This window comes from Magnolia sinica, chromosome 4 (genome assembly GCF_029962835.1).
Source record: "Magnolia sinica isolate HGM2019 chromosome 4, MsV1, whole genome shotgun sequence".
Lineage (NCBI taxonomy): Eukaryota > Viridiplantae > Streptophyta > Magnoliopsida > Magnoliales > Magnoliaceae > Magnolia > Magnolia sinica.
The window spans coordinates 42,692,521-42,764,609 of NC_080576.1; positions in this window are offsets into that span (position 1 = coordinate 42,692,521).

The following is a 72,089-nucleotide window of genomic DNA, read 5'->3' on the forward strand; positions in this document are numbered from 1 at the left end:
AATATAAGAATACTACTACTAAATTTGTTAAAGGAGAGTCTTCTAACTCAAAAGGGAAAAGTTTGAATCAAAATGTTCCTAAAATGACTAAAACTTTTCAGTCTTTAAATCCTAAAAAGAACCATATCAACTATAAAAATTAGAGCCATAATCCTTTAGCTAAGAAAATTATAGACTTGCTTAAGGAGCTCTTAAAATCTAACTTAATTGGTAAGACATATAACTATTATAAATAGAAAAAGACCAACTATGTTCCTAAACCCAAAACTGTAATGAAATGGGTCCCTAAGGTTGCTTGTTTGGTTGCCCACACTGCATTCAAGGCCACGAGCCATTCAAAGTGGTACCTTAATAGTGGTTGCTCTAGACATTTGACAAGTGACAAAAGTCTCTTCACCAGTCTTAAAGACATAACTGATGGTTCAGTCACATTCGGTGATGGTAGAAACTGCAAAATTGTTAGCCAAGGTACGGTTCAACTCCCTAACCTCCCACTATTTGAGAATGTTTTATATGTAGAAGGTTTAAAACATAATTTGCTAAGCATTTCTCTAATTTACGATAATAATCACAGTGCAAAATTTTCAAACAAAAAATGTGAAATCTTAAATAAGAATGGTTCTGTAATATTAACTGGTCACAAAACTTCTGAGAATTGCTATATAGTTAGTGACTCAAGCTCATCTAAATTATCGTGTTAAATAATCCATACCGATGAGACCGAACTATGGCATAACTGCCCAGGACATGTACACTACCGCAACTTTGTATAGATTGAACAAAAATGAATTGGTAAGAGATCTACCCAAAATAAAGAAAGTGGATAAGATATGTGGCGAGTGTCAGATTGGTAAACAAACCAGGAGTGCTCATAAAAAGATAAACTCTAATGCCACATTTAATCCACTCGAACTCCTCCACATGGATCTCATTGGACCAACTAGAACGGAGAGTCGAGGTGGCAAGAAGTATATTCTGGTCATTGTAGATGACTTTACCAGGTATACTTGGGTAGTCTTCTTGAGAGAGAATCCGAGACTCTCGACGAAGTAAAAAGGGTACTTAAACGTATCCAAAATGAAAAAGAGTTACAAGTCGCTAAGATCCATAGTGATCATTGTTCTGAGTTTGAAAATAACAATTTTGAGAAATTTTATAGTGACCAGGGAATATCACATGAATATTCTACTCCCAAAACACGATAACAAAATGGGATAGTAGAAAGGAAAAATAGGGTGCTTCAAGAAATGGCTAATGTAATGTTAAACAGTATGAAGCTTCCTAAAAATCTCTAGGCTGAAGCCATAAACACTGCTTTTTATATAATTAACCGTGTTTACATTAGAAAATCAAATAATAAAACAACTTATGAGATGTGGTTTAATAAGAAGCTTTCTGTCAAATACTTTTGAGTTTTTGGCAATAAATGTTATATCTTACGTGACCGAGAACATCTAAGTAAATTTGACACCAAGAGTGATGAAGGGATATTTTTAGGGTATGTTCTGAATAGTAAAGTATATCGGGTACTTAACAAAAGGACCAGTGTAATACAAGAATCTATTAATGTAGTCATCGATGATCATATGAATACACGTCTTAAGTGCAGAAGATGATGAAGTTCTTCAAATTGATAAACCAGACTCTTCATCTAATCAAAATAACACTGAACTGCGATCAAATAAAGATCATCCTATTGATCAAATCCATGGAAATCGCCTCACTAGTATACGCACTCATAAACAATTAGAAGGTATGTGCAACTATGTGTGCTTTACATCTCAGTTAGAACCGGTTAACGTAAAAGAAGCCCTTACTGATGAAAACTGGATTGTAACTATGTAAGGGGAGCTCAATCAGTTTATAAGAAATGATGTTTGGTATTTAGTTCCAAGACCAATTGATAAACATATTATCGGAATAAAATGGATTCTTAAGAATAAGAATAATGAACTTGGTAACATAATTAGAAACAAGGCTAGGCTGGTTGTACAAGGGTATACTCAAATTGAAGGTATTGATTATGATGAAACCTTTGCCCCAGTAGCTCATCTTGAATCAATCAGACTGTTAATATCCATTGCGTGCTTCAAAAAATTCAAAATATATCAAATGGATGTTAAGAGTGCATTTTTAAACGGTGATTTGCATGAAGTATACGTTGAACAACCAAAGGGTTTTGAAGACCCTAAGCATGCTAATCATGTTTATCGCCTAAAAAAGGTACTATGGATTGAAACATGCTCCCAGGGCATGGTACGAGAAATTAACTAAATTCTTGTTATGTCATGAGTTTGTAATGGGAAGTGTAGATAAAACATTATTTATTAATAAACATAAAGATCATATTTTAATTGTGCAATTATATGTTGATGACATTATTTATGGATCTACCTGTGCTAACATGACGGTTGAGTTTGCAGATCTTATGAAATCCAAATTCAAAATGAGTATGGTTGGAGAACTAAATTATTTCTAGGGTTGCAAGTCAAACAGCTTCCTTATGGATTCTTCATCTCTCAGACCAAATATGCTCTGAACTTAGTTAAAAGGTTTGGATTTGAGAGTGAAAAGAATTTTAATACTCCAATGAGTACCACTCTGAAACTCTCTAAGGATTCAATAGGTAAGAGTGTGGATCCTAAAACGCATCGCAATATGATAGGAAGTTTACTTTATTTAACTGCGAGTCGACCGGATATTGCTTTTAGCATTGGTATTTGTGTCAGATATCAATCGAACCTTGAAGAGTCCCTCATGATTGTTGTTAAGCAAATTTTGCGGAATGTCGCTAGTTCAACTAATCTTAGTCTTTGGTATCCACACGATACTAGTGTGCAATTAGCTAGTTATACGGATGCTGATTGGGCAGGTAACATTGATGATCATAAATCGACCAGTGGTGGTTGTTTCTATGTCGGGAACTATCTAGTTTCCTGGCTAAGTAAGAAATAAAGGTCCGAATCACTCTTTACTGTTGAGGCAAGATATAGTGCTGCAGGTAATGCATGCACTCAGCTAGTATGGATGAAGAGAATGCTAAGCAATTATGTAATTGCGCAAGAATCTATTGTAACACCTGGTCCATTCGGTACTATTTTTCATGCGTATGTGTATGATGATCGATGCCCTTAGCTAGACCTGGATTGGCCGTTCATAGTACACACCCAACTGACCGAAATCCCAAGACCTCGAAACCTATCTCATATCGACCGCCCCATCGCCGCGATCGTGGAGGTACCACCCGTGCGTCGGTATAATACTCTGTTAGTGAGATACGTCGTGAAGAATAATAACTGTATCATGTGCGCATGGCACCATGTATTTCATTTCACACATGTCATGCACACATGTATATGCCACACATGGGTGAGAGAATCTCTACCCATGTGTGTGATGTCACATACCCATACCTCTTCTCTCTCATGTGCATGAAAAGTCAACCTTTCTCCATGCCATGCACTATGCATGACATCACCACACCATGCCATCCCATGCTCCTTTAATCCACCATTAATTACAAAGCATGAATTAAGTACCATAATCCTAGCCTAAGCTAATATTAATCACATTAGCTTAACCAAAATTTTATCCATTTCTTTATAAATACCCCTCCATCCCTTAGCATTTCACCATTTTCCATAAGAGAGAGAGAGAGAGAAGTGATCTTGGTGGGCCATCAACTCCATCAATCCCATCCCTTCCATCTATCTCAACCATCAATTCCATCTCAACCATCCATCTAATTCATCAAGGTGAGTACACCCACTCCACTCTTGGTTTGTTTGTTTTTTTTTTTTTTATTATTTGTATGATTATTAGTGGAAATAATTTGAGGATAATGATGTGATCAATGGTGTGGATACATAGGAGAGTACATATAAACAAAAATAAAATAAAATTAATACTTGTGATGATATGATGATAATGATGTGATTAATGGTATGGATGCATGGAAAAATAATAATAATAATAATAATAATAATAAATAAATAATAGTTTATTATATGCTTTATGTGGGACCCATTGATAGTGGGCCCCACCAGAATTTTATAGGCCATCCAAACTGTTCAAGTATGGCCATTGGGCTAGCCACACACTCACACATACACATGTGCACACACACCACACACACACACACACATATATATATATATATATATATATATATATATATATATATATATATATATATATATATATATATATAAAGGAGAGAGTGAGACACTGATTGTTGCCAACGTCCAACCCCTTTCAAAAGGGGCTGGGGTTGTGGGTCAACAACGGGCCCCACCCATAAAGTATGTATTTAATCCATGCCATTCATCCAATTTTCCAGCTCATTATAGGCGTTGAGCCGAAAAATGAAACTAATCCAGTTCTCTGGTAGGCCACACCATTAAAAATCATGTGAAGACATGCGAAAACATATAAAAGTACTTGCTGGGGCCCACTTGGAATTTTTATGCATTTCAAATATGAAAATTTTAAAAAAAAATCAAAGCAGCATTGACACTGTTGCTGCCAGCGTCTGACACTGCAGCAAGCAGCGTCTCTGCTGAAGCTAGAAAGAGGTGGGCCCCACCACAAGCCCCACCATGGTGTGTGTCGAACATCAGTCCCATGCATTTGATGGGTCCCGTTTAAAAATGGGCCACTCCCAAATTTCAGCCATACACGGAACTCAGGTGGCCCACACCATAAAAAAATAAAAATAATAAATCAATGAAGCTGAATAAATCAGCAATTTTATAGGTTTGATCATGTGGTATATGTTATATCTAAACCATCCATCCATTTGGTGAGCTTGTCCTAAGGCTTGAAAAAAAAAGAAGATAGGTATAACTATCAAGTGGGCCACACTACAAAAGCACCAGGGATTGAACGTCTACCATTGGAACCCTTTTTGGGTCATAGAAGTTTTGGACCAATATGAAATTAGTTTTTTTTCCTTAATTCTGGTCTTTGTGACCTTATGAACAAATTGGATGGAAAAAATAAATAAATATTAAGGTGGGCCCTATAAATTGTTTAACGGTGAAATCATTATCTCCACTACTATTTGTGGTGAGGTCCAGATAATCTTTGGATATGATTCATTTTTGGATAATTCTATAAAATGATCTTTAAAATAAATAAATAAATAAAAATTAAAAAATAGATGAACTCTGTATATGTAATAAATACATCACTTTGGGACCCATGTAGCTTTGATCTCTTTGAACCGTTCATACAACTTGGAGCTCAAGTATATAAAAGCACTTTGTGGGGTCCACCTGAAATTTTAATGCATCTGAAACTTGGTTTGACCCCTCAATCAAGTGGGATACACATAATGGATGGGCTGGAATTATGAACCACATTTATGAGGGCCCAACACATGATTATGAATATTTAATGGAGGGTAAACCTCTCAACCTGTGTGTAGTATGGCCCACTTTGATGTGAGTGTTATGTCACTTAATCCACCATGGCTATGACATGATATATATTTAAGATCCTCACTGTTTATCTATTTTATCAACCCTTTTGACGGTATATTACCATGATCAGGCCCATCCAATGATTATATAGACGTACATTATGAAATAATGTAAATTAAACTCTCATAAAAAAAAAAAAAATTGTTATGGGTCATCCTGATGATGTATTAGATATTCAACCCATCTAGCCCATGTACCGGGTCCCCTTTAGAGCATTCTCCCAAAGATCAGTCAATCCAACCTGAATTGGACCATATAATACAAGGTTGTGAGAATAAAGACCTAACTATTGAATCCAACCTAAGGCCACCATGGGGTATCCATTTAATCCATGCGGACCATCCACTTCCTCATATCATTTTAAGATTTGTACTAAAATTAAAGTAGACCTAAGTCTTAAGTGGGTCACATATGGCTTAACCTCATGGGAAAGCCCCATGAGCTCCACCATACAAAACTCATTATAAATTCCATTTATTTGTGGGTCTAAGAATGTTAAGGCCCATTTTAACTGAATGTCATGTGGGCCCATCAGTGGTAGCCTTGGGCCAACTATTAAGCCTCTTCGACAAGAGTTTGTAATCTCCATGTGTTAAATATATGACGAACTGCTATTGTAATTTTTGAAGTAATGATGATTAATCCCTTAAATGGGTTGATCGTGGACAGTCCTTGATCACTTGGCACTATGGTTAAAGTATGACCCCAAGTAATAGGATCATGTGAGTTGTGTTTAAACCCTTAAACATGTTTAATTATAACAAATATGTAGACTCTAGTGGTGTGAGGGTGTGACATACCTGTTTAGTCCACTAATCATGTAGGTATTTGATGTATATATAGCCACCTAATCATAGGCAATGGTGGAGTATATGTAGTATACGTAGTCATCTAATATATGAATGCGAAATACGTACAAGGCCACGTAACCGTATGAAATCAAGTGGGATTGATGGCCATTCAACAACGTAGGTTTGTACTTATCGATATAGATACCACCACTTGAATCACATATAACTAAGTTGTACACTAAATCGAATGTGATGTAGGGTTATGTTATCCAAGCTAATGCTATCAAGGTCCTGGATTCTATACGATGTGATCTTTAAACTGTAAATGGTACGATGAAATGTGGCTCTTGGCCCTTAACTATGCAGCACCAAATATGAGCTATTAACTATATGCCATGTGAAGTGGTTGTAGTATAAGACTTATCATAATTGGTGTAGCCATGTATTCGTGGCCTATGGGCAAGGCCCATCGAGATATATTTTCGGCCCATATGATGAGGCTCATTGTGATGTCTTTGAGGCCCATGTGTAGGGCCCACCTATTATGTATTTGAAGCCCATGGGTCATGAAGCCTGATGTGGTGTATTCATGGCCCATGAGCCGAGGCCCATTGTAATATGTAGTGCACATATGATACGGCCCAATGCGATGTATATGAGGCCCATGAGTGAGGCCCAATGCGATAAATGTGCGGCCCTTATGTGAGACCCAAAGCGATGTATCTAAGGACCGATGTGATGTGTGATTTCACCATGATGTATGTATTGATGTTTATGTAGGCCATTCCTTGGGGGCAATGTTGGTTAAATGTCCACATTGTCGAAGCCGATTGTTGAGGCCGGTTATTGATGCTGATGATGAGTATGTGACAGCTTAACATCATTATACATGCCCATACGCATCATCTACATGTTTGTTATGAGATGTGGTTGACCATTGCATATGTCGTTGGGCAGATTGTTATGAGACTCTCTGATAGGTGGAGGTTATCTCACATGAGTGCACGGTATGCACAGGATTGATGCATGACTGTATTGTATGACTCATGCATCTTGCATTGTGTTCCCTAGCGACATCAGGGTCGTAACCTCCACAGGTATATCATGGATAGCCAGATGGGATACTAAAAATGTTTGATTCTAGCATACGGGTGCCATAGATGTCCTTGGATGAAAATCCCTAAACCTCCAAGGCCACGAGACGCCCCAACGTCGAGACCGAGTGGATACATGAGCGCCCAAGTACCGAATACCAGGAGGCCGCGTCTCCCACTATGTCATGGTCGGTTGGGAGGAGGTGTGGCCTTACCCGGTCGAGGGTAAGGGGCATTACTAGGCTGAGTTTGACTAGCTCGTGAATGGGTCCGCTATCGATGTGCCGGATAGGTATTGGCAGACTATTGGCTAGGCGGATAGTGAGGTTTCTTACGCTCACTTGGACTATGCTGCTGGGAGAGAGACAGTGCCATTTGGAGTGTACTAACCACGGTGATGATCTCAAAGAAGAAATGTACTGATCTGTGGACTTATTAATCAAGAGTTGCATACTTATTCATTTATTCATTCACTATCTACTCGGGCTGATGGTGCGCAACTATTTGTTACGTGTACCTTCGCAATCGTCAGGATTTCGATTGGGGCGCACGACTAACCTGAGATCAAGAGTTTACCACATTGAGTTTGACTATCCAAATTAGGTATGGGACTAGTTTGGATAGAAGTCCCTTGTGATGGACCCCATAGCCTACGATACTATGTACTATCATCCCGACTTCACACTCCAGCATGGTCATTCCATTCGCATTGCATATTGCATTACATCCATGGCATACGACATTTTGGGTTACTGTGCTTTTGCATTTAGATATGGCTGACAGCATTCATGAACTTATCAGGAATTGTATATTGCATCCTCGGCATATGATATTTGACTCTTCATGACTCTTCATTTGCATAGCTGATCTGTATAGTGTACTCTGATATTGTATGATCATGGCATGACAATATGATGATGATAAGGTGATTACGGATGTGTGTAATACGGTTATGGCTGTGATATAGGAGAAATGAAAACATGACTTAGTGATGCTAGTAGCATTAACTCAGAGTATTACTATGATGTATATGCATTACATTGACATTGATATCATACCTTACGTGCTACATGCCTTTCACATATATGATTTCCTCGTGGCATATTTATCTTGCTTCCATGTAGGACACACTGCACATACATGTGTACTCACTAGGCTTTTTGCCTAAGCTTCTTATTTCTCATTTTTTTCAAGGCCGGAGTAGCTTGGAAGACTTTGCTTTCTCGATGCATTACATCTATTTTTCGAATTGGCAATGTTGACGTTGTGTACCTTTTGGAAAGCATTGTACTTGTAACCATCAGGATTTATAATGGAGGTGTTGCTTGGTATTTTAATCATGGATCTTCATGCTCAGGTACTATTATATGTATATACCAAAAAAAATAGTCAAAATTCTTCCCCGTGGTGCGCCGAACTCGAGACTTGGTGTATGAAAGTCGAGTGCCGAATTTGGGGCATCATGGAAGCTGTCCATCTTCGAGTTTGGGGCGTGACAGATGATGTTATATTGTAATAACACAAGCGTAATTAATATTTTCAAAAATCCTATTCAGCATTCATGAACCAAACACATTAACATTAGGCATCATTATATTCATGAATTGGTGGAATAAAAGATAATTTCATTAGAATATATTCAAACCGAGAATCAACTAGCTGATGTATTCAAAAAATCGCTCGACAAAAATTGATTTTCAAAATTGAAATTTGATCATGGTATGTGCACTATGAATTGATAATTTATGCTCATACATATCATAATGTTTGTATATATTATTTTGCATTTTTCTAATTTCAATATATGCAAAATTGTACATTTTCTGTGTTGCATGACCAGTCGAGTACACACTCGACCAGTCGTGGCACGACCGGTCGATTATGTACACGATTAGTCGTGAAAAGCATGAATTGGATTTTTATTTGGGGAAAAGTGATTTTTCTTGATTTCCTTCTTCTTCTCCATCAAGCCCAACCATGACCGGTCGAACCCATCTTCGATAACTCTCCGATTTGTGCTTCATTTTTTATTTCCTTGTGAATGTAGGTTCTTTGATTGTCCTTAATCTTGATTTTGCTTCTTGTTTCAAGATTTATGGTGGTTAGATAGTGTTTCTTCCTTAAAATTTGATTTGCTTGGAATCCTTTCATTCATTTTTGTAAACCTTTGTTTCTTTGCTATTTTGTTGCAATGGAAGGAAGAAATAGGAAGAGAACCACTCGCGGTCCCTCTTCTTCCCGTTTCGCACCCACTATCGTGTGTCATCTTCGGTCTCCCAAAGAGGATCTCGAGAGTATGCAGGATTTCCTTCTTAGAAATGTTATTGTTGAGCGTGTTGTCATTGTTGATCATCTTGAGTACTTCAACATTGTCCCTCTCCTTCAAGCTGTAGGCTAGGAAAACATACTATCTTGGGGCGGTCTTGTATGCCGATCCATTGCGCAGGGCATATACGCTTGTATTACTGAGTTCTCTTAAGGTGATTTGACATTTACTGTGTCAACTAGAGAAGGTCCAATTAAGGTAGACCGTCATTTGATTTCAGCAACCATGAATATACCCGTTGTTGATGACGGTATACCCATATCTACTTTGCAAGCTAGACCTTCTAAAAATACTAAACAATTGATTATGAGAGTTTTATGTAACATAATTGCAGAATGAAATGGCGGTACTGCGCTCAGTTCCAAATATATGTTGCCTAGATATAGGGTCTTGCATCGTATTTTTATTTCGAATGTCTATCCTCACTCAGGTAACAAGACTGAGTTGACTTTTTTTATGGCCCACATTATGCATTTTGTAGTAACTGGCATCGATATCTGTTTTCTGTCTCTTATCTGTCATCATATTATTCAGTTTCATCTTCACCCTGGTCATAATGATATTTCTTTCGCTTATCTTATGACTGCCTTAGCTGATCATGCTTTAATAGCTATGCCTATTGGGGAAGGTTCTATTAATCTCCGTCCATTTAACAGCTCTAATATCAACAAGATGAATTTAGACTTGGCTATTGGTTTTGTTGATGGGAATGCTGAAGGAGATGAAGAAGCTGAAGATGCTGATGCTTTACCTCAAGAAGATGTTAATGTGGATGATTTATTTGATGAACTTGAATCAGATTCTGAGGCTGACCCTGATTATCAACCTTCTGGTTTCGATGAGAGGTTGCATATTCTTGAGGAACAGGTGGCTTAGATTCGAGTAACCCAAGATTCTCAACTTGCTTATATGTGCAAATACGTAAGGTGCATTGATAAGGATTTACATCAAATTGATCCATCTATTCCTGCTCCCTCTTCAGGATCTGATTAGTTATCTTTTGATTTGATGGTTTTTGTAATAACTTTACTCTAACTTTTTTCCCTATGACTGCTTGGATAATGTTGTTTAAACTCTTATCTATTGTATCAGTTCAAATACTTTGTTTTCTTCTATTTGGATGAGTAGTTATTGATTCTACTTACTCTCTTATTATCTTCCTTTAACATTATTCGCTTCCTTTGTCATGTTGTGACAAAAAGGGGGAGAACGTTAACATTGTTGATGTTATGAGGATATTGGTATGATGATGATGAATGTGGCTAATATTTTTTTTGCAGAGAGTAGTGGATTAAGGGGGAGAGTTGATTATTGTTGATTATATTATTGATTATGTATCATATCATAATATGCTTGTGGAATGTGTTGATTGAATATATATTTTGCATATTGTAATTTTGGTTTTGTCACAAATTTGACAAAGGGGGAGATTGAATGTGTTATGTTGATAAACCCTGAGTATTGTCAAATTTTGATGTGCCAAACCAATTCAAGTTTATATCTTGATGTGTATCAAGCTTGTATATCTGTTCACATTGAATCTTTGATGTTCGTTCTGTTCGTGCTGAATTTATCTTGCCGATATCTACGACGAACTTGCCGAGATCTTCAAACTGGAAGAAAGTGAAGACTTAGTGTTCTGGAACATTGCAGTTCAAGATCTGGATCCAGAAAAGTTTAAGAACTTAAGACCTAGTTGAAGATTGTGTTCGATATGTTGAGTTCAAGCGCAAAATTTAAAGCTACTGAAGTGATTCATAATTTGATGGTTCATATGTTCTATCTCACAAGTAAAGTATGATTGACCTAGATTGAGCTTAGATTATAATTAGATCATTTCATATTTTCGATCGGTCATTTTGGTAATTTTATAAGTGTAAAATTCTGTTCTTTCAACTATCTCTAGCACTGGCTTGACCAATCCTAGAATTTCCTCGACCAGTCCAAGATTTGTTATAAATTTTTGAAATTTTTCTGTTGGTCTTCGACCAGTCCTCGAAATTGCTCGACCAGTCATGTGAATAATGTTCGACCAGTCGTGCAGTACTCGACTCATTTTCCAGTGAGTGATTTGGACTCACACGACTAGTTGTGTGGTGTCCACGACTAGTCGAGCAAGCCACTTAACCAGTCGTCGGACTCACAAGGCCAGTCGTGCAACTAAAAATTCTTATTGTGCCAGAATTTTTAAAAATCTGTTTGGATAAGGCTAGTCGTAGCTAACCAAAGGCTAGTCATGCGAACCGATTTTTCACCTATAAATAGTGCTTGAATTTCAAAGTTTTTCATTCAATTCTTATCATTTTTAAGCAATCACTCTGAGTTAATTTTAAGTACATTTTAGGCTATTGTGTGCATATTTAAGATTGTTTAAAGTAGCTATTGTATTTTGATTTTGATTCTCTATTCCATTCTTTATTGAAAAGGGATGTTCGATTTACCCTTTTATGAGATCAAAATCAAAGCAAAGCCCTTACAGATTTAATTAAAAATCATCTAGACTTAGAACCCTATATACTTGTGAGATTGAACATTGAACATCTACGTCGACATCAAGTTGGTTCTACCGGGCTGCTTTAGAATTGTCATATAAATAAGTATTTTACTTTTTTTGTAATTTAATTCTATTTGTTTGGTTGGCGAGATTGTTCCAGAAAATCTTCATTTGTGGTTTGTCTGAGGTGATCTAGAAAACTCAGTGCGTGGGGTTTTTGAATTCTGTAAGCCAACTTGAAAGATAAAATTGTGATGGTTTTAGGTGAATCTTGAAAAACCTATTTTGATTAGTGAGCACTAATATCCTGAGGGAGTGGATATTAGGAGTGGAGTAGTTGTCTTTTGTTAAACAGTTGGTGTACACATAAGCGAACCACTATAATTCTTTGTGTTTGGTGGATGTGTGGTTTATTTCTTTATCTTTTATGATTCAAGATTGTGGGATGTATTTGTGGATGTGAATATTGTAATCTTTACATTTCGGCATTGTGGTGAGTGTTATAATAGATTAGTTTCTATTTCTTTCATATCCTCTTCAGTTTGAATTTTTAATACTCACGCACATTCTAGCAAGGTTGTCCTGCCATAAACCAGTGGTTTTTGGTGTCAAGTTGTCCTTAGAACCAAGTTGGTATCAACCTCTCCATACTTGACTATTGAGGTTGTTAGTTACATAGGTTAATTGCGTTTGTTTAGTTTTCTTATTTTTTATATTCTGCTTATTAATTTTTATTTGGTACAGTCGTATTCACCCCCCCCTCTAGGACATATTGCTCAGCCTTTACAATACAGATGTTAGCAAGTGGGGCTGAGATCCAAATCGTCTGCCCATTTTCGCTGGTGTGCCACGTGTGTGGACTGCACCATGATGCATGTGTTATATCTCACCATCCATCATTTGGAAGGTGGGCCAGTTCACTCGTCGGCTATATAGCTACTATAAGCGTCAGCAGTTCTGTGGGCCCATCACATTATATGTGATCTAACCGTCCATTGAGGAACCAACTTAATGTAAGTATTTCATATCCTCACCGTCCATATGCAGGATGGTGGGACCCATGTAATGTATGTGATTTACGTCCGTACTGTCCATCTGAACGGTGGCCAGCAGGCCTGGATCCTAAATAAATAAATAATATAATATAATATATATGATACGTATATATATTACACATATCTGGTGACCCCACATTGGAATCCACCTACTGTGGGGCCAACCATGATGTATTTGCCAACCAATCTGTCCGTCCATATACACGGATGTGGGGCCCACCTTGATGGATGCCTTGCATCCACATGTGTGAGGCCGCACCTCAATTTATGTGTTCAGCCATCCATCTAGACGATTCATGTGATAGTGCCCACCTGCCTTGTATTTTGAGGCCCATGTGATAAGGCCCACCTACCTTGTATTTAAGGCCCATATGATGGGGCCCACCTGCTTAAATCTGAAACCCATGGGCAAGCCCATTTTGATGTATTCGTGGCCTATGGACAAGGCCCATAGTGATGTGTAGTACGCCTATAGTGATGCGTAGTAGGCCCCTGTGAGCGGCCCGTAGTGTTGTGTAGTAGGCCCATCTGATGCGGCCCATAGTGATGTGTACTAGGCCCATGTGAGCGGCCTATAGTGTTGTGTAAAAGGCCCATGTGAGCGGCCCATAATGTTGTGCAGTAGGCCCATGTGATGTGGCCCATAGTGATGTGTACTAGGCCCATGTGAGTGGCCCATGGTGTTGTGTAGTAGGCCCATGCGATGTGGCCCATAGTGATGTGTACTAGGCTCATGTGAGCGGTCCATAGTGTTGTATAGTAGGCCCATGTGAGTGACCCACACTGTTGTGTAGTAGGCCCATGTGATGTGGCCCATAGTGATGTGTAGTAGGCCCATGTGAGTGGCCCATAGTGTTGTGTAGTAGGCCCATATGATGTGTAGTAGACCCGCGTGAGCGGCCCATAGTGTTGTGTAGTAGGCCCATGTGATGCGGCCCATAGTGATGTGTACTAGGCCCATGTGAGCGGCCCATAGTGTTGTGTATTAGGCCCATGTGATACGGCCCATAGTGATATCTAGTAGGCCCATGTGAACGGCCCATAATGTTGTGTAGTAGGCCCGTGTGAGCGGCCCATAGTGTTGTGTATTAGACCCATGTGATGCGGCCCATAGTGATGTGTAGTAAGTCGATGTGAGCGACCTATAGTGATGTGTATTAAGCCCATGTGAGTGGCCCATAGTGTTGTGTATTAGGCCCGTGTGAGTGGCCCATAGTGTTGTATTTTAGGCCCATGTGATGAGGCTTAATGTGTTGTATATGAGGCCCATATGATGAGGCTCGATGTGATGTATAAGGTCCATGCGATGCGGCCCACTTAATGTATGAGACCCTTATGTAAGGCCCATTGAAATTGTATGTGGCCCATTATGATTGTACATGGCCCATTATGATTATATGAGGCCCATTGTGATTGTAGGTGGCCCATTGAGACTTGTATGTGGCCCATTGTGATTGGTCCATCGTAATTGTAGGTGGCCCATTGAGATTTTATGAGGCTGACCTTGATGCAAATTGTACCTGTTGATGAGGCCCGATGTGATGTATTTATGGCCCAGTGTGATATATATTGGGTCCTTGTGTGAGGCCATGGGCCCACTTTATGTTTGGCTATATGTTGGCCACTCCTTGGGAGCAACGTTGGTTAAATGTCCACATTGATGGGCAATGATGGTTAAACGTCCTCATTATGACCTTCCCTTAGGCCCTTTGATAGGTCGATTATCGATACCGATTATGAGTATGTGACAGCATAACATCATGATACATGCCCATATACATCATCTGTATGTTTGTTATGAGATATGGTTGTCCATTGCATATGTCATAGGGCATGCTGTTCATGGGACTCCCTGATAGGTGGAGTTGCCTCACATGAGCGCGCAGTATATGCAGGATGATGTATGATTAGACTGTGTGACTCATGCATCTCGCATTGTGTGATTATGACCATCACATGCCTTAGCGACATCAGGGCCATAGCCTCCACAAGGATATCGTGGTTGGCAGGATGGGACACCGAAAATCTGTTCTACATGGGGTGTTATAGATATCCTTAGGTGAAATTTCCTAAACCCTCTTGGTTCTAGAGGTTGCTCCAATGTCTAGACTGAGTGGATGCATGAGCGCGTGAGGGCCATATACCGTTAGGCCGCGTCTCCCACTGTGTCGTGGTCGGTTAGAAGGGGGTGTGACCTTACCTACTCGAGAGGAGGGGGCAATTCTAGGCTGGGTTTGACCAGCTCAAGGAATGGGTCAGCTATCGATGAGTCGGGCCTGATATTGACAGGCGGATAGTGAGGTCTCTTCCACTCACCATGTTGCACACGATGGGGCGACGATATGGTTTGGAGTGTACTAGACCCCGGTGATTTCTTAGAGAGGAACCGTACTAATATGTGGACTTATTGAGCAGGAGTTTCATACACATTCATTCATTCATTTACTCACTATCCACTTGGGATGGTGGTATGCAACAATTTGTTACGCATACCTTCGCAAAGGCCAGGGTTTTGGTTGGGGCGCGCAATCAACCTGAGATCAGGAGGTAACCACATTATGTCTGACTATCCAAATTTAGGTATGGGACTGGTTTGGATAAAATTCCCTTGTGATGGACCCCATAGCCTGCGATACTACGTTCTATCATCTCGACTTCACTCCAGCTTGGTCATTTCATTCACACTGCATATTGCATTGCATCCGCGACATTTAGCATTTTGGGTTGCCATGTTTTTGCATGGCCTAGATATGACTGACAATATTCGTAGACTCATCAGAATTTGCATATCACATTGCATCATCGGCATCTGATATGTGGTTATCTATGATTCCGTATTTGCATAGTCGACCCGCATCGCATATTATGATATTGTATGACTCGTAGACTTACCAGTTTGTTTCCGCTTACTATGATATCATGTGATTCATGATCTTGCCAGTATTTTTGATATTGTATGATTTATGACATTGTATTGAATACTTGGCACTTATCTTGCACACACACTTTCACCACCCTCTAAGCTTTCTGTAAGCTTATGCATGATAGATTCGTGCAGGTGGCGTTAGGTCGCACTAGCTTTGAGCTTGGGGCATGCAACAGACTTTTGGAGCTTTGATTTTTGATATATGTATTTCCCCTTCAGCATTGTACTCAAATGTTTATATTAGTGGATATGTGATGATGATGTTGCCTTTGTGGTTTGGGTATACCTGTGGTTATGCTTCTTATGAGTAAAATGTACATTAGAAAATCCTCCTTGTAGAATCCTAGGATTAGAATCTGGCGTATGGAAGCCAAGAGCTGAGAATGGGGTACTACGAAGGAGTCGACACCAGATTCGGCGATCGAGAATTTTGTGAGCCGATTTCTGGGTTTGGGGCGTGACAACAATGGGCCTCACTCATGGGTTTCATATACAACACATCAGGCCTCACTCATGGGCCACATATACATCATAATGGGCCGAATCACATGGGCTACATATACATCATATCGGGTCTCATCAAATGGCCATAAATACATCACATTCGGCCTCATTAATGGGCCATAAATACATCACATTGGGTCCCATCAATGGGGCTCATATACATCAAGTGGGCTGCATCAATGGGCCGCACCAGTGAGCCTCATATACATCAAATGGGTCGCATCATTAGGCCACATCAATGGGCCGCACCAGTGAGCCTCATATACATCAAGTGGGTCGCATCATTGGGCCACACCAGTGGGCCTCGTATACATTAAGTGGGTTGCATCAATGGGCTGTGCCAATGGGCTCATATACATCAAGTGGGTCGCATCAATGGATCTTGCCAATGGGCCTCATAAACATCAAGTGGGTCACATCAATGGGCCGCACCAATGGGCCTCATATATATCAAGTGGGTTGCATCAATGGGGCGTGCCAATGGGCCTTATATACATCAAGTGCGTCGCATCAATGGTCCGTGCCAATGAGCCTCAATACATCAAGGTTGCATCAATAGTTCGCACCAGTGGGCCTCATATACATCAAGTGGGTCGCATCAATGGGCCGTGCCAATGGGCCTCATATACATCAAGTGGGTCGCATTAATGGGCCACGCCAATGGGCCTCATATACTTCAACTGGTGTATAAAGCCTTATATTTAGACAAGATCCCCTTAAAGCATTGTATTTGGACAAGATCCCCTTTGAAGTGGTGTACAAAGCCTTATATTTAGACAAGATCCCCTTTGAAGTGGCACACAAAGCCTTGTATTTGGACAAGATCCCCTTTGAAGTGGTGCACAAAGCCTTGTATTTAGACAAGATCCCGAATTGGTGCACAAAGCCTTGTATTTGGACAAGTTCCCATGGAAAGTGGCACATAAAGCCTTGTATTTGGACAAGGGTCCTCTTGAATTGGTGCACAAAGCCTTGTATTTGGACAAGATCCCCTTTGAAGTGGTGCACAAAGCCTTCTATTTAGACAAGATCCCCTTTGAAGTGGCAAACAAAGCCTTGTATTTGGACAAGGTCCCATGGAGAGTGGTGCACAAAGCCTTGTATTTGGACAAGGGTCCTCTTGAAGTGGCGCACAAGGGGATTTTCCCTCAGGACAAAGGTCCACTGAAGGTGGGACACAAGGGGATTTCTCTCTTTACTTAAAAATGTGCACAACACTTCTTCTTTCTCTCTCAAAATGGTGCACAACACTCCTTTCCCTCTCAAAATGAGGCACAAGGCTCACAAGAGGAAGGGAGGACGAGCTTCTCTCCCCACTTCTTGTCTTACTTCAAATGAAGATAGGGGAGGGGTATTTATAGGTCTCCCAAGCTCCTCCCCTCCTTAAATAGTGGTGATCACCACCATTTCTTAAGGTGGGATGAACAAGCATCATTTCTCCCCCCAACCTTTTTCCTTAAATAGTGGTGTTCAACCACTTCTCCCTTCATACAAGGCAACGTCCATCCCTCCTTCTTTCCTTAGGACAACGTCCATCCCTTCCTTTATTCAAAATGACGCCCATCCATTCCTCTATTCAAAATGACGCTCATAACTTCTTCATTCAAGATGATGCACATCCACTCCTCCATTCAAAATGGCACACAAGGCTTTCTTCAAGAGAAGGGGCGCACAATAGAGATGGAGACTGGCGTAATTATCCAAAGGTGCACCACAGGAGGGTTTCAACTCGTGCAATAGAAAGAATATTTTTTGTGCCTCAACACTGATAGAGAACGTGATTTGAATCATGGAAGTTTTGGAATATCAAGATACATGCCTAAGCCTTAAAGATAAATAACACAAGGCCAATATAATAAAGAGACGAGTGATAATGGTCAACTCAAAAAGTGGGAATGGCCAACATAACAAAGAGGAGATTAGCAATGGCTAACTCAACAAATAGAAGAGTGGCAATGGCCAACTTAATAATAATAAGGAGAGTGGCAATGGCCAACTCAATAAAGAGAGAGACGAGTTGCGGGGCCAACTCAAATAAAGAGACCAGTGGCAGAGCTAATTCAAATAAAGAGATGAGTGGTAAGGCCAACTCAATAAATTTGATAAGGCAAGGGCAAGGCTTATATTGATGGCTCCACATAAATTCATAAAGATCTCATGTAATCAACATTATACTATAATACCAAAGGGTAAATAATTGATGGTAAAACATATAATGGTAGGGAGGATTCATAGTAACATGAAACATAGTATGTAAAAGGCAAGATAATAACATATCAACTTAAATTACCGTAAGCTTAAAGGATAAAACCCTCACATTGATCTCGACCCCAACCTGGCCCTGATTTAGTCCAGGACCCAGCAAGTCACGAAATCTCTCTCTCTCTCTCTCTCTCTCTCTCTCTCTCTCTTCCTTCCTTTCCTTTCCTTTCCTTTCTCCTTCTTTCTTTCCTTTCTTTTTTCTTTTCTTTCTTTCTCTTTTCCTTTCTTTCTTCTCCTTCTTCTCTTCTTTTCTTTTCCTTTCTCTTTCTTTTCTTTCTTTCTTTTTTTAGTCGGATGCAGGGGCTTTTATAGCTTTCAGTCCTTGTGTAAGTCGAAGTTACGGGTCAAACAGAAATCTATTCTCCGCACTCTGCTTAAACAAGGGATTGCACAGCCGACCTGTGCATGGGCTTGAACTACACTCCTTTCACTGCATCAGATCCGATCGATCGATAGGGGCAAATTTCTTTGATGCAGGGTCATCGTGTGAATGTCCCCGATCTTCTTCTTGATCATTCATTCTTGTCTCTGTCACCCTATACTTGCGCGAGTAGGTGCACATTGATTTTAATAGTAGATCGATCCATGACTTTCCTTGCTTTGTATCGTCTTTTCGGACAGTTCGCAGAGGCCGTCTGATGACCCCTGGCCCACTGGTTCTTGGTATACTTGCGTTATTATCTTGTGAACACAATGTTTTGAAATTTCTAAAGTTACGGTTTGCGCAAGGCAAAAATGGAGGTATAATTGCATTATTATCTCATGAACACAATGTTTTGAAATTTCCAAAGTTACAGTTCGCACGAGGGAAAAGCGGAAGAATGTCGTATTCAACTCCTCACAGAGTTCCTTTTAGACGACTAAGGTGGAACTAGAATCTCAATCTTTTAGGTTTGGATGGCCCAGATCACTGGATTTGATCATTACGTCATGGTGGTGGGTCCCCTTAACTTCCACAAGCCATTTCCCAGTTCGAAGGGTGGAAGCAGAGGAAGTGAAGGGAGATTTGTTCGTCTTCTTAATTTGGGTTGGGAGTGAGCTGATCTAGGGTCTGGTTGAATTCATCCTACGAGTACGATGAATGGCTTGGATTGTCTGTCTAATCGTTGATGGTGGGGCCCAGTACGTCCCACGCAAATGTTGCTCGTCCGTTGTGGGAAGGAGTTTTTGAAAAGGAAGGAAATTCTTTCCTGGCTCGAGTCAGCACCTTGCTGACTGCACTTAAAGTATAGTGCTCTACAAGGGTGCATGAGCTATGTGCATACGTCATTCAAGGTGGGGTCCACAATGATATCTCTGGAGAATCTACATCATTCATTCGTTTGTCCATTTAATTTAAGGGCTTGAGCCAAAATTAGAAGCATATCTAAAGATCAGGTGGCCATATTTAAATGAATATCTATTTTAAACACGCTGATCCAATGGCTAAACTTTACCATGTACGGTTCATTTATGATACCTAGGCCTGATATAAAATTTCATGTCAAAAGGATCGTGGGAACCATATGAACTATAATTTAGGGCCTGGGTTAATGGCATTTTCATAATTACTGCAAATATGGGGGTTTTGGGTAATCTAATGATTCTACATGGTTATAGGAACATTTCCAAGTAATTCTCACAAAAGGACATATGCCTAAATCATCATGGATGAAGGGTTATTCATTGATCTAGTTAGAGCAACGTACATGTATTAAACTACGTGATCAATGGTTGGATGACTTAATTTGTGGGTGGGGATTGTTCTCAAGGATTAGATACATGTCAAGGTATAGATGCAAGGTTAGGATAATTATATTTGGTATCGTACACACGTATATATTATGTTGAATCTTATGGTAACGCTCAAGAACTTTCGATGCTCGAGTATCAAAAAGTTCGAGGTGTTACACTTTAGGATCGGAGGTTCCCCTTCTCTAGCCAGGGTCTCCTTTGTCCTTTTCCTGTGAAGGCTAACAGGGTTCGACGCAAGTGCTCAGAGCTCAGTGATGGTGAACTAGATTTTTGGATCAACAACATGTATTGTGTTACATTGTAATGTCACCATTCCCACGTCTGAGGCACTAGAGTCAGAATTACCATTTAACAACAATTTGAATAAGATGAATCTGAACTTTCTTCCTGGTCAACGAGAAGAAGAAGAAGAGGAAGCGCCTGCACCTCAAGACACTTTGATGGATGACATTTTTGTTGAGCTCGATAAGTCGGATGATCCAAAAGATCCAAACTATCAACCTTCATAAGTTGGTGATCGGCTTAAATATTTGGAGGAGAAGGTCATTGCACTATAGGTTTCTCAGGATAACTTGGTTCAAACTTAGAAATCATCAATGAAGTGCATGAAAAATTACTTTCATCGTATTACGAGGAGTTTGCATTAGCTTGATCCCTTTATGCTTTCTCCTTCATCGTTTGGATCCAACTAAGTTCATTTCATTTTAGTTCTTCTATTTATGGGACTGTATAACATTAACTTTACTTATCTTGCTTGATGACTTCTTTACACTCTCTTAAACTCCTTGGATGATTATTATCCTATCTTAAAATTTTCATATGCTACTCTCCTTGGTATATCCATATGTTTTAGTTCTTCTATTATGTTTCTATGGTTATTAATTGAATATTTCATTTACTTGTTAAGTAAAACTATTCCTTCCCTTGTCAATTTGTGACAAAAAGGGGGATAGGGTTAGTTATTACTTGAAGAATGGCATGTTTTGAATGTATGATATCGAATGATACCTGTATATATACTTAAATGCCATAATATGTGAATGATACATGAATATATGCTTAAATGTTTGGAGAATGTATGGAATGTTGTATGTCATAATACAAGGAAAGTACAAGTTTAGGGGGAGTAGTAAATGTTTGGTAATCTTCAACAAATATTCTACAACATGAGTATAAGAATATAGGGCTTCATTTTGATTATTGTAATACTAAGTGTTTTGTCACAAAATTGAGAAAGGGGGAGATTGTAAGTGCTATAATGTTTAAAGAACATTTTATACCTTGTTTGTCAAATTTCGTATTGTCAAAACATCTTAGCAAGTGATCTTCAGGTTTGTTCAAGATCAAGGATCAAGCTCAAACTTAAGTTGAAGTTCAAGCCAAACTCAAGTTAAAGATCAAGCTCAATCTACTTAAGTTCTAATAGAAGATCAAGCTCCTGTGAGAAGTCCAAGCCTCTATTATACTTCAATTCTATGAAGTTTAGTCCATACAGGTATTATAAACCCTACAAAGAACTTAGGTTTAAGTGCTTTAAAAATATATTTAAAAATAAGATTTTATAGTTATAATTGGGTTAGTTTTGACCAACCTAAGAATATCTCAACCAGTCTTAGTTCTAGCCAAAGTTAAATAGAAATTTTGTTGCACCTTCGACTAATCGAGTGGATTCTTCGACCAGTCGAAGGACACTCTTCGACTAATCGAGAGTTCCTCGATTCGAAGTCTAGCAACTAAAACCATTCAAATTTTGGCATCCTCGACCAGTCGAAGACCACCTTCAACTAGTCGAATGGGGCCTTTGACTAGTTGAAGATTCGTTAGATCTTATCCTGCTCAAATCTGAAAATTTGTCAGAATTGAATCCGGTACTTGGGCCAGTCAAAGGAACAAACTTTTTCCCTATAAATCGAGGCTCTTTCTCAATCTGATAAAGCAATTCAAGTTGATCAAAATCCTTCTTTAAGAGAAAAAGAAGCCTCACTTATTGTCAAGCCATTAAGCAGTATATATAAATTATTTTAGAGGTTTTTTGTTTAGTTCCTTAATCTCAAACTCTGCCATTCTGATTCTAAAAAGAGAGTGAATACTCTTATTTTTGAGATTTAAAGGAATTAATACAAGTTGTCATTGTTTTAAATCTAATTTAAAAATAATAGAACCCTGGACCTTTTCTATCGGATTGAACATTGAACATTCAACATTCAAGAAAAGTGGTTATATGGCTACAACTTCTTCTACGGTGAAGATAAGTATATATTTACATTTTGTATTTGGTTTTTCTGAGATAGCCAGAAAATCTCATGTTGGTTTTTCTCATATAAGCCAAAAAATCTCGGTGAGGGTTTGTGTTTATGATAGCGTGGTAAAATCATAACTGTATCAGGTTTTAAGGTGACCCTGTGAAAACCTTATTCATATTGAAAGCCAAAATTACATGGTTAGTAATTTTGGGAGTGGAGTAGGTGTGGTTGTTTGAGAACAAATGTTGACAAACCGAACCACTATAATTCTTGGTATTGTGGTGAATGCTTTTATTACTTTTGTGGTGAATGGTTGTAATTCCTTTTATGCTGAAGTGGTGAATGTTTGTAATAGATAGTTTTATTTACGCTTGCTTAGTTTGGAATTTTGATTCTTATCACATTAATGAAATAGGGTTATCCCACCAAAATTTGTTTGGGCAAAGGTTGTCCTACGAATCAGTTTGCATCAACATTTCAATACTAATGCAATTGAGATCTCTGATTTATTTACTTATTCAGCACTTTATTTGATTATTTAGCATAATCCTATTCACCCCTCCCCCCCCCCCCTTCTTGGACTTCTTAAGCTCGCCTTTTCACATACTATCATCATCATTAGCATGAAGGTCACTTCCACTTCATGATTAACATAAGCAATGTCATAATTACCATAAACAACTACTCATTCATCATCAATGTATATGCCATCAATTCACCATCTATTATATCATCACCATAATCGATATTAACCCTAGTATAATCACCATAAATTAGATCATACATGCTATAAAAATCAACAATTCACCATCATTATCATGATCATTAATAGGTGCGTCCCACCTAGTATAACCCTCACATTAACCTTGCACTACACATAAGGTACACAATCGCATAGGTTAAATGTGGGTCCCACGGGGTGGACCATTAAGCAAATTCCACATAGGATAAACATCCAACTATTGGGCTCTTTGATGATGTGGATGTAGTCCCATGGTAAAGTGGGCCCCTCTAGCTCAAGGTGCAAGTTCAACACATGATTATGCCCCACATTTTACCACAAGTATGGTTAATGGGATTTTCATTGGTTTAACATTCTTTTGGTATGGCCCACTTAGGTCTAGGTTTGGTCTATTAGTGGACAATGGTCCCACACCAAGGGAAATGTACATGGATACATACCTCTAAGGTGGATCCCATAACATAATTGGGCCCAACAACTCTAACATCAAATATGAGATAAATTATGATCCCAAACGTAAGACCCACATGCTAACATTGCACAGATTTCACAAGTAAAATATGAAAGTTTGTCTATTATAACTTATAAAATCCAAATGGGCCATTTTAAGTGTGGCCCAACTGACTAGTGGTAGTGTTTAAGGCACACTGCCCCACTAGGCAATTGGCTAACCTAACAGGCCTAAGTAGATTTACCATGACGGGCTTTCAACTCTCATGTGTTTCTCTTGGGGTTGGGCTAACTGGGCCTTGGTTTTGCTTCATTTAGATTGGCTCAAGGCCGCATATGATCTAGGGGAAGCAATTAGGCGACAAGGTTTTCCACCACATGCTCCACCATGTAAAAGATCAAGTTTACACAATATACAAAGTGTGCCTTATTTGGCAAGGGTGCGACTCATACAAGATAACCCACTTGGGCTTAAATGTTACTTCCTTTGGGTTGGCCCAAGGACACTCATAACCCAAGAGATGATATGTGGGCAGTAAAGGTTGTCTACCACTCAAATTACGAGATTAAATAAAACTCATTTGCAGAACATGACAGGTGGGCCTCATCAGATGAAGGGAAGGCACATATAAGACAACTCATACTAGATGGCCCACCTAAAGTTTTGGGCTCACCAACACCAACGATTTCTTTTTCATGGTTTAGATGTTGCATTAAATGCCCTAGGAAGGTGGTGGACCCCATTAATGTGGCCCACATGAATTCTATATCAAACATACTTTTGGTGCAAGGTTGGTTCTGGGTCATTTTAGAGTCAAATTCATGATCAAGTGAGGCCTAGATATGGTGAAAGAAAATAGCCACCTGGTATCTCTATGTATGGGCTTTACATATTATAAGGCAAACCTCATTAGTTGGGTGTGTACAATTTACGATGATGGCCCAAACATCAGTACTTGGAGAAACTATGCAAGAAACACAGTGCAGAATTAGTTTTGGCCCAAGTTTGAGTACGTCACATGATCATGAGGGACCACCTTTCTGCGTTCCATCAGGTGTGCTTGGTATTCCTATATATGGACTTCAAAAAATATAATATTGGACCAATAGATTGTGTACATATAATATTTGGTGTAGGGTCAAACATATGTATTTTAATTTTCTGCACAACCATGTCAGGCCCCATTTTCGGTTCCACTCCTCGATCATGTGGGGTCTGATTTAGCCCGAGTAAAATATTTCTGTTGAGGCATAAAAAGAAAGCAAGGAAAAAATGAAAGGAGTTCTTTTTGAAAGGGACATCCAAGCTCACTTATATAAGGATTAAACATCCTCTAAAGTGGGACCCTTAAATAAAGATCGTCAAAGAGGCCTACATGCAATATAATTAAGTACTTGAAAAAATTTTAGTAAATAGAAAAGTGCAAAGGAAAGGAAATAGATATAATGGCAAGTGGGGCCCGCATGTTGGCAAGGTATAAATAAGAGACGCATATGAATACACATAGATGTCCATATTGAATGAACTAATAAATGTATAAATCGCAAGTGGTGCCACACCTAAGGGGGTCAATAAGAGGATAAATGTTATGTACAACATAGATCCAACATACACACCAAGTAGCACATGAAATATATTGATCAAATCTCTATGATCAGATTCTCTATTAGAAAATCTGATCTAATGGATGGTTTGCAAATAAGTCATTTGTACTTTATATAGGTTTCCAACCATACAAAGCCTTGGATTCATCTGAACCATACAAAACAATTCAAGGTTTATCCTTACAAAAGTATCTATCGGTCCAGAATTTCTTAATTTTTATCATGAAAGAATTTGACCATAGAGACCATATATATGATTATTAACTATCTTAAGTATGCTAAGAACAAATATCAAATACATCTGACCGTTGGAATCGCGGATATGACCCACACAAGAATGGTTATAAGAAGCCCCCAAATACATTTTCGTATAAGGCCAAGATCTCAGTTGTCCAAACTCCAATAAAGGCTTATTATATACCATTGGAAAGCTCGTTCAATTTTCTATGAATCCAATAGAACATATATTTCTAATGTATTCATTAAAGGAAGTAAAAATGATTTTATTTTTAGCAAATCATGCATGTGTTGTTGGACAACAGCCAAGTAAAATTTATGCTATGGATGATTGGACCATTAGATATCTATAAAATTTGGTACAACATTAGCTCATATTATGATTCATACTATCACCAAGTTTCAACTCAGATCTTATCGTGTTTGATTTTATATGATTTTTACAAGTTACTATCCAGATACAAAAATGGGATTACAAGTGAAGGGTGTTGATATAATGTTCATCATGGTGAACCATACTGACTTGGGCCACCTTACTGACCACCATAGCCATTAATACACACATAGAAGAACTCCACACTATTGGTCCCCACACATCAAAGAAAATAAAAGATGAAGAAAGAGGATGATGAGGAGAATGGAAGGAGGGATGTAGACTCACCTCAAATGGATGGATGGCTAGATGATGATGTATGGTCCACTCCCTCTAGGTTTGATGATGGGCCACATCTTGGCCCCACTCTCTCTCACTCTCTCTTAAAATCTCAGAATTTTCTAAGTATAGCAAAAGGATGAGTGTATGAGAGCTCATACTCTTATATAGGGAATTGGGGGTTGAGGTGGCAAGATGATGTGGCAAGTTTATGGGGTCTTATTAGTGCTAAAATTTAGGTGGAAGTTGATGCATGGTATGGGTAGTGGATGAATGAGGTAGATGGTACTAAGCATGTATTAGCCAAGGTGGAAGAAATTTAGACATGCATTGCCTAATGGATGGATAAGGGTTGTGGGTTGTAAGTGATGTATAGTGGATGATGAAGTGGAGTGTTGCAATTGGTTGTTTGAATGATGTGGCACAAATCAAGACATGCATTGGATGCATATGTAGGATGAGGTGGACATGGGCTATGATTAGTTTATAAGACATGGAGAGATGGCTAATGATGGGTTTTGGGGTAGAATCCAATTTTATCTTATAGTGCATTATCTTATATGTGCTAGCTCATTTTTTTGTCATGTAGTGATAATTTCTATGTTCTAGAAAGTGGGCTTTAGGCCCACATGGACTCAAGTCCAATGAGCCTAACACAATAAAGGCTGCTTGTGTTACAGGATATGCAATTTGGGCTGTGGATTCAATAGGTCGTATCTCATTAAAGGAGCATCAAATTGACACATGGTTTTTTGCCGTGGCGACCACAGCGACAACACGTTCCACATGACAGAGGTTTCAAGGTTATCCAGGAAAAATCACTCATGTGGGGTTTCTAGGTGCATTGGGATGCAGTGTATGGTCTATTAATGGTGCGAGTTGGGACACGTGTGCGTATGAGCAGTGTTACAAAGGACAGGGATCTTATGAAATAAGTTAGAAGTTCGGCTAGCCTAAGATAAGCTTCGACTAGCCTGAGTTCAATCGATTTCGAATTACGTAGGATAAGAATGATCAAAAGTTCAGCTCGCCTGAGATCAAATTTGGCTGGTCATCATAATTCAACTTACCCAATTCACCCTTTAGCTAGCCAAATTCCTACGAATTAGAAAAGTTAGTGGTGCTGAAATTTCACCCGAACTTTCTTAGGCTAGCCGAATTTCAAGGTTGGGCTAACCGAACCAAAAGTTGTTATTTTGCTTAGATTTAAAGTTAGGCTGACCGAGGAAGTTTAGGCTTGTCGAACCAGAAGTTAGCTAGCCAAATTCTAGGCAAAAACACTAGAAAAGAACCATGATAAAACAATTTTGAAAGAACCTGTCATGCCCCAAAACTTGAAAACCGGGCCCACAAAATTCCCGATCGCCGAATCTAGTATCGACAGCCTCTATAGTACCCCATTCTCGGCTCCCAGTACGCATACGCCAGATTCCGATCCTGAGATCCTACAAGGAGGATTTTCAAATGTACATTTGTCTCATAAGAAGCATAACCACAAGTTTAACTAAATCACAAAGGCAACATCATATCACATATCCACTAATATAAACATTTGAATACAATGCTAAAAGAGAAATACATATATCGAAAATCAAAGCTCCAGAAGTCATTTGCACGCTCCAAACTCAACGCTGCTGCAACCTAAAGCCACCTGCATGCATCTATTGTGCATAAGCTATAAAAAGCTTAGAGGGTGGTGTAAGTTTGTGCACAAGATAAGTGTCAAGTATACAATACAATGCCATAAATTATACAATATCAGAAATACTGGCAAGATCATGAATCATATGATATCAGAGTAAGTGGAAACACTGATAATTCCATAAGTATCATCAGCCTTATCTAGGCTATACAATGCAAAAACATAGTAAACCAATATCATAAACTGAGGAAGCAATGTAGATAAGTTATATAGTGCGGAAACATTGTAGGACAAATATCACATATACTAAGGATGCAATGAAATATTCAAATCCTGATGAGTCCATGAATACCATCAGCCGTATCTAGACCATATAAATATAAAAACATGGCAACCCAAAAATGCTTAAATGTCGTGGATGTAATGCAATATGCCGTATGAATGGAATAACCATGCTAGAGTGTGAAGTCGGGATGATAGTACGTAGTATCGCAGGCTATGGGGTTCACCACAAGGGACTTCTATCCAAACCAGTCGCATACTTAAATTTGGATAGTCAGACTCAATGTAGTAAACTCTGAACCTCAGGTTAGTCGCCCGCCCCAACTGAAATCATGACAATTGCGAAAGTACACGTAACAAATAGTTGCGCACCACCAGCCTAAGTGGATAGTGAATTAATGAATGAATGAGTATGTAAGTCTTGCTCAATAAGTCCACATATCAATACTGCGCATCTCTGGTATCATCACCGGGGTCTAGTACACTTCACGCCAGCTTGCTGCCCCATCAAGCGCACAATACAACTGGATAAGTGGAAGAGACCTCACTACCCGCCTACCAATATCGGCCTGGCTCGTTAATAACAGACCCATTTAGGAGCTGGTCAGACTCGGCCTAGCTATGCCTACTCCCTTAGGCGGGTAAGGCCACACCCGCTCCTAACCGACCACAACACAGTGGGAGATGCGGCCTATCACCCCCCAAATCTGGGGATGGACAGCTCCGTGATGCCCCGAATCTGGCACTCGACTTCCATACACCAAGTCCCGAGTTCGATGCACCACAAGGAATATTTTTTACTGATTTTTTTTTTTGTATATACATAATAGTACTTGAGCATAAAGATCCATGATCAAAATACCAAGCAACACTCTCCATTATAAATCCTAATGATTACAAGTATAATGCTTTACAAAGGGTACATAATGTCAATATTGCCAAATCAAAAAATAGATTCAATGCATTGAGAAGGCTAAGTCTTCCAAGCTACTCCGTCCCTGAAAAAAAAGGAAAATAGGAAGCTTAGGCAAAAAGCCTAGTGTGTACACTCATGTGTTCAGTGTGTCCTACATGTAAGTAAGATAAATATGCCACGAAGAAATCATGTATGGTGAAAGGCATATAGTATGTAAGGTACGATGTTAATGCTAATGCTATGCATATACATCATAGTAATACTCCGAATTAATGCTACCGACATCACCAAGTCATATTTTCATTTCTCCTATACCATAGCCATAACCATATTACACGCATCCGTAATCACATCATCATCATCATAATGTCATGCCATATCATAACTGTATATCTCGGGAAGCACTGTGGTCGATACCATGCACCAGACACTAGTAATCGACCTCGCATGCCCACCCTATGGTGGACTTCCACCAACTGTACATCATGGAAAACACCATGGTCGATACCCATGTACCAAACACCAGTAATCGACCTCACATACCCGCCCTGAGGTGGACTTCCACCCGGCATGCCAGTAGCGGACTTCATTCGCGCTTCTCCTCGCCGGTGAGTCAGACAGGTCCCTGTTTACACCTCAGACCTTAAGCAGGTTAGACCCACCTCTTCTCAACCCGACCTTGTCAGTGGGAGTCAAATCCATGACCAAATCATCATATCATACTCCAGAGTTAATATAGTTAGCAAGCGGAAGACTGATTAAATATATAAAGTATGTATGTGTTTCACAACCTCTAGAGTATGAGTATATTACCAGGGTGAATATATGCATGTTTTGTCTCAAAATATATAAAATGTCAAAATGTAAATGTCTGACTAATCCATATAACCCTGTGATCCTGTCGAATCAGTACAAGGTCTACGTAGACCCACCTGATAGCTGAACGTGGGAGAATTCTTCCTCCTCATCCATGAAGTCCAGCTTAGCTGCATAGACTCTGTCATCACCTGCATCTAAAGCAGAGTCTGGTTGGTGTTTTAAAACACCATCTCAGGGTGAGAGTGAGTGATCAACTAGTGAAACTATAAGGCAAAGGTTAACATGTTATCAATTCAATCAAGTAGTAATGATAAAGCAGTCTGCAGCAAGCAGCGTCCGCAGCCTGGTTGAACGTTGGGAGTGTGGGCCCCACCTCAGGCCCCCACTGTGATGCATGTGGAGCATCCACACCATGCATTTGATGGGTCCCCTTTAGGCATGGGATTACCTCAAAAATCTCGTTCATTGCACTCAAGTGGTCCACACCACTAGCAATAGGAGGTTGAACGTTTACCATTGAAAGCCTTTCTGGGTCAGAGGAGTTTTGGATCTATATGAAATTTGTTTTTTTCATCTTAATCTAGGTCTTTGTGACCTTATTAACAGATTGGATCGAAAATAAACGTTATGGTGGGCCCCACCTTGCTGGAAACGGATTGTCTAGGTACCTCACATCAGATATATAGCTGGTGTATTGATGCCACCAAGCTCCGCGGGTCCCACTGTTGTGACCTCAGCAAGCTTCATGGACCCCACTGATGTTAATGCTCCATCCATGCCACCCATCACATGGACCCACTGTGATCTATGTGTGGATCCACACTGTCCACATAGCAAGACGGTGGGACCCACCTACTGATCGGATCTTATCCAAGCTGTCCATCCATCTTACTAGACTAGTGGGCCATATGTGTGGTCCCACCTTGATGTATTTATGGATTTGGTGTCCACCGTCCATTGCAGGATGGTGGAACCCACGTGAGATATGTGTCCTGCATCCAGGTCATCCGTCCAGGGCCTGGAAGTTGGTGCATATATATATTATAATATAAAATAATGGTAGGCCCCACATGGGATCCACCTGACATATGTACGATATCCACACAGTCTATCCATGGGATCCACCTTTTATGTACGTGTTCATCCACGCCTCCCATCTATTGTAGGTGTGGGCCCACCCCACACATATGACACGTGTGGGTAGGTGGGACCCACCTTGGTATATGTATTTTGTATCCACATTGTCTATCTAGATGGTATGGTGAGTGGGGCCTGCTGTGATGTATGTGTGGCACCCACCTACCACGTGAGACCTCCATGATGTATGTGTATTATCCTGACCATCCATATCATAGGGCCTACCTTAATGTATGTGTATTATCCTGACCATCCATATCATAGGGCCTACCTTGATGTTTGTGTATTATCCTGACCATCCATATCATAGGGCCTACCTTGATGTATTTGGCCTACCACGATACAGCCCATTGTGATGTATATAGGTCCATGTGATACAGCCCTTTGTGATGCATATGCGGCCCGTGTATGGGGCCCAATCTGATATATAGGTGGCCCGCGTGGTAAGACCCTATATGATATTTGTATGGCCCATATGTGCGGTCCAATGTGATGTTTATGGTCCATATGATGAGGCCCATTGAAATATATTTGGGGCCCATAATGATGTATTCGAGGCTCGTTGGTGCAGCCCATTGATATGACCCACTTGATGTATTTGAGGCTTGTTGGTGCGGCCCATTGATACAGTTCATGGTGATTGTATGAGGCCATGCGCCCACGATACGTTTGGCTCTATGTGGACCACTCCTTGGGAGCAACATTGTTTAAATCTCCACATTGACGGGCAATGATGGTTTAATGTCCACATTGTGACCTTCCTTAGTCTTTGTTCGACTGATAATCGAGGTCGTTTTTTACTGTCGAGGCCGATTCTGATTGTTAAGGCCGATTATCGAGGTTGATTTCGATTGTCGAGGCTGATTGAATAGGTCGATTCCGATTATCGAGGCCGAGTTTTGAGGTCGATTCCGATTGTCGAGGTTGATTGTTAGGCCGATTTTGATTGTCGAGGTCGAGTATCGAGATTGATTCTAAGTGTTAATTCCGATTGTTGAGGTCAATTTTGATTGTCAAGGCCGATTTTGATTATCGAGGCCGATTGTCGAGACCTATATGATATATATGCGACCCATAGTTGAGGCCCATTGTGATGTGTATTCGGCCTGTGTGATGTATATGCGGCCCGTGTTTAGGGGCCAATGTGATGTATATGCGGCTCGTATTTGAGGCCCATTGTGATATACATTCAGCTCGTGTTTAAGGCCTAGTGATGAATATGAGGTCTATGTGATGAGGCCCATTGTGATGCATTTGAGGGCCAAGTGATGAAGTTCATTGTGATGTATATTAGGCCCATGTGAGAGGCCCATCGTGATGTGTATTAAGCTCTTGAGTGAGGCCCATGGTGTTGTATATTAGGTCCTTGTGTGAGGCCATGGGTCCACTATATGTTAGGCTCTATATGGGCCATTCCTTGGGGGCAATGTTGGTTAAATGGCCACATTATCGAGGCCGATTGTTGATGCTGGTTATTGATATTAATTATGAGTATGTGACAGCATAGCATCATGATACATGCCCATACACATCATCTGCATATTTATTGTGAGACGTGATTGACCATTGCATATGCCATAGTACAGATCGTTTATGGGACTCTCTGATAGGTGGAGTTATCCCACATGAGCGCACGGTATGTGCAGGATTAATGCATGATTGGACTACATGACTCATGCATCTTTCATTATGTGATTGTGATTATTATATGCCCTAGTGACATCAGGGTTGTGACCTCCACAGGCATGTCGTGGATGACTAGATGGGACATCGAAAATGTTTGGTTCGAGCATCTAGGCACTTTGGATGTCCATGGGTGAAAGTCCCTAAACCTCCGAGGCCAGGAAACACCCCAACGTCGAGACTGAGTGGATACATGAGCGCCTAAGTGTCAAATACCAAGAGGCCACATCTCTCACTATGTCGTGGTCGGTTGGGAGGGGGTGTGGCCTTACCCGCCTTAGCGTAGGGGGTATAGCTAGGTTGAGTTTAACCAGCTTGTGAATAGGTCCACTATCGACGTGCCAAGTAGATATTGGCTGACTACTGGTCAGGCGGATAGTAAGGTCTCTACCACTTGCTTGGTTGTGGGTCAGTGGGCGGCGATTTACATGTAGAGTGTACTAGACCCTAGTGATGATCTTAGAGATGTACGGTGCTTATATGTGGACTTATTGAGCAGGAGTTGCATACTCATTCATTCATTCACTATTCACTCGGGCTGGTGGTGTGCAACTATTTGTTAAATGTATATTCACAACGGTTAGGATTTCGGTTGGGCGCGTGACTAACCTGAGATCAGGAGTTTACCACATTGAGTCTGACTATCTAAATTTATGTATTGGACTAGTTTGGATAGAAGTCCTTTGTGATGGACCCCATAGCCTACAATACTACGTACTATCATCCCAAATTCACTCCATCTTGTTCACTTCATTCGCACCGCATATTGCATTGCATCCACAACATTTAGCATTTTGGGTTGCTATAATTCTGCATTGATATGGTCGTTCGCATTTATGCCTTGCATCGTATAGCCTTGGTACGACTAATGGCACTCATGGACTTATCAACATATTTCTGCTTACTCTGATATCCTATGATTCATGATCTTATCAGTATATTTCCTTTTACTCTGATATCGTATGATTCATGATCTTGTCAATATTTCTGCCTATTTCGATATTGTATGATTTATGGCATTGTATTGCATACTCGGCACTTATCTTGCACCTAAGCTTTCTATAAGCTTATGCATGATAGATGCATGCAGGTGGCATTAGGTTGCAGCAGCGTAGAGCTTGGAGCATGCAGCATCTTCCAGAGCTTTGATATTCGATATATGTATTTCTCTTTCAGATTATATTTAAATGTTTATATTGGTGGATATCTGATGATGATGTTGCCTTTGTGATTTGGGTATACTTATGGTTATGCTTCTTATGAGGCAAATGTACGTTGAAAAATCCTCCTTGTGGGATCCCAGGATTGGAAGTTGGAGTATATGCACTAGGAGCCGAGAATGGGGTACTACGGAGGCTGGCGGTACCAGATTCGGCAATCAGGAATTTTATGAGCTCGATTTCCAGGTTTGGGGCGTGACTTGCCTAATAGCTGAATGTAGGAGAATTCTTCCTCCTCGTCCATGAAGTTCAGCTTAACTGCATAGACTCCGTCATCACCTGCATCTAAATCAGAGTCTGGTTGGTGTTTTAAAATACCGTCCCAGGGTGGGAGTGAGTGATCAACTCAATGGTATTATAAGGCAAAGGTTAACATATTATCAATTCAATCAAGCAGTAATGATAAAGTAGTACAACAATCATTCCCTAACTACTCTTGTTAATGCAGGGATGGTATACGGTAATGATGTATGCCCTCGCACAAAGCTCCCTCAAGTGACTTCATCAACCATTCGTGCATGGCAAACTCCCAAAACGTGCACTTCCTCACCAAAGCACATGCAATGCAGTACATGGTCGTGTTAGCCAAGTACTTAATTAGGCTTATTCATATAGTAGATTTGGGAAGCTAAGGTACCTCCCATTAAATCATTTACCCAAACCGAAGGATCCATCTGAGGTCGTCAATTCTAGTTAACCACATACGATAGGTAAGTTGTAGGGCATCACCCCTAATGAAAAGTAGTGGATATGAAAACTCAAGAGTTTATACTCGAAGTCACTACGGGGAGGCTCGTCACCTTAGCATAGGTCGACAACTCGAATACAGTGTCCCATACCACCATATTCGGCTCATGAGTTTGGGTTGCTCACTTGTCACTACAGCGAGGCTCGTCACCCCAACGTAGGCCAATAACTCGATCACTGTGTCCCATACCAACATGCCCAGCTCATGAGTCTTAGCGGATTGTGGTACCATAGTTGAAGCCGGTCTGTACATTAGTAAGTGGTACCTTAGATTCAAGCAGTGATGTCCATACATGGTAAACACATAATAGGCCCATCGGTTTATCAGACAAGTTCAATTGGTATGAGCGCACGCCGAATTAATCGACATGGAGGGTGTAAGCACTCCCCGTGGCCTAACCATTGTTGACAATCATCGTACGACCCGGATTCACCGAACATATCAAATGTGGTGAGATGAATTTTGCCACTCAACGAAAATCATTACCGATTGCCTGGATTACATTGCAGTCCCAATCTTACTCAGATGTAGCATGTAAATACATGTGAAAATCATATCAGCATCTGACAAACAGTTTAAATCAATATCTCATTTGAGCATTTCATCAAGCATATTGAACAAGTTACTAAGCACTTGCATTTCATTCATAATTACATAGTCCAAAATTAAGATTACATGAAGGAAACTATACATATAGATAAGGTAATTGAGAATCCTATCTCAATACCCTTATTAAATACAATTCATCAACAATTTCTCATTTGGGCATTTTATCAAACACATAGACTACACATACTAATTACATAGACTAGACTAGTTACGACATGAATTATAATAATTCATTACACAAAAAGACTGATACACACGGCAAACAAGAATCCTAGATTTATAGTCATGACAAGCACAAATCACAATTTCATATTCATTCAAACATTTCAACAAACACATGGAATGCATCATATATTAACATAGTTCACACATGTATAATTTGTCGAAAACGTCGTAGCTAAGATCATATGGCAGCAATCAAGTCAGACATAAATCATTAGCTGACATTGAAAGCTTTGAAAACCATAACCTAAACGTTTATAGTCCGCACCTTTCGTCAGATTACTTGATTCGGACGCGGTTCGAATTTTACCTTTCCGAAAATGGAATAACGGGTACCTAAATCATGAAATCCATTAGCTAGGTCGACAAACGACTATTCTAAACCTTAACTACGGGGTTAAGGTTTGGATTTCTTACCTAAATCGTAGTTGAAATGAGTTGTGCAGTGCAATAAAGAGGAGAATCAGTGCGTGGAGTTGTGGGAAAGAATCCCATCAAAGATCTCAAGGAATCTCTCTTCCTTCCTCTTTTCTCCTTATCTCTCTCTCTCTCTCTCTCTCTCCTAAGGTTTGGAGTAAATTCGTATGAGAGAGGGGTGGAGTACTTTAAGGCCTTTAAATAGGCCTAGAACTGGTGTCAATGGCCCCAGGGCCATGGTATACTTAGGTTATAACCAAAGGGTGTCTGTGTTTTGACAAACAAGGCCCTTAGGAAGGTCCATTACTCACCTACATCATAGGGCAAGTTCCCTGACCATGGATCTAAGCCAGGTTATGATTTTAGTACGATTGGATAAGTCAATCAACCATGAAGGACCTGTATCAAATCAACGGTCGATGTCACTCAATCAGGGCCACAAGTATACAAATATGTGCAGGAAAATTTCCCTGATCCATGGGTGAAGTTCGGGCAGAAATTGATGGTCCGAAATCTTTAATTTCACTTGCAGGCGAAAGGCCCAATTTACTTAAGTTCTATTATGTTTTCGAAAGATATTCGCTTTTCTCACACACTTCGCTCAAGGCTCAAGTTGTGTAGTTCTGGATACTATTTGGGCTCGATTCCCACGATGGTCGTCAAGCCCAATAAGACAGTTATGACCCTATAGTTTGTAGTCATCGGACTTTTAACATGCGGTCCAGATCCGATACAGAGTTTCAATGTGCTCCCGAGAGCCACTGGCTTTTGGGATTTCTCCTAGGTATTTAAGTAGCATTAAGTCAGTGCTTTTGATAGTTTTGGGTCTTGCCATTTATATAAATAGTGGTTCAAGCTAAATCCACTGATTATTTAGTTTAGTACTTAATTAATTTTTGTCTAATTCCTATAGAATATGATCCTTAGGGATTTCTGCCTGAGGTGGTACTTAGGTCTTCGTACGGATTTTTTTGAGATGTTACATCTTCTCCAACCACAATAGCTTAAAGTATTTATTCTCTCAGTCTGAGCTAAACATGAGGGAGAGACATTAGATGGAGCTCCTGAAGGACTATGATTTTGATCAATAGTACCACCTAGGTAAGGCAAACGTGATGGTGGATGCCCTCAGCCGTCAGCCATGAGGCCTGGTGGTGCACATAGTGATTCAGGAGTGGAAGATGCTTGAAGATGTGGCAGCATATGACTTCGAGATCAATTTGCAGTCTTCTATTGTGTAGTTATCAAGCCTGTCAATTCAACTCTCTCTATCGCAAGGGTGATCGAGGCTCGGCAGACAGATGAGTCATTACTGAGTTATAGAGCAGAGGCGGCATCTGAGAGTCAGTCAGATTGGCAGTTTAGTTCTGATGGTAGACTTCACTTCAGAGGCCAATTATGTGTCCCGGATATTCTAGAGTTGCGCAGAGATCTTATAACCGAGGCACATCGATCGAGGTTTTCTATCCACCCTAGCTCAACAAAGATGTACTGTGATATGAGGCGACAGTATTTTTGGACAAGGATGAAGTGTCAGATTACCAGTTTTGTAGTCGAGTGTGACACATGCTAGTGTGTCAAGGTCGATTATTAAAGACCTCCTAGTCCATTGCAGCCATTGAGCATCCCATTGTGGAAGTAGGAGCACATATCCACCGATTTTATCATGGGCTTGCCGATGACTTAGCACGGTCATGACACCATCTGGGTTGTCATAGATCACCTAATGAAGTCGGCACATTTTCTTGTGATTTGTGAAACTTGGCCCTTGGACTAGCTGGTCAGATTATTCATTGAGGAGATTGTGAGACTGCATGACGTTCCAATTTTGATCGTTTCTGACTGAGACCCAAGGTTCACGTCTCAGTTTTAGAGGAGCTTTCAGAGAGTGGAGGGGTCTGTTTTACAGTTCAGCACCGCGTATCATCCGCAGACCGATGGACAGACTGAGAGTGTCAACCAGATCCTTAAGGATATGTTCAGAGCTTGCGTGATTAACTTCGTGGGTAGTTGGGATGAGCATCTGCGATTAGTTGAGTTTACATATAACAACAGCTATCGGGCGACCATTGGCATGACTCCTTTTGAGGCATTATATAGCAGACCGTGCAGATCTCCTAGTTGTTGGACCGAGGTTGGGGAGCGGTGTCTTCTAGGTCCCAATCTTGTGTAAAAGATGTCAGAGGCTATCGATATCATTAGGAAGAGGATGTTCATAACTCAGAGCCCGCAGAACAGTTTTACTGATCACCTGCGTCATCCCTTAGAGTTTGCTATTGGGGACAAAGTATATCTCAAGGTCTCGCCCATGAAGGGCGTAGTTAGATTTGGAGCGAAGGGCAAGCTCACCCCGAGAATCATTGGACCTTTCGATATCACTGGGTGCATTAACGCCGTGTCCTATTGGCTTACCTTGTCATCTCAGTTGTTTGGCGTCCATAACGTTTTCCATGTCTCTATGTTGAGGAAGTGTGAGTCAGACATCGTTCATGTTATTGACTAACAACCATTAAAGGTTCATGAGGACGCTTTTTACATTAAGCAGCCAATTCGCATCCTTGATCGGAAGGAGCAGGTCCTCTGAACCAAGGTCATTCCCATAGTGAAGGTTTAGTGGGGTCATCATAGCGTAAATGAGGCGTCATGGGAGCACGAGGCTGAGATTCGCGAGCGTTATTGTAACGCCCTGAATTTCGAGGGTCAAGCAAGGTTCTACTCCCGAGATTCAGCATATCACTTATGCAACATGGATAAAGATGTTTAAATGTCGTCTATATTAATGCATTAAACATGAGTGGAATTATACTAAAACACCGTCTCATACTCCAGAGATAATGTAATTAAGCAAACGGAAGTCTGAAGTACATGTATTAAAATAAGTAAGTAGGTCACAACATCCAGAGTATGGTGATGTAATAGGGTTTAATATATATAAGATTTGTTTCAAAAAAGACAAAATGAGAAAATGTAAGATGTTCAACTAGACAAGTATCCCAGTATCCTAGTGTCTCGATGAATCAGCTCAAGGTCTATGTAGACCCGCCAGAAAGCTGACAGCAGGAGAACACCTCCTCATCCATGAAATCCTGCTCCGTCACGTAAACCTCATCATCATCTGCATTTAAACCAGTGTCTGGTAGGTGTTTTAAAACACCGTCCCAGAGTGGGAGTGAGTGATCAACTTAGTAGTACTATAAGGCAAAGGTTAACATGTTATCAATTCAATCAAGCAATAATGATAAAGTAGTATAACAATTACTTCCTAGCTACTCTTGTTAATGCGAGAATGGAGTGCAAGTAATGATGCATACCCTCACATCAAAAGCTCCCACAACAAGCGATGCCGACACCATATCGCATATGAGCACACTGCCTCCTATGCGACTTTCATGCATTTAAAGCACGTCCTAAATAATGCAGTGTTATGCATGTCATGTTAGCCCAGTAATTAATTAAGTTTATTCATACAACAGATTTGAGAAGCTAGGGTACCTCCCTTTATATCATTGACCCGAACCGAAGGATCCATCTAGGTTCGTCACACCTACTCAAGCACATACGATAGGCAAGTTGTGGGGTCATACTCCCAATGGAAAGCAGTCAATAGGCAAGTTCATAATTTTAAACTCGCGGACACTACGAGGTGGCTAATCAACTTGGTGTAGGTCGATAGCTCGAACATGGTGTCCCATACCACCATGCTTGGCTCACGAGTCTGTGTTGCTCACTGGTCACTACGAGGTGGCTGATCACCTCGGCGTAGACCAACAGCTTGAACATGGTGTCCCATACCACCATGCCCGGCTCATGAGTCTTAGCAGATCGTGGTACCATGGTTAAGGCGGGCCTTTACATTGGAGAGGGTTACCTTAGATTCAAGTAATAGTGTTCATATATGCTAAACAGACAATGGGCTAATCGGTTTATTAAATAAGTTCGATTGGTATGGGCACATGCCAACTTAATCGACATGAAGTGCATAAGCACCCCTTGTGGCCTAACCATTTTCGATAATCATCGTGCAACCTAGATTCATCGAATATATTCGAGGCGGCGAGACTAACTCAGCCACCTAAATGGGGACTGTTACCAATTGTCTGGACTACGGCGTAGCCCTAATCCTACTCAGATGTAACAAGTAAACATATGTGATAATGGTTTCAACATTTGACAAATAATACAAGAAAGTTCCTCATTTGAACATTTCATCCAACACATTGCTCATGTTCCATACAATTGCATTTTATCATCAATCGCATAGTTGAAATTAGAATTACATGAAGGAAACTAGACATATGCATAAAGTGATTGAGAATCCTATTCTTAATACTCTTAATAAATACTTAATAAATACAAATCATCATAATTTCTCATTCAGACAATTTATCAAACACTTAGGCTACCCTTCACCCAATACATAGACTAGGATAGTTACAACGTATATTTTAGCAAATCTTTATATAGCGAGGTTAGCATGCATATTACAATGATGAATCCTAGATTTTTAGACATGGCAAGCATAAATCATATTTACATATTCATTCAAATATTTTAATAAACACATGGAATGCATATTTTGTTCAACATAGTTCATACATGTAAAATATATCGAAAATGGCGTATCTAAAGCAATATGGTAGAAATCAAGTTAGACATAAATCATTAGTTAACATTGAAAGCATTGAAAACTATAACCTAAGCGTTTATAGTTCGCACCTTTCGTTGGAATACTCGATTCGGACTTAGTTTGAATTCTATGTTCCCAAAAACAGAAAATTCGTATGTAGGAGAGGTGGGGTGGTTTAAGGGCTTTATATAGGCCTAAAACTGATGCAAATGGCCCAAGGGCCCTGGTATACTTAGGTTATATCCAAAGGGTGACTATTTCTGATAAACCGAGCTCATCGGGAGGTCCATTACTCACCTATGTCATAGGGTAAGTTCCCTGACAATGGATCTATGTCAGAATGTGATTTCGGCGCGATTGGATAGGCCGATCGGCCGTGGAGGACTCGTGTCAGATCAACGGTCAAACTTTCTCAATCGAGGCCACGAGTATACGGACATGAGCAGGGAAATTTCCTTTTCCCATGGGTTAAGTTTGGTAAAAAACAAAGGGGTCTGAAATCTTCAATTTCGCCGTAAGCGAACAACCCAATTTACCTAAGTTTCATTATGTTTTTTAAAGATATTCGCGTTTCTCACACACTTTACTCAAGACTCAAGTTATGCATTTCTGGACACCATTTGGGCTCAATTCCCGCCATGATTGTCAAGCCCAGTAGGACGGATATAACCCTATAGTTTCGCGGTCATCGAACTTTTGACGTGTGGTCCAGGTCTGATATGGAGTTTCAATGTACTCCCGAGAGTGACAGGCTCACGGGATTTCTCCTAGGTTTTTAAGTAGTGTTGAGTTAGCGATATTGATGGTTTTAGGTCTTGACATTTGTGTAAATGATGGTTCGAGCTAACTCTACAGATTAATTCAGTTTAACACTTAATTAGTTTTCATTTAAATTACTACAGAATACGGTCCTTAGGTCTTTCCACATGAGGTGATACTCGGATCTTTGTACGGATTTTTTCTGAGACATTACAATCTACCCCCCTTAAAGAAAAATTTTGTCCTTGAAATTAGTACCTTTTCGTACTCCTCGAGGATCTAAGGGTAGTTCTTACAAACTTCGGCTTCCATTTCCCAAGTAGCCTCTTCCTCAGTGTGGTGTGTCCACAATATCTTCACGAGCGAGATCACTTTGCTGTGTAGCACTTGTTCCTTCCTATCAAGTACACATGTTGGTCACAACTGTAAGTGCTATAGTTTATATCCCTGTCTGTTGTCAAATTTATGGTGCCAAAATCACTATTATACTCTGTTATATATAACTTGCATAAGTGAAGCTCTCTTAAGGATCAACATTTATGAACAAGCTAAAGCTCACAACAAGCAAAGCTCACAAGTACAAGGATCAATCTTGAATGCAAGAACTGCTCACAAGACAAGACTCAAGCTATACTTCAAGAAGAGTACAAGGCAGTTTGTAAAGAACTCAAGACACTTTCAAGGTTGAGCTTCATCAAGGTTTCAACTACATCAAGACTTCAAGGCTCATACTTCAAGGTCACTTGTTCCTAATGTTTCAATGTCCATACTTCATGGTTGAGGTTTGACTGACCATAGGTTGACCTTAGATGTAGGTCATTTTGCATACATAAGTCGAATGTTTATTTTACATGAGTTTGGTCTGTTCTTCGACTAGTCCTATGCCTTCTTCGACTAGTCCTAGAGTTGCTTCGACCAGTCTAAGAAATTCCTCGATCAGTCGTGAGTTTGTTACAAATTTCGGATGAAATCTGTTAGGCTTCATCTTCGACCTGTCGAACATTTTTGACTCGAAATCCAATGATGTTTTATAGGTTCTTCGACTAGTCGAAGGAAACCTACGACCAGTCGAAGGTGACCTACGACCAGTCGAACGAGACCTTCGACCAGTCATAGAACGGTCAGAGCTTATCCCGCCTGATTTTTTAAATATCTGTTATTGCTTCGACTAGTCGAAGAGCTCCCTAGACCAGTCGAAGACACGATCTGCTCACCTATAAATAGTGCACGAATCTCAGAAGAAATCATCGAATTAATTAATCTATTCAAGCCAATCTTCGTCAAACTTCTGAGAGATAATTCTGTGCTCCATCTAAGCTAAGTGTGCTTATTTAATATTCTCTTTCCTTAGCTTTATTTAATTGATTTTGTTTCTGCTATTCCAGTCTAATTTGATAAGAGGAATTTTTATTCCCTTTCTTTGGAATCAAAATCAATTAAGGCAAGCCCTATTTGGTTTAATTTAAAATCTATTAGAATTAGAACCATTGTAATTGAGTACTGGACATTGAACTTGGACATTCAATCATCTACTCTGATTTGGTTCTACCGGGCTGCTACATCGAAGGAGATAATCAGGTATTTTACATTTAATTGTAAATTCCTTTCTGTTTTGGTTTCTCTCAAGATTTGTCAGAAAAATCTTGTTATATTGGTTATCTGAGGAGAGCTAGGAAAACTCAAAAGTGGGGTTTTTTTAATTGTGTAAGCCCACAAACAAAGACACAATTGTAAAGGTTTTGGGTGAACATGGGAAAACCTATTTTGTTAATGAACGCTAATATCCCCTATGTGAGGATATTAGGAGTGGAGTAGCATTTTGTGTGGCTGTTGTTTAACAGTTGGTGAACACATAGGTGAACCACTATAATCCTTTGTGTTGTGGTTGAATGATTTATTCTTTTGATCTTTAATTATTCTTTTGTGGGATGTATGTATGGTGATGAATGTTGTAATCATTTAATTCAAGCTTTGTGAGAATGTTGTAATAGTTTAGAATTTATTTTCTGTTATTCCTTTATCAGCTTGATATTCAATTTCTTTTGAAAGTTGTTCCAGCAAGGTTGCCCTGCCATTTTTATGGTGTTTGGCTGTCCCTAGAACAATACATTTGTGATTACAATTTATTTCAATTCAGTTTGTATTTATTTCTATATTCCTCTTCGATTTGAGATTTGATACAAAGATCTCTTTAGAAATAAGGTTGTCCTACCATAAACTCTGGTTTTTGGTGTAAGGTTGTCCTTAGAACAACGTTTGTATCAACCTCTCAAGATCTGAATTTTGAGGTTATTTTACTTTCCTGCATTATGATTTACTTTGGCTATCATATTCTTTTTAATTCTGCTGTTATAAGTTTTATTTGGTATTGTCCTATTCACCCCCCCCCCCCCCTCTAGGACATATAGCTTGGCCTTTTCAACAACACATAGGTAGCATCTTCACTTAGCTCCACTTGCTCCCATTTGATAATATGGGTAGCGTCAGGAACATATTTCTTCAGCATCGATACGTGAAATACGTTGTGCAGGCCTGCGAGTAGTGTGGGCAAGGCAAGATAATATGCCACCACACTCACTAGGTCTAAGATCTAGAACAGGCTAATGAATCACGACGTAAGTTTCCCTTTCTTACCAAAATGAAGTGCTTCCTTCATTGGGGAAACTTTAAGGAATACATGGTCCCCAACATCAAATTCCAGCTGTTGCTTTCTTGTATTGACATAACTCTTCTGGCTGCTCTGGGCTACAAGAAGTCGACGCTCAATAATGTCTATCTTCTTTGAGGTCACCTGTACCAAATCTGGGCCAACCAAACTCTTCTTGCCAAGTTCTGCCCAAAAATGTGGAGCTTGACATGGGCGCCCATATAAAGCTTCGTAGGGAGTTATGCCAAAGCTCGCTTGGAAGTTGTTGTTATAAGTAAACTCGGCATAGGGGAGACAGTTATCCTAACTGTCCTTGAAATCAAGCATGCATGCTCGTAACATGTCCTCAAGTATTTGATTTACCCGTTCCGTCTGCCCATTAGTCTGCGGGTGGAACGTGGTACTGAACTTCAGTTTTACTCCCATTACTTCTTGGATTCGGGTCCAGAAAGTAGACATGAACCGTGTGTCTCGGTCCGGCATAATTTCTATAGGAATTCCATGTAGGCGTACTATCTCTTTAATGTATAGCTTGGCCAGGTCATCAACCGAATTAGAAACTCTAATTAGGAGGAAATGAGCCGATTTCGTCAATCGGTCCACAATCATGCCCCTTTCTCGTGTTAGGTAACCCGAAAATGAAATCCATGGATATGAAATCCCATTTTCATTCAGCTATGGGCATGGGTTGAAGTAAATTAGGGGGTTAACGATGTTTGGTCTTGACTTACTAGCATGTGAGATAATGGGATACATAATCTACTATCTGGGTCTTTATGTTGTCCCACCAATACGAACGCTTCATGTCTCGATACATCTTCATACTACCCGAATGTATCGCTATCTTGGAATTGTGAGCAGCCTCTAGGACTTCCTTTCTCAAGTCATAGAGATTCGGAACACATAGGTGGCCACAATATCGTAAACCTCCTTCTAAGCCAACTCTCCATTCGGATTCTTCACTGTCACTTGCTCGCTCTTTCATTTTCACCAACAGCTCATCCTCTTTCTGTGCCACAATGATTCAGTCATTAATAAGTGGTTGTACGTGGATGTGTGCGATGCTCTCGAATAACTCCTCCACTGTCAGCTTCTGTTCAAAATCTCGCACGAATTCCACCATATTCTACTCTTCTATCATCAGTGGGGCAGCAAATTCTGTAGTTTTTTTGCGGCTCAGCACATCAGCCATAAGGTTGATAGTAAAGTTGATCTCGTGCTGAGGAGGTAGTCCAAGGATCGTTCTAAACATGTCTGTGAAATCTTCAACTACTGGCGTGTCCCTAAGGGTCGGACTATCATAATTCTCTAGTAGGGAAGTATAACAGCTGATGTGATACGTCCAACTGACCTGAACGAGGAAAGTGAAGGTCGTGCTCTTGAGTCCATGGGTTGTCACCAATCTAGTATCGCAGTCGATCTCTGCCTTCATTTCGATGAGCCAATCCATGCCGAGGATGACGTCGTAATGATATAGGGTGGTGACAATCAGGTCAATATACATCACCTTGCTCCCTAAGTCTATCTGGCAACCTTTACAAAGCTTAGTGGCGTCTGTGAAGGTTCCTTCTTCCGCAATGACCCTCACCCCAACCATAGGGGTAGTGTTCAGCCCTAAGCGCTTGACAGTAAAATATGATATTATCGAAATAGTGGACCCAGTGTCCACCAATAGAAACATAGGTGTACCTTGAATGTGAGCAGTGACTTCAAAGGCTAATGGTACTGCAGTTGCTGACTCAGATGCTTTAGTTGTAAGTGCATGTACACATGCTTGTTGTGGATGATTTACTTGAGCTGTCATAGGTTATTTAGGCGGCCTATTTTGAGGTATGGGCGGTCGGTAGAATGGTTGCGCTAGTGGTACAAATCATAGAGGTGAAGCTACTATAGCACGCGGTGGTTGACAGTTGATCTTTTGAGGTGGCATGAAACCATTGTCCTTCATCTTAATAAAACAGAAGGGTTCAGTGTGTCCCCCTTTATTACAATAAGTACACCAATGGTCAGTTTGTCGCTACTGGGCCAGCGAAGCCATAAGCCTGGGAGGCGAGTCCATACTTAGCCTCTTGCCAAGAATTGGTCGGTTCTGTAATTCAAGTTGAGGCCTCAGGCCCATTGGCATACGTGTCTGAGACAATCTATCACTATCCTACTCAGCTCGCAGAGACATGTTCACCAGCTTAACATAATTGGGAATGCTAACGCAACACATCTTCATGCGGATATCAAGCCTCAGACCCTCTGAAAACTGCTGCATTCTCATCGGCTCATTCGTTAGGATCAATGGAGTATATCTGGCCAGCTCTATGAAGCGGTTCTCGTATTTAGCCACAGTCATCCCCCCTTGTCGAAGGCGGAGGAATTCACCCTCCTTTTCATTACGGTAAGTGAGGGGGAAGTACTTTTCATGGAAATGAGTTTCAAATGCGTCCCATATCCACATATGGCCTGTGGGAACGGTTCGTAGGATGCTATCCCACCAAAGACTAGCCTCCTTCTCGAACATATAAGTAACAAGCTCCACTTGCTCTGCCTTAGTATAGTGCAATGACTTCAACATCTTAGAGATGTGATCTAGCCAGTATTCAGCCTCCTCAGGCCTGTGAGTACCCGCAAAAGTAGGAGGGCGGAAGCACAGTAAGTGCTCAAATAAGCCACTTGTATTCATCATTCCAGTGGGCTGCATGGGTGGCATAGGCAGGACTACATTCATGTTTTGGACAATAGCCCCCACAATCATAACCAAAACTTATTGCTATTGCTGCATTAAGAGCATCATCTATCCAACCTATCAGGAGGAGAGGCCGCCTGAGGCACGTGTGGCGTCGATGTAGACTCACGGTTCTGTCCCAGAACTGGTGGTGCACTAGGTGTTGGCCCATTGGTGGGGCCAGTGGCTGGCTGTGAATCTGGCATTATCTCAATATTCGGGCCCAAACTGGGGTCCGTATCGCTATCGCTCAAAGGTGGTGCCCCGTCAATTGATCTGCTAAGTGGGAGACGTACTATATTCTAAGTGGTTTTAGGAGGCATTCCCTATATACAACATAGGGTGCAACATGTGTAAGATTAGGATAATAACACCCACTTTTTACAAACATTCTATACATTTCAAATCAAAAGAAGCTTCATGCATTTCATTTAGCCAAAATTTGTCACAATACATGAGATGTAGTATTACATGAATTATGACAGAGAATGTATGTGTGCTAATTTAACAAAAAGTATTAACACTAACTACTCTAACATCCAACTACACCAACTAAGTCTATTACAAAGAAGAACAAGAAAAGAACTACAACACATTACTAGTCCTTCGACTTTGGTGAAGGTGGAGGCATAACCTTATCCTGCATACAGTATAGGAGGGCCTTCAAGGTGCGAGACATTCTCTTGAATTTTTGTTTCAGATAGGCCTGATTCTCTTTAAATTTCTTCTTCAACTGGGCCTAATTTTCTTCAATCTTAGTCATGTGGGCTTCTAAGGCGGCCCGATCATGGCAGTCTCCATGTGTCGTAAGAGGTCCCCCATCTGAGTCTTGGGCCTCCTCTTCTTCTCCTTATTCTTCTTCCTCACTGCCTTCCTCATCTTCACTACCTTCATCCTCTCCATTTCCTTCCTCATCTTCACTTCCTTCTTCCTCTTCACTCTCTTCTTGTATTTCATCCCCGTACTCATCGAGTCGAGATTGGCATTGCACAAGCCAATTCCCATATTGTTGAGTGTAGTCTCACTGATGAAGTGGATAGGCGCAAGATTATCCATGTGAAGTCTGAAACCAAAGTTGCGAGCAATCTTACAGATAAGTTGGCCAAATAGGAGGGATGCATCCTCCCAAGTAGACATGCGGTCTTGATTATCTAAGATAAGGCGAGAGTGGGCAGGCATACTTTTTCCCCTTGTCCAACTCTGTATAAGAAGTCCACCATAAAATGAGTGCATTCTATTGGTTACTCCACCTAGGATACACGTTATACATGTATATGCGGTGGAGCAAGTGGAAGTTTATCGTCATACATGTCGATGCAAGGCTATTGTCTCACCTCCAATGAACCAGTTCATTGGAAAGGAAACGTGTGCGATGATCTTTCTCCTGTCCACTAGCGAGATGAGTTTCACTAGCATGTACCACACCACATTCTATTCCCATAATATGGGCCATAACATCCACATCGACTATGGCTTCCTACCTCCCTAAAGGGATAGTAAACAGAAGAGGCTCCAGTATTGGGTTCCATGTGTGGGCATAGAAGGCTCATGCACTGCCTTCGCTCACATGAGCCTTTACTTCAAATATGGGACCCCACCCGGTTCCAGAAGAAGGTCGATTTCTAGATACAATCCAAATAACTTCTCATCAACATGAGTTTCAAATATAACTTTGCAATCATAGAACTTACCAAGCTCGACACCCACTAGTAGAGACCTTTCTAATGGGATTTGAGGATCGAGGACCTGTTTGGATCTTCGCTCTCGCTCGACACTTGCACTAGTCTCGACGCTCGCCTTCTTCCTCAAGCGGCTTGGACTGTTAGGCCCAGCCTCATTAGGGGACGCTCTCTTCTTTCCCACAAGGGAAAGGAGTGTTGAGATGGAGAAATGGAGGTGATAAGTTCAAAGAGTGTCATGGAGTTGGAAAAGCTTGAGAATGAAGTGGATTTGAGGATATGGAAAGTATGAGACACAAAAAGAGGATTTTTATGCTCAAATAGGTGGAAATAAGGGAGATGGGGAGTTATAGGGGACTAGTGATGTAAGGTGTAAAATGTAGAAGTTTTGAAAGATTGGAGTGAATGGAAGTGGGGATTTGAGAGAGAAAGAGACTTTTTAGAGGGTTTGGGGGTGTTGGAGGGTTAGAAGTCGGTTGGCAACACGCTGCCACCCACGCGGGAGGATTGGGGTTAAGTGTGTGGTCCCACATGTGGGAGGGCCCCACATGGATGGTCGGTTGGCAACACGCCGCCACCCACGCGGTGCCGCGGCGCCCTGCTATGAGGCGACCTGTGCACCGCTGCCCGGGCGGTGTAGTGGCCACCCCATCCCGGGGTGCTTTCTGCATGCGGGGGACCCCCCTGGGTCCCACTGACTTTTATGGTTTGGGCCCCTAGGCCCGTAGGGAGCACTTTCTTGGTCCGACAAGCACATATTCGCACCTTTTGTCCTATTTCAGTTTTGGAATTTGTTGACTTATAGTTCAAACTCGTCGATTGATGGCCTAAAAGGGACTGAGATCAATTCACATGATCTTTGACGTGTACGGGCTAACTATAGTAGTCAATCTTGCTCATCGGTAAAACTTTGGGTTTTTACGATTGTTTCTAAGTTTCATCGCCCCCTTCCTAAGTTAGAGTGTGTTAGAGTGCATCGTGTTACCTATCACCCTGATCTAGTTTAATCCAAATCATGCGCTGATACCAACTTGTAACACCCTGAATTTTGAGGGTCAAGCAAGGCTCTACTCCCGAGATTCAGCACATCACGTATCCAACATGGATAATGATGTTTAAATGTCATCCATATTAATGTATTAAACATGAGCGTAATTATACTAAAATAGCGTCTCATACTCCAGAGATAATGTAATTTAGTAAATGGAAGTCTGAAGTATATGTATTAAAATAAGTAAGCTGTTCACAACCTCCAGAGTATGATGATGTAATAGGGTTTAATATATACAAGATTTGTTTCAAAATAGACAAAATGGGGAAATGTAATATGTCCAACTAGACAAGTATCCTAGTATCCTAACGTTCGGATGAATCAGCTCAAGGTCTATGTAGACTCGCCAGAAAGCTGACAGTATGAGAACTCCTCGTTCATGAAATCCTGCTCCGTTGTGTAAACCTCATCCTCATCTGCATCTAAACTAGTGTCTAGTTGGTGTTTTAAAACACCATCCTAGAGTGGGAGTGAGTGATCAACTCAGTGGTACTATAAGGCAAAAGTTAACATGTTATCAATACAATCAAGTAGAAATGATAAAGCAGCATAACAATCACTTCCTAGCTACTCTTGTTAATGCAGGAATGGAGTGCAAGTAATGATGCATGCCCTCACATTAAAAGCTCCCTAACAAGTGATGCCGACACCATATCGCATATGACCACACTGCCTCCTGTGTGACTTCCAGGCCTTTAAAGCACGTCCTATCTAATGCAGTGTTATGCATGGTCATGTTAGCCCAGTAATTAATTAAGTTTATTCATACAACATATTTGAGAAGTTAGGGTACCTTCCTTTATATCATTGACCCGAACTAAAGGATCTATCTAAGTTCATCACTTCTAGTCAAGCACATAGATAGGCAAGTTGTGGGGTCATCACTCCTGATGGAAAGCAGTCGATAGGCAAGTTCATAATTTTATACTCGCGGACACTACAGGGTGGCTAATCACCTCAGCGTAGGCCGACAACTCGAATACAGTGTCCAATACCACCATACTCGGCTCACGAGTCTGTGTTACTCACTGGTCATTACAGGGTGGCTGATCACCTCACCATAGGCCGACAGCTCGAACACGGTGTCCCATACCACCATGCCCGGCTCATAAGTCATAATGTTCATACATGGTAAACATACAATAGGCCAATCGGTTTAGTAGATAAGTTCGATTGGTACGAGCACATGCCAACTTAATTGACATGGAGTGCATAAGCACCCCTTATGGCCTAACCACTGTCGATAATCATTGTGCGACCCGAATTCATCAAATATGTCCGAGGTGGCGAGACTAATTTAGCCACCTGAATGAGGACTGTTACCGATTGCCTGGACTATAGCGTAACCCCAATCTTACTCAGATGTAACAAGTAAACACATGTGATAATCATTTCAGCATTTGACAAATAATCCAACCAAGTTCCTCATTTGATCATTTCATCCAACACATTGATCATGTTCCATACACTTGCATTTTATCATAAATCACATAGATGAAATTAAAATTACATGAAGGAAACTAGACATATGCATAAAGTGATTGAGAATCCTATTTTAATACTCTTAATAAATACTTAATAAATATAAATCATCATACTTTCTCATTCAGACAATTTATCAAACACTTAGGCTACCCTTCACCCAATACGTAGACTAGGATAGTTACAACGTATATTTTAGCAAATCCTTATACAGAGAGGTTAGCATGCATATTACAATAACGAATCCTAGATTTGTAGACATGACAAGCATAAATCATATTTACATATTCATTCAAACATTTTAACAAACATATGGAATGCATATTTTGTTCAACATAGTTCATGCTTGTAAAATATATCGAAAATGGCGTATCTAAAGAAATATGGCAACAATCAAGTCCGACATAAATCATTAGCTGACATTGAAAGCATTGAAAACCATAACCTAAGAGTTTATAGTCTGCACCTTTCATCGGAATACTCTATTCGAACTTAGTTCGAATTCTATGTTCCCGAAAACAAAACGTCGGGTACCTAAATGGTTAAATCTGTTAGCTAAGTTGACAAATTACTATTCTAGATCATAACTATGTCATTAGGGTTTGGATTTCTTACCCAAATCGTAGCCGAGATGGATCGTGTAGCATAACAGGAAAGCGATTCAGTGTATGCAGTCGTGAGAAAGAATCCTAGCAATGATCTCCCAAACTTTCTCCTCTCCTCACTCTTTTCTATTATTTTCTCTCTTCTCTCTCATAGGGTGTGGAGGAAATTCGTATGAGGGAGAGATGGGGTGGTTTAAGGGCTTTATATAGGCCTAAAACTGATGCAAATGGCCCAAGGGCCCTGGTATACTTAGGTTATATCGAAAGGGTGACTGTTTCTGACGAACGGGGCTCATCGGGAGGTCCATTACTCACCTACGTCATAGAGTAAGTTCCCTGACAATGGATCTATGCCAGGATGTGATTTCAGCACGATTAGATAGGTCGATTGGCCGTGGAGGACCCGTGTCAGATCAACGGTCGAACTTGCTCGATCGGGGCCATGAGTATACGGACATGAGCAGGGAAATTTTCTTTTCTTATGGGAGAAGTTTGGTCAAAAACTGACAGTCCGAAATCTTCAATTTCGCACGTAAGCAAATGACCCAATTTACTTTAGTTTCATTACGTTTTCTAAAGATATTCGTGTTTCTCACACACTTTACTTAAGACTCAACTTATGTGTTTTTGGACACCATTTGGGCTCGATTCCTATGATGGTTGTCAAGCCCAGTAGGACGGATATGAACCTATAATTTCACGGTCATCGGGCTTTCGACGTGCAGTCTAGGTCCGATACGGAGTTTCAATGTACTCCCGAGAGCGACAGGCTCACGGGATTTCTCCCAAGTTTTAAAGTAGTGTTGAGTTAGCAATATTGATGGTTTTGGGTCTTACCATTTGTGTAAATGGTAGTTCAATTTAAATTCACCAATTAATTCAATTTAGCACTTAATTAATTTTCGTTTAAATTACTACAGAATACGGTCGTTAGGTCTTTCTGCATGAGGTGGTACTCGGGTCTTTGTACGGATTTTTTCAAGACATTATAGTTATCTCCATCTCTTTGATGATTGATTATATATTATATCTTGTATGCTGTCTCTAATTTTATATGATGATGTGATGTTTCCTCTTTTCTTATGAGTTATGTTTGGTTGTGATGATAGTGTATATTTTAAGGATGAAATTTTTATTAGGAGGGGTGTCACGCCCCAAACTCAAAAACTGGGCTCACAAAATTCACGATCACCGAATTTAGTGCTGACAATCTCTTAGTACCCCATTCACAGCTCCTAGCGTGCATACGCCAGATTCCGATCTTGGGATCCTACAAGGAGGAGTTTCCAACATACATTTATCTCGTAAGAAGCATAACAACAAGTTTACCCAAATCACAATGGTAACATCATCATCACATATCCACTAATATTAACAATTGAATACAATGCTGAAAGGGAAATATACATATGTCAAAAATTAAAACTCTAGAAGACCGCTGCACGCTTCAAGCTCAGTGCTGCTACGACCTAACATCACCTACACACATCTATCGTGCATAAGCTTATAGAAAGCTTAGAGGGTGGTGAAAGTGTGTGCGCAATGTAAGTACTAAATGCACAAATATCAGAATAAGTAAAAGTATTGACAAGTCCATGAATATCATCAGCCTTATCCAGGTTATGTGATGAAAAAATATAATAAGCCAATATCATATACTGAGAATGCAATACAATACAAAAATCTTGATGAATCCACGAATGCCATCAACCTCATCTAAGTCATATAAATGCAAAAACATAACATAGCAACCCGAAATGCCACATGCTACGGATGTAATGCAATATGCAGTACGAATGAAATGACCAAGCTGAAGTATGAAATTGAGATGATAGTACGTAGTATCGCAGGCTATGGGGTCCATCACAAGGGACTTCTATCCAAACCTGTCTCATACCTAAATTGGGATAGCCAGGCTCAATGTGGTTGACTCCTGATCTTAGGTTAGTTGCACACCTAACCGAAATCATGGCCATTGCAAAGGTACACATATCAAATTAGTTGTGCACTACTAGCCCAAGTGGATAGTGAATGAATGAATGAATGAGTAAGATGCTAAGTATACAACCCGCTCAATAAGTCCACATATCAACACCGTACATCTCTGGGATCATCACCGTAGTCTAGTACACTCTACATACAACCATTCAAGTGGAAGAGACCTCACCATCTGCTTGTCTAGTAGTTAGCTAATATCTACTCAGTACATCGATAGTGGACTCAATTATGAGCTGGTCAAACTCAGCCTAGCTATGCTCACTACCCTCGAGTGGGTAAGGCCACAACCCCTTCCTAACCGATCATAACATAGTAGGAGACGCGGCCTACTGGTATTCAGCACTCAGGCGTTCATGTATCCACTCAGTCTAGATATTGGGGCATCTCTTGGCTATGAAGGTTCAAGGATTTTTACCTAGGGACATCTATAACGCCCCGATGCTGGTGACAGATTTTTGGTGTCCCATCTGGCCATCCACGACATGCCTGTGGTGGCTATGGCCCTGATGTCGCTAGGGCGTACAGCAATCACAACACACAATGCAAGATATATGAGTCATACAATCCAGTCATGCATCAATCATGTGCATACCGTGCGCTTATGTGAGTCAATCTCTGCCAATCAGGGAGTCTCATAACAACCTACCCAATGACATATGCAATGGTCAACCACATCTCATAACAAACATGCAGATGATCCGTATAGGCATGTATCATGATGTTATGCTATCACATACTCATAATCGGTATCGACAACTAGTAATGATAATCGACATCGATAATTGGCCTCGATAATCAGCCTATATAATCAGCCTCGATAATCGAAATCGGCCTCGATAATCAGAATCGGCCTCAACAATCAGCCTCAACAATCAGAATCGGCCATGACAATCAGAATCGGCCTCGATAATTGGCCTCGACAATTGGAATCGGCCTCGACAATCAAAATCGGTCTCGACAATTAGAATCGATAATTAGAATTGGCCTCAACAATCAAAATCAGTAATCAGCCCAACAAAGGGCCTAAGGGAAGGTCATAACGTGGACATTTAACCATTTATTACCCATCAATGTGGACATTTAACCATCATCGCTCTTAAGGATTGGCCTACATAGAGCCAAACGTATCATGAGCCCCTGGCCACACACAAGGACCTAATACACATCATTATGGGCCTCACTCACGGGCCGCATATACCTCACAATGGGCCTTAATTACATCACATTGGGCCTCACTCATGGGCCTCATCAATGGGTCGCACCAATGAGCCTCATAAATGTCAAGTGGGCCACACCAACGGGCCGCACCAATGGGCCTCATATACATCAAGTGGGCTGCATCATATGGGCCGCACCAATGGTTATCATATATATATATAACATACATCACAACAGGCTGCATAAATGGACATCATAGATATACAATATATACATCACGGATGGCATCCCACCGTCCTAATCAAGCGGACGACATGGACATAAAATAAATACATCAAGGTGGGTCCCACCCAAAATTTAGATCTATCACATCCTCTTTGTAATGCCATAAATGATCTCTTCCGATGGTTGGATGATATAGATAAAATACATATATCATGTGGGACCCGCGTCCTTGGACAGTGAGGATGAAACCCATACATCAGGGCCCCACGACGTCAGGACAGTGCTGATCAAACACAAACATCAAGGTGGGGCCCCATGTCTAATATCAAGATTGACGGATGGGTAGTGTGGAATAACACATACATCATGGTGGAGTCCATGATCTGGACGGTTCATCAAGGCCGGTCCCACTCAACACACTGCCCAGAAATGGATGGTGTGGAATATACAACACATAAATCAATGTCGGTCCACCCCCCACACGTGCTACATGTGTGAGGTAGCCCCACATCCTCCCAAAATGGATGGGCAGCGTGGAGAATACATACATCATGGTAGGTATCCATGTCCCTCACCAGAGACGATGTGGATATGTAATACATAAATCAAGGTGGGTCCCACCTGCACACACGTGTCACATGTGTGGGGTGGGTCCACCTCTTAAACAGATGGATGTTATGAATAATACACATATATTATAGTGGGGACCACAAGATGGACGGTCTGGACGCTCAGACCCCAGTGCTAACGTCAGTGCAGTGGTCCCACTCTCTTGAAAGCTGATGGACGGCTGGGATGAAATGCATATATCAGGGTCGGTCCACGTGGTGTGGCCCACCCATGATATACATATATATTATATTATATAATATTATTTATTTATTATTATTATTTTTTTATTTGTGTTCTGCAGGTCAGTAGCATCCAGCGTCAAGTGATAGACGACTGGATAAAATACATACATCAAGTGGTCCATGGATGCGACACGTGTATTGGGTCCATGTGAAGGACGGCAAGGATGAAACACAAACATCATATTGACCCCACGGAGCTTGCTGACATGGGTCCAAAAACGCAAGTGGGTCCCACCGTCTAAATGGACGGTGGATAGAGTGGATAAAACACTTGCATCATCAGTGGTCCCCACCGTCCCACGTGCTAGATGGTGGTGCGATCTACCTAGGATTTAGATTTGCCTCATTTCCTGGATGTTCGTGGACCACTTGATCGGATCAAGCTGATATTTTGTATTTTCCCATCATCCAGGCCATCTAACTAGACCGCCAGTCGAGCAAGGTGGACAGCAAGGCCATCCTACCTCATCAGGTGGGCCACACCTCACTATCATCAACACCAAACAAAAAGGTAAAGAGGGGGAGAGAGAGAGAGAGAGAGAGAGAGAGAGAGAGAGAGAGAGAGAGAGAGAGAGACTTATGAGATGGGAGGGACCCCGACACTATGAGCCCCTCCTTGCTTACAATACATACATCAGATGCATCCCATCATAGGTGGGCCCTCATATCATGAAATCAACGGTAGAAACCCAATGATCACTCACCTTTCCTTCTTCCTCCCTAGTGCTCCAAGGCTCCTAAGAAGCTCCTTCAATGGTGGAGTTGATAATCTAAGGGTTGGATTGGGTGGTAGGAAGGTGGGCCACACCTAGCTCTTTCGAGAGCTTGGATGATTGCTCTCATGAGAGTTGCTTGGGAGATGGGTTTGAGAGAGAGAGAGAGAGATGATGTTGTAAGAGAGAGAGGGATGGGTGAGAAGCGATGGAGTGATGGGGAGTGATAGGTGAGTGATAGGTGTGTACTTGTCATGTATGGGTAGAGAGAGAGTTGACTTTAGGGGTTACTTTTGGGGATGGGACATGTACTGATTGATGGGACATGTTCTCTTGAGTTGTGAAAATGCATGACATTTTCCTCAAACTGAACGCGAGCCCACATCTCTTGACCTGGGTATCGCCTTGGCACTCGAGACGCAGTGACAACGTGGTCACAAGGGTACAAGTCTTGAGTCGAGCCGACTCTAGAATATGGGATATGAATTAAGGTTGCATGCAAATGTTATCTACACGTCGCGGGTCGCTGGAATTCGAGTGGGAGGACCGCAGAAGCCTACGAAATGGTACGGGCTTGGATACGAGCCTGACAAGGGGAGAGTTGTAGGGCCCATATCTAGTCCGTACCATTCTTTAAACTTCCACGATCCTCCTCATCAAATTTTGGTGACCCGTGACCTGTAATCGGCGTTTGCTCGTGACCCTAAGTCGCATCCCGAATATCTGAGTTGACTCGACATGAAACTTGTACTCTAACGACCGCATCGTCACTGTGGTTCTATCGTCGCGCCTCACACTCCAATGCGATACTCAAGCTAAGAGTTGTGGGCCCGCGTATATCTCAAGAAAACACCGCATGTTATGAATTTTGAGAGAATCTCTACCACATTTCACATCAATTAATCAAGTATTAGTCAAGTACACAACCCATGCCTCTCACATCCCTTCTTACTAACAAAGATAAGCAACCCATACCCCATGCCACCTCACCCCCCATAAGTCAACTCTCTCTTACACACACCCATCCCTCTCTTACACCACCCATCCCTTTCATCCCATCCTTCTTACATAACACCACTCCTCTCTCATTTCACTCCATTATCTACCATTTTTGCAAGCAACCTTAAGGAGATAAAATAGCCAAGTGTGTGGCACACTTCCTACCCCAAAACCTCTCAATCCAACCCTGATGACCCACCATGATTCATATGCTCATCCCATGATGGGCCCATTCTCCATGGACCCCATCATGATGTTTATTTTCCATTGAGAAAAGGTCATCCAGACCTTGCATTTTTGGTGAAAAAGGGATCTCCACCGTTGATTTTGATTAGTGAACCCACATGTAATGAGACCCATTTGATGTATGTTTCATATCATGCATAGGGAGGGCTCATAGTGGCAGAGCCCCTCCCCTCCATCACGCCGATCTCTCTCTCTCTCTCTCTCTCTCTCTCTCTCTTTCCTTATTTATGGCCCACCTTGATGAAATGGATTAGATCCACATCGTCCAATCATGAGGCCCACCTTGCTGCTGCCCATTTTGGGCAGACCATAGATGAAGGGAAATAATATTTATTAGCTTGATCCATGTGGGGTGGCCACGTGTGGACTCCCACTAAGATGTATGTATTGTATATCCACATCGTCCATTGCTTGGATGGTTGGACCCACCCCACACGTGGGGCCTACATTGATGATATGTATATCCACATCGTCCAATCCCTGGATGGTGGGGAAAATAGATTGGCGGGTGTGAGGAGCTGTTGCATTACATCAGCAAGTTCTATGAAACTACCATGATTATATCTGTTATATCCTAACTGTCCATTCATCTGGATGTGGACCCCACTCTAGCTATATAGATGTTGTTGACATCATCAAGCTAGGTGGGTCCGATCATGAAGTATGTGTTATATCTTAGCCGTCCATCTCCAGGGGGTGGGCCAGCAGCCCATTGGCTCCTATATTAACATCAGCAGTTATATGGGTCTGATCCTGAGGTATGTGTTATACCCCAAACCGTCCAGCCATGTGGCCCACCACGTGAGACCACCATGATTTTCCACTGTAACGCCCTGAAATTCGGGAGTCAAGCATAACTTAGCTCCCGAGTTCCAAAACATCACTTATGCAACATATGTAATGATGGATGTATGTTGTCTGTATGAGTGCATAAAACATGGAATAGATTAAGCCAAATTGCAAATATAATCCAGGGATAAGTGGAAGTTGCAAGCGGAAGACTTAAAGAAATATATGTGTACATGTGCAAGTCCCTGTGATATGTATGCTCTGCCAGGTCATAATTACAAGTGTTTATCTTCAAAATACAAGTATCAAAATGAAATTATCTATTCCAAAAGAAAACCCAGAATCCCTGTAGATCAGGGCATGACTCACATGAACCCGCCCGAGAACTGCATAAAAGAAAACGCGTCCTCATCATCCTCGTACTCCTACTCTGCCTCAAGGGTCGCGTCATCATCTGCATCTAAGACAGAGTCTGGTTGGTGTTGAAACACCGTCCTAGAATGTGGGAGTGAGTGATCAACTTAGTGGAACTATACAGTAAAAGTTAACATGTTGTCAAATCAATCATGCAGTAATGATAAGGCAATACAATCAAACACGTCCTAATTACTCTTGTTAATGCAAGGATGTATGAAGAAATGATGCATGCCCTCGCTTGCACTCCCTCAGCGTCTTCATCTTACGGTACGCATGACAACATGCCGTAGTGCCAACGACTCCTACGCACATGCAATGCGGTACATGAACATGATTACCAAATTGTTATTAGTCCTTTTCAGACAGCAAGATTAAGAAGCTAAGGTACCTTCATCATATCAATTTCCACACAGTGATCCATTCTAGGGTCGTCAATCCTAGATAATCTCATACGATCATATGGTTCTAGCTCGCTGCAAAAGGCTCGTCACCAATCAATGCACGCCTATCATACCTTAGTTACTACTCTAAGGCTCGTTGCCTTAATGCAGTATCAAGGTATGCTTGACGTCACTACAAAGGGCTCATCACCAATCAATGTAGACCAATAGCACGAATATAGTGTCCTATACCACCATAATCGGCTCACAAGTCTGGTGTACTGGTCACTATGGGGAGACTCGTCACCCCAGCGTAGGCTGACAGCTCAACCACAGTGTCCCATACCACCATGCCCGGCTCATGAGTCTTAGCAGATCACGGTACAACGGATAACGGGATTGCATCGGTAAGTTTGGTACCCTATATTCGAACAATAGCGTCCATACATGGTGAACATACATCGGGACAATCGGGTTACTTGAAGAACTCAACTAGCATGAGCGCACGTTGAGTTGAACGACATAGAGTGCGCAAACACTCCATGTGGCTAAACCACTGCTGACTACCCTAATACGACTCGGGTTCGTCAAACACGTCCTATGTGGCAAAAACAACTTCGGCCACGAACTTAAGGTCTATTACCGATTTCCTGGACTATTCATAGTCCCAAACATATTCAACTATAACAGATATTCATATCAACAATTTAGAACAGTAATGGAACCACAATTCAAATCATATAGTATGTGAGCATTTGAAGAATATCAACTTAATATGAATGTACATATAAGAAATGCTTGAATTTAACCAACAAGGAATGTAAATTGCATGTAGGAAATCATACACACCAATAGGAGAGTTGAGAATCTCTTCTCAACGCCCGTAAATAGGATAATATATTACACATTAGACCATTCAGACATTTCTATAAACACTTGACTACATATTCCAACATATATGACGTATGTTAGTGATAACAAACATTTATACACTTCCTTTTACTAAGGAGTTGACACACATACAGCTAGTACAAGCACACGACAATTAATCATGGAAAACACATGTTCATATTTCATATGTATACGATACTTTCTACATACACAAGGAATACACAAATCTCAATATAACTCAAATATATCAGGAACGTAATATAAACATCGCATTTGGCATGTGAAATTACACCCACAACAATACTAAACCATTATTTGACATTGAAAGCCTTGAAAACCATAACCTATACGAATATAGTCTGTACCTTAAACCAGAAAAAGCACACCGATCTGATTCAGACGATAAGTCTTCGTCAATGGCGACTAGATAACCTAAGGCATGAATCGAAATGAGCTACATCAACACATAGACTATTCTAAACTCTTAAACAGACTAGGGTATGATTGACTTACCCAATAATGAACTTAGAATCGCCGGAATAACGATTCAGAAGTGACGGTTTAGGGATGCAGAGTAACAAGAAAGAATCTCAAGATGATTCACCAACTTCTCTCTCAATTTCTCTCTCTTTTCTTCTCTCTCTCTTAGCTAGGGTTTAGGAAATTCGTATGGAATAGAGTGTGAGGGTTTTAAGTTCTATATATAGGCTTAACATTGATGAAAATAGCCCCAGGGCCAAGGTATACTTAGGTTATAACCAAATCAGGTCTCTCTCGATCCAACGGAGCGCTTTTGGTGGTCCTTTTTCCACGTGCGGTCGGACTTAAGCTCACTGACCATGGATCTAGGTCAAACTGAGTTTTTGTACCGATTGAATTTTCAGATCAGCCGTGGCGGACCAATATTAATTTAACGGTCACCGAAACTCGATCAGGTCCACAAGCACTACGACATGCCTGGGCCATCTTCCCTGATCCGAGGGTTTGGGTCAGAATCCAACGGTCAGAAAGCTTAAAATCGCCGCGCAAGCGACACAACTCAGATTTCATAAACTCATATTTAATTTCTCAGCTTTCTTACACTCTTCACTCCGGACTCAAGCAAATCGACCCAAGACATCATCTGGACTTGATTTTTGAGGTGATGGTCAAGCCCAATAAGGTGACCATAAATGTTTATGATCATCGCTGTCGGACTTTCGACGCGTGGTCTAGGTCTGATCCAAAGCTTCCAAGTACTCCCGAGAGCAATTGGATTTAGCATTGAATCACAGATTTCAGAGTAACATAGCGCTAACGATTCTACAGGTTATGAGTCCTGCAGATCAAATTTAAAGTGATTGATGCTAATTTCACAAGCAATCAAGGTTAGCGCTAAATAACCCATAATTAACTTCTCAAGAATTTGAGGTAGTACTCGGGTCTTTGCACAAAATTTTTCGGGTCATTACAATCTACCCCCCTTAAAGAAAAATTTCATCCTCGAAATTCGTACCTTCTCATACTCCTCAAGGATCTGAGGGTAGCTCTTTCTGACCTCAGCTTTAGTCTCCCAAGTAGCCTCTTCTTCACTATAATGTGTCCATAGTACTTTCACAAGAGAGATGACCTTACTATGCAATACCTAGTCCTTCCTGTCTAGGATACGTGTCGGTCACAGTACATATATGGCATCCTCGCTCAACTGCACCTGCTCCCAATTGATAATATGCGAAGGATCAGGAACGTACTTCTTCAGCATAGAAAAATGAAATACGTTATGCATGCCCGCAAGTGGTGTGGGCAAAGCAAGGCTGTATGCTACCGCTCCCACTTGATCTAGTATTTGAAATGGACCAATAAATCTCGACATGAGCTTTCCCTTCTTACCGAACCGTAGAACTCCCTTCATAGGGGAAACCTTAAGAAATACATGGTCTCCACCCTCAAACTCAAGCAGTCGCCGCCTCGTATCAGCGTAACTATTCTGCCTGCTCTGGGCTGTCAGAAGTCAACGTTGAATAATGTCAACTTTCTCTGAAGTCGCCTACACTAACTCTGGGCCAATCAACCTACCCTCGCCAACTTCTGTCTAGCAATGCGGTGCTCTGCACGGGCGACCATACAATGCCTCGTAGGGATCCATGCCGATACTTGCCTGGAAACTGTTATTATACGCGAACTCTCCATAAGGGAGACAATCATTCCAACTGTCCTTGAAATCCAAAACACAAGCTCGCAACATGTCTTCTAGAATCTGATTCACACGTTCTGTCTGCCCATCTGTCTGCGGATGAAACGCGGTGCTGAACTTCAATTTCACACCCATCGCTTCCTGGATACGAGTCCAAAAGATAGATGTGAATCGCGTGTCTCTGTCAGACACAATCTCCAAGGGAACTCCGTGCAGATGTACAATCTCCTTGATGTATAACCTAGCCAACTCATCTGCAGAGTTTGTGACTCTGATCGGTAAGAAATGAGCCGACTTCGTCAATCGGTCGATGATCACCCAAATATAGTCATGTCCCTTCCTCGTTCTCGGTAGCCCTGAAATAAAATCCATAGAGATGAAGTCCCACTTCCATTCTACTATGGGCATGGGCTGAAGCAGTCCAGGAGGTCGGCGATGCTCTGCCTTGACCTGTTGGCATGTGAGACAATTAGATACAAACTCAGCAATGTGAACCTTCATGTTGTCCCACCAATAAGATCTTTTCATATCTTGATGCATTTTCGTGCTACCAGGATGCATCGAAAGCTTAGAATTATGGGCTGACTCGAGAACCTCCCGTCTCAAGTCAGGAATATCTGGGACACATAGTTGGCCACGATATCGTAGGCCCCCATCTGAACCAACACTCCACTCAGAGTCCTCATCTGTACCAACCTGCTCTCTCATCTTCGTCAAAAGCTCATCATCTGCCTGAGCTGCAATGATCCTCTCATCAATGAGGGGCTGTACTCGAATGTGTGCGATAACCTCATCCGGCTCTTCCACCATAAGTTTCTGCTCAAAGTCTCGCACAAACTCTATCATATCCCATTCTGCTATCATTAGCGGAGCCGCAAACTCTATAGTCTTATTGCAACTCAACGCGTCTGCCATAAGGTTTGCCCTGCCCGGATGGTAAGAGACATCGAACTTAAAGTCTTTCAATGTTTCCATCCATCGGCGTTGCCTCATGTTTAAGTCACACTGCGTGAAGATATACTTAAGGCTCTTGTGGTCGCAAAAGAGCTCGAACTCCTCTCCATAGAGGTAATGTCTCCAGAGCTTTAATGCGAAAATGACAGCTGCCAATTTCAGGTCGTGTGTAGGGTAATTCTCTTCATGTTTCCTCAACTGTCTCGAGGCATATGCAATCACCATGTCCTTCTGCATAAGGACACAACCCAGATCAACGCGAGAGGCGTCAGTATATATCGTATACTTAACCCCTTGCTCTGGCAATACTAGGACAGGGGCGGACGTCAACTTATCCTTCAGCTCCTAAAAAGCTATCTCCGCCTTTTCATTCCAAACAAACTTCAAGTCTTTCCGTGTCAACTGAGACAACGATCTGGCTATCTTCGAGAAGTCTCAAATGAAACGTCGATAATAGCCTGCTAGACCCAGAAAGCTTCTCACCTCAGTAACCGAACCAGGCTACTTCCAGTCCTGAACTGCAGCTACCTTAGCGAGATCGACAGCTATCCCTTCCTTGGACACCACATGTCCTAGGAACTTGACTTCCTCTTCCCAGAAATCACACTTCTTGAACTGCGCAAAAACCTGATTCTTCCTGGGAGTATCCAAAATCGCTCTTACGTGCTCCTCGTGCTCTTCCCGACTCGCAGAGTATATCAAAATGTCATCGATAAAGACAATGACGAATCGGAACAAGAATGGCCGAAACACCCTGTTCATCATATTCATGAACATGGCCGGTGCGTTTCTAAGACCGAACGACATCACAAGGAACTCAAAATGGTCGAAGCTAGTCCTGAAAGCGGTCTTCTGCATGTCCTCATTCTTGACGCGCAACTGATGATACCATGACTGCAGATCAACCTTCGAAAAGTACCGTGCCCCCTTCAACTGATCAAATAGATCATCGATCCTGGGTAAAGGATAGTTATTCTTCACAATCACCTGATTTAACCTGCGATAATCTATACATAATCACAAGGAACCATCCTTCTTCTTAACAAACAGAACAGGTGCTCCCCAAGGAGACACACTAGGTTGAATAAAACCTAAATTCAACAAGCCATCTATCTGCTTCCTCAATTCCTCCATTTCACTCGAAGGCATGCGATAGGTGGGCAAAGAAATGGGTGCCACACCAGGCATGAGATCGATAGTAAAATTAATCTCGCACTGAGGGGGTAATTTAGGAATCGACTCGAACACATCTTCAAAATCCTGAACTACAGGCGTGCTTTTAAACGCCGAACCAACAATACTTTCCAATAGAGAAGTATAATAACCAAAACGGAAAGGCTAATTGACCTGAACAGGGAAAGTAAATATCTCACCCTCAGGTCCATGGACTGTCACCAGCCTAGCTTCACAATCAATTTCTGTTCGCATCCTCGTAAGCCAATCCATACCTAAAATGACATCGTAATGGAATAGAGGTGCGACAAAACAGTCAACAAGAATCGATCTACTCCCTAGATCAATCAAACAACCCATACAACTCTTGGTAATATCGGAGGAGGTCCCTGTAGCGGTAGTGAGCATCACTCCCTTCATAGTAGCAGTGCCCAAACTTGGGTGCTTAACTGCCGCATATGATATAATAGAGGTAGTGGACCCTGTATCTACCAACAAAGAAATGAGAATACCTTGGATGTGAGTTGTAACCTCAAAAGATCTCTGTGCCAAGTCAGTCCCAGGCGCTTCAGGTGTAAGCGTGAACTCGAGCCTGCTGTGGACAATTCGGCGGAGGAACCATGGGATGCTGAGGTGGCCTGAAGCGAGGCACAGAAGGTCTGAAGGATGGGTGAGCTGGTGCTGACCGAAGGGGTGGAGGTGATATAACCTGAGGCATCAGACGACTGATCCTCTGTGGTGGAGTAAATCCACTATCCCGCATTCATGTAAAGCAATTACGATTCGAATGCCCCATCTTCCCATAGTACGAACAGCGAAAGTCAGAACGCATCGGCTGAGCGGGCGGCGCTGGACGCCTCGGAGGAGAATCTGCCCATGGCCTCTTGCCGAGAAATGGTGCAGTCGGAAAGTCAGGTTGCGGTCTGGGAACCATAGGTGCTCGCATACAGGACAACCTGTCCCCGTCCTTCTCAGCTCGTAGGGACATGCTCACCAACTCAGCATAAGAAGATATGCTAGCACAGGACATCTTTGATCGGATCTCAGGCCTCAACTCCTTAGAAAAATGCTGCATCCGCATCGGCTGATCACCTAGAAGCAAAGGAGCATAACAACCCAGCTCAGTAAATCGATTCTCATACTCAGTCACCGACATCCCTCCCTGAGGGAGGCGAAGGAACTCATCTCCTTCTCGTGTCGGTAAGTGACCAGAAAATACTTCTCGTGGAAGCGTACCTTAAACGCCTGCCACATCCACTTAAACCCCTCCGCAACTGTGCGGAGAACACTGTCCCACCATAAACTGGCCTCCTTCTCAAACATGAAGGAGGCAAGCTCTACCTGCTCAGCCTCAGAACAGTGAAGCAGCCTCAGCATCTTAGAGATGCTGTCAATCCAGTACTCGGCCTCCTCGGGTCTATGAGAACCCGTAAATGTGGGAGGTCGTAGGTGTTGGAATCGCTCGAATGTGCCGCTAACACTAGCATTCCCAGATGCGTGCATAAGTGAAGCAGGTGGAGTTGCCCCCATCGACTGAGCAAAGATGCCAGCCATGGCAGATAAAAACTGCTACTGCTGCTACATCAATAGCATCATCTGCTCAAACCTATCAGGAGGTGGAGCGGACGAAGATGCATAAGGCGTCGACGTAGATGAACAGTTCGGCTCAGGAACAGAAGGCGTGACTGGAGGAGCCATAAGTGGTATCACAGGAGTCGGCCCAGCAGAGGAGCCAGTAACTAGCTGAGAGTCTGGCCCAGCACCAAAATGAGATGGGCCCGACTGTGGATCCGTCTGGCTATCGCCTAGGGGAGAAACCCCGGCAAGCGACTCGCCCAAAGAGAGATGGGTCGAAGTCTTCGATCCCTTAGGAGGCATACCCTACATTCAACAGAGGATGCAACCTATGAGATCCAACATCCACATAATCCACCCACACAACATTTACATCACAACTTAAAGATAACAACATGTATTTCATTTAACAAAATTGTCGCAATACAAGAAGTGCAGCATTACATGAATCGCGACAGAGAAAGCATGTGAGCTATAACATCTAAAGCTTTAAACAACAAACAACTTCCAAACTACTACGCCTACAACGACTACACACAAAAATAAACAACAAACAGAGCAAAGGACGACTGCAACTATAACTACTCGTCAAAATCAGGAGATGGAGGAGGGGCACCCTTATCATGCAGACAACACAGGATAGATTTCAGAGTTCGAGACATCTTCTTGAACTTATGCTTCACGAGGCCTCGAAGATCCATAATATCTTGGCATAGGACAACCTGACCCTTCTCAAGCCGAGCTATACGGGCATCCCTGGCGGCCTGATCTGCGCCCTGCTCCGATACCACAGGAGGAGAACTCTCACTCGTGTCTTGGGCCTCCACTTCTTCCTCGTCCTACTCTTCTTCTTCTTCTATCTCTGCTCCACCTTCGCCATAACTCTTTTCCTCATCGCTCTCAGTCTCATCCTCACTTTCTTCAAGTGAGGCTTGTCGCCGATGAGGCCCAATCTCCATCTGATTAAGGGTCGTCTCATTAATATAACGAACAGGTATCGGCTTTTTCACCCCAAGCCTGTAGCCAAACTCATATGCAAAGTTACAAATGAGTCGACCAAATGGGAGCGATTCGGTCCTCTTATTCGAACGAGCGATAAGGACAATCTGACGCAAGATGTACGTTGGCACATATAGCTTCTCTCCTTACCCCACCTGATATAGGAAATCTACCATCAGGCACGTACACTCGCTGCGGTTGCTTCACCTTGGATAAACATCGAATGTGCACATGTGGTGAAGTAAATCGTCCGTCATGTTGGTAGCTAAAAGACTTCTGTTAGGCTGCCATTCAACCAGACGACCACACAGGAACCGCGTGCAGTGATCCCTCTCGCGCTCACTACTCAGATTCTTCTAACTAGCATGCACCTCGCCAAGCGGCACGTTCAGAAGTCAGGATATCAAAGCGACGTTGATCGTGGCCTCCTGATCTCTTCCGCAAGGGATCTTGAACTGCAAAGGCTCTCGCGAGGGATCTCGAATGAGGGCATAGAAAGCTCAGACAGTACCCACATTGGCGCGGTATTCACCCTCAAATAGGGGACACCAACCGGCCCCTTCCAGGTGCTCCAATAAGAGAAACTCACCAAATAGCCACGGATCTACATGAGCTTTAAAAAGGACCCTACGGCCTTCATAAACTCCATGAGATAGCTTTGCCAACAAGGTTCTTCCAACGGGAGCTTGAGGATCGAGGTCCCGCTTTGTCTGAAACTCTCATGTGGCTACCGTGCTCGCGGTGGCACCTCTCGGCCTCCGTGCACGGGTTAGGCGGCTAGGCCCGGCTTCATCAACGGACGCTCTCTTCTTCCCCGTCAAAGAGAGAATGGAGGAGATGAAAAATATGACCGTAACAAGCTCGAATAGGGCCATGAAAAATGAGAGAAAAAAAGGAAATGGGAAGAATGGTGAGGCTTCCACAAATTTGAGACCCAAAGGAAGGATTTGAGTGCTCAAATGAAAAGGAAAGAGAGAGAAAACAATAATGGAGGTGAGTTTTGTGAAGGGTAGGATGGGGATGCACGAAAAATGGAAGAAGGAAGGGTTTAGAGAGAGGTTTTTGTGGGGTCTTTAGAGAGATTTCAAGAAAAGGAAAGCTTGGAGGGTGAGTTTGTGAAGGAAGGGAGTTTTAGAAAGGGTTAAAATCATGTAACCCTGGATGAGTGGGCCACACTAGACCCCATATGCGTCGGCCCGAGCCGGCCTGCCCGGACTGGCCCGCTGGGTGGTGAGGGCTCGCCGAACCGGCGAGGTCATCGCCGGTCTCTGGACATTCTGGCAATGACTCGCCATTTGGGTGAGGTCTTCATTGGCCGTAAGCTGGAAAATGATGTGGGTCCCCCCTGGCTCCCCCTGGAATTGCCCCGATTGGGCCCTTAGTCCGATTCGACGCATATCGGGTCACTATGAATAGAATCTGATACAGATGCAGGTTTACAAACATTTTAATGGCTGGGATGGGATGATACACCATCTAAACCCATCAATGGATGGTCTAGAAGAGATTTAGGGTCGCTGTGTGTGATCAGGAGTGTGCACAGACTCGATCTCGGTAATCGTTTTCAATGAACTTTCGCCGACAGGAGCAACGGGAAAACCACATAAATTTTAAAATAAACTTACACCCTCCTACACTAAGGTGGCGTTAGCGTGCAGTATGTGACCATAACCCAGGTCCGGTTTAATCAAATCATGCTCTGATACCAACTTGCAATGCCCTGAAATTCAGGGGTCGAACATAACTCAGCTCCCGAGTTCCAAAACATCACTTATGCAACATATGTAATGATGGATGTATATTGTCTGTATGAGTGCATAAAACATGGAATAGATTAAGCCAAACTACAAACATAATCCAGGGATAAGTGGAAGTTGCAAGTGGAAGACTTAAAGAAATATATGTGTACATGTGCAAGTCCCTGTGATATGTATGCTCTGCCAGGTCATAATTACAAGTGTTTATCTTCAAAATACAAGTATCAAAATGAAATTATGTATTCCAAAAGAAAACCAAGAATCTCCGTAAATCAGGACATGGCTCACTTGAACCCGCCCGAGAACTGCATAAAAGAAACACGTCCTCATCATCCTCGTACTCCTGCTCTGCCTCAAGGGTCGCGTCATCATCTGCATCTAAGACAGAGTCTGATTGGTGTTGAAACACCGTCCCAAAATGTGGGAGTGAGTGATCAACTCAGTGGAACTATACAGTAAAAGTTAACATGTTATCAAATCAATCAAGCAGTAATGATAAGGCAATACAATCAAACACGTCCTAATTACTCTTGTTAATGCAAGGATGTATGAAGAAATGATGCATGCCCTCACCTGCACCCCTTCAGCGTCTTCATCTTACGGTACACATGACAACCTCCCGCAGTGCCAACGACTCCTGCGCACATGCAATGCGGTGCATGAACATGATTAACAAGTTGTTATTAGTCCTTTTCATACAGCAGGATTGGGAAGCTAAGGTACCTTCCTCATATCAATTTCCACACAGTGATCCATTCTAGGGTCATCAATCCTAGACAATCTCATATGATCACATGGTTCTAGGTCGCTGCAAAGGGCTCGTCACTAATCAATGCACGCCAATCATACCTTAGTTACTACTCTAAGATCGTCACCTTAATGCAGTATCAAGGTATGCTCGAGGTCACTACAAAGGGCTCGTCACCAATCAATGTAGGCCGATAGTGCGAATATAGTGTCCCATATCACCTTATTCGGCTCACAAGTCTAGTGTGTTCACTGGTCACTACGGGGAGGCTCGTCACCCCAGCGTAGGCCGACAGCTCGACCATGGTGTCCCATACCACCATGCCCAGCTCATGAGTCTTAGCGGATTAAGTTACAACAGTTAACGGGATTGCATCGGTAAGTTTCGTACCCTAGATTCAAACAATAGCGTCCATACAGGATGAACATATATCGGGACAATCGGGTTACTTGACGAACTCGACTAGCACGAGCGCACGTTGAGTTGAACGACATAGGGTGCGTAAACACTCCGTGTGGCCGAACCACTGCCGACAACCATAAGACGACTCGGGTTCGTCAAACACGTCCTACGTGGTGAAAACAACTTCGGCCACGAACTCAAGGTCTGTTACCGATTTCCTGGACTATTCATAGTCCCAAACATATTCAACTATAACAGATATTCATATCAACAATTTAGAACAGTAATGGAACCACAATTCAAATCATACAGTATGTGAGCATTTGAAGAGTATCAACTTAACATGAATGTATATATAAGAAATTCTTGAATTTAACCAACAAGGAATGTAAATTGCATGTAGGAAATCATACACCCCAATAGGAGAGTTGAGAATCTCTTCTCAACGCCTGTAAATAGGATAATATATTACACATTAGACCATTCAGACATTTCTATAAACACTTAGACTACATATTCCAACATACATGACGATGTTGGTGATAACACACATTTGTACGATTCCTTTTACCAAGGAGTTGACACACATACAACTAGTACAAGTACACGACAATTATTCATGGCAAACACATATTCGTGTTTCATACATATATGATACTTTCTACATACACAAGGAATACACAAATCTCAATATAACTCAAATATATCAGGAATGCAATATAAACATCGCATTTGGCATGTGAAATTACACCCACAACAATACTAAACCATTATCTGACATTGAAAGCCTTGAAAACCAAAACCTATACGAATATAGTCTGCACCTTAAACCAGAAAAAGCGCAACGATCTGATTCAGACGATAAGTCTTCGTCAACGACGACTAGATAACCTAAGGCATGAATCGAAATGAGCTACATCAACACATGGACTATTCTAAGCTCTAAAACAGACTAGGGTTTGATTGACTTACTCAAGAATGAACTTAGAATCGCCAGAATAATGATTCAGAAGTGACGGTTTAGGGATGCAGAGTAACAAGAAAGAATCTGAAGATGATTCACCAACTTGTCTCTCACTTTCTCTCTCTTTTCTTCTCTCTCTCTCTCTTAGCTAGGGTTTAGGAAATTCGTACGGAATAGAGAGTGAGGGTTTTAAGGTCTATATATAGGCCTAACATTGATGAAAATAGCCCCAGGGCCAAGGTATACTTAGGTTATAACCAAATCAGGTCTCTCTCTATCCAACGGAGCGCTTCCGGTGGTCCTTTTTTCACGTGCGGTTAGACTTAAGGTCACTGACCATGGATTTAGGTTAGAATGAGTTTTTGTACCGATCGAATTTACAGATCAGCCGTGGCGGACCAATCTCAATTCAACGGTCACCGAAACTCGATCAGGTCCACAAGCACTACGACATGCTTGGGCCATTTTTCCTGATCCGAGGGTGAAATTGGGTCAGAATCCAACAGTCAGAAAGCTTAAAATCATCGCGCAAGTGACACGACTCAGATTTCATAAACTCATATTTAATTTCTCAGCTTTCTCACACTCTTCACTCCGGACTCAAGCAAATCGACCCAAGACATCATCTGGACTTAATTTTTGAGGTGATGGTCAAGCCCAACAAGGTGACCATAAATGTCTACGATCATCGCTGTGGGACTTTCAACGCGCGGTCCAGGTCCGATCCAAAGTTTTTAAGTACTCCCGAGAGCAATTGGATTTAATGTTGAATCCCAGATTTCAGAGTAACATAGCGCTAACGATTCTACAGGTTTTGA